The following is a 72089-nucleotide window of genomic DNA, read 5'->3' as shown; positions in this document are numbered from 1 at the left end:
GGAACCTAGGGGTGCCGAGTTGCCATGTGGGGAACCTAAGGATGCCGAGGTATTGTGTTGATCCTAATCTAAATGCGAAGAGTCTTGGATAAGTGATATTTTTGTAAAGGATAAAGTCTCATGAAGTAAGATTTCTAGAGGATGCGGGAACTGGCTATAAAATTAACACACCCTATGGATCTAAGGTACATTTTAATTGATAATTGTTTTACTTGTGCCAATATCTTTGAGAGAAAGGTTTGCTGATTTGACCGTCGAAATACCCCGGGTGGATGAGCCACCATGATATTTCTTATTTTCTTGTGTGCAGGTATTTGACTTAATCTATTCTGTTGCGTGCTCTCCAACTAATTTCTCTAGATCATAGCAGAGAGATTTGTTTGATTGTGAGGTCAAAAATTAACACCGAAAGAAGCAAAATTAAGAATTCTAATTATAAGTAATTACTTTTATTAAATTTAAACTGTCAAGTGTTTTTTACAAGTAACTAAAAGCTTAATTACCATATAGTATCATGAATTGTATAGAAAAAATAAACTTTTTTTATTTATTTATAATTTTCACCATTTTCATACTAAAAAAACTTTTAAAAAAATATATAAAAAAAAAAAATCATTTCCTACACTCCCTGTCATTTTCATCCTAACCAAATTTAGGCTTTCTTTCCTTCTCATCTCTTTCCTCTCTCTGTCTACCATGGCTGCTTTCGTGTAGCTTCCTCCTAATATCCAATGGCAGACAAAAATGGAGGAATAAAAGTAAGACACGTAATGGTTATCTAAAGTGCTCACTCCTTTTTTGGGGGTCAATTGACCTAACATTCACTCTTTCCAAATATCAATATCAAGATAATTACGTAAATTAGACAATCAACTATTAAAAAAATAATCAATTATATTTTAGGTAAATTATTAATAAATGCTAATAGTTAGATTTAATTTTAATTAAGTCTTATTAAAAATAAATTCTAGTAAATCGTGGTTAAAAATAATTTTTTTGTAACAATTTTTTACACGTCTCTAAAAATTGATAATTAGTGATTTTTATGTCACAATTTTTATTAATTGTCGCTAAAACTTATAATTTGTAGCATTTTTCTATAATGAATTTTTTAAACTATCGCTGAAAGTTATAAATTAGTGACCTTTTTTGTGACGCCTTTTGAAAACTGTCACTAAAATTTATAATTACTGACATTTTTTGTGACAAAATTTTTAAATTGTCATTAAAAATTAATAATTAGTAATGTTTTTTAATATTGTTTAATAAAGAATATAATTAATTATCATAAGACCTATTAAACAATAAATTCACTTATTAAGATCTACATGTAAATCCATCTTATATTAGTTCCCTAATTAAATGTCATTCATAGATGCCGTTAAAATAAAGAGTTTTTTGTGTAATTTGAGATGTTTAAATAACATAGATTACATATTTTAAAAGTGTAATTTTTAAGTAAGTTGAGCTAAATTGGGGAGACTAATTTGAAACACCAGCCAGTAAACCCAAAAGACAAGAACACTCTTTGATATATTATCAAACTAGCATATCACCGGTGTTATTTACGGGATAAAATAATATATTATTTAATAAAAATATGATAATTATATTTAATTTTTTTATATTTTATAAAATAAAAGTTAAGTAAGTTAGTCAATCGAGATTTTTTTAATTGCTTAAAATTAAGAAAATTAAAAGAATTAGTATGAAATATTGAGCATAAGGCTTGTCACTAAAAATTTCATTTTGCTTATATACATGGGAGTATAAGATTCATTTTATGTAAGTAAAACAATTCATTTTTTCCTTTTTTTCTCGATGTGGGATTATAAAATAAAAATTAAATGAAATCTAGCCAATGAGGATTTTCTTGATTGTTTAAAAGTTAACAATTGTTTGGGCAGGATGCTTATTTCAAATTTATTTCAAATCAAGCAATCTTAGCCGTATAATCTTTAATTAGGTCAATCTTTAATTTATTTCGAATCAAACAAATTTAACCAATATATTTTGATAAATCCATTAAAATCGCAGTTAAACTAGCAAATCAGTCAAATCGAAAACGGTTCACCCTATCGGCTAGATTAAAGGACCAACCAACTTATAGAAAAAATTTAAAATTTTATTTTAATTTTAAAACTTAAACTGTCTTAAACTGAAATATACACAACAATACAATATTAAATAGGAGCATAAGGTTTATATAATGAAACAACTCATTTTTTTCTCTGTTTCCTGATGTGAGATTATAAAATAAAAGTTTAACAGTTGTTTGGATAGAAAGTTCATTTCTAATCAAGCAATCTCAGTCGTTCAATTTTTAATAAGGTCAATCTTAGTTTATTTTAAATCAAACATATCTAAACAATATATTTTGATAAAATAGCAAAAACTATGGTTAAACCAATGAATCAGTGAAACCGAAAACGATTCAGCCAAATCGGCTAAGTCAAAAGACCAACCAATTTACAGCAAAATTAATTAATTAAAATTTTTTAAATTTAAACCATCTTGAATTGAAACATACACAATGCTATAATATTAAATGAGAGTATAAGATTCACTTTATATAAGTAAAACTACACACTTTGTATTTCTTTCCTCAATATGGGATTATAATTGTCACACCCCAAACCAAGTATGACCAGCCGTGGCCCATAGGGCTTTAGCTCAAGGCACACGTAAGCCTAAGCACTAATCCATAATCACATTGAACAACTAAACAAAAGTCCAGTAATAAATAACCAAACTCAATCTAGTGATATGCCACAAGTATAAACAGCAAAACCAACCGTAATCAATACCATCTAAACTTATGGGATACAAACAGCCCACATAATAAAATAATCCTAAATAAACCTCAATAAGAATAAAAAGAAATATGCACAAGCTTGACATAAGAATCTAAAACAAAATAAATGAATGTCCTAGAGGTCCATGCAATTGAGTCCCCGCTACACCATGAGTCCACTCTAAATCCTTCTAACACCTGAAAATGATAAACAACTAAGTCAGCTGATACTAAGTCAACTGATGTATCAGCTGATAGCTCAGTGAGTAACAACATGGATAGTATATACAGTTTTGAAAACAGGGTTCAATTCCAAAATACAATATATATCACAGAAACTAGATTGGCATACAGTTTGGTAAAGACAATCTGTTTCAAAAAAAAGGTTCCACAGTTCAACAATTAAAATACTCATGTCTCTCAAGAACATGATAAATGACATTTTTCACTTAAAACAGATTACAACATGAACACCAATAATTTTCTGGGTACCAAGAAATAACAAGTAACATGCCACACAGTTTTGAAGGCTATAAGCCACGTTGGATCCAGTACTGAACTAAGAGTCATCCTCAGGGTGGCAACCCAAACCCTTTCTCTAAGACGATCCGATTGAAGGTCACCTAGCTTAACTTAAGTCTTTTCCTTACAATCGTTAAGCACTAGATTCATCACGGTCCAACTCGGATCTATTCCCTAGTGGCTAGAGTCACCACACACAGTGGAATAATTTCCCTAGACTAAAATATACAGATGGTCCCAATAATCAATACACATCAGTTTCGCAAAATATGGTAGTTCACCATTATAAACATGAGACCAAAATAAATAGTTTACAGTATGCCAAGTTCACACATGTTTCATAAATAATTTGATTCCATTGATAATATAATAATTTATCAAAACAGTTTAATCCTGAAACAACAATTAAATTTTCCAACAGTTCAGAGTAAGGGAACATTTATAAAAATATGTAGCATGAAACTACTCACCTAAAAACGAAATAATATAATTCTCGAATAGATTATGAAAGTCCAACTAGTGCCTTAAACCAAGTATGAAGACTACACGTCACTACTAATTTAAAAACACTAAAGAGAATAATAAACTAAGTAACCTCAAACTTAAGCGCACTAACAAGGCTCAACCCAATTAACCGTTACTCTTAAATATTACCTAAATTCATGTTCTTGAAGGTTTAAAATCACTCAAGACATGGGTTCAAATCGAAACTTAACTAAAAGTAACTTTAAGATAAAAAAAAAATTTTAAACAAGCTTTCCTAATCTATTCGCTAACTTTGAAAATTACAAAACCCAGTCCACGCTATTCGAAAAATTCCAAAACCCTCCAGATATCAACTAATATATCCTGAGCTTCAAACCCAATCGATTTTACTTGATTTTCTTATCAAAATAATTATTTACAATTAATTATGCCCAAACAGGTTGTTTTCTGCAGCACTTTAAAGAAATTAATGGTTCTCTTAGTATACATGAGCAATCAATGCAAGGCCAAAAATATAAGAAACTAGACTCCTAACCAGTTCTAATGACGCTGATTTGATAATTTTCGGATTTATACCCAAAGAGAACGACACTTCCGAAGTTACTATTTTAAACCAGTTTTCTAGATAGATTTTGAACGCAGCAGTTAATATATATTTTGACCCCCAAAAATTATGAGAAAATTCAGATATGCAATTCAATATGTAATTAATCTACTGTAAAAAATTCAGTTCAAAATTCATTCATTTGATATGGTTTCTTGATTTTTAAAGTTTGTGATTAAGTGCAGAATTTCATACTTATAGATTGTACCCTCATCTTTATGTACCCATTTAATTCCTCAAACTACATAAAAGAAACACGATATTCACAAACAATAGTGGCCAAGTACTCTTACCTAACCCACGTTTCACTCATAAGGTCCACCTTTACAAGCACAAACACTCATTGAATATAACTCATGTCATATACTTGTTCTTCATACATCCTCTATACCCATTACACTATTTCACACCAACTATTAACCTGATAGATATTCAAGCCACCTAATCAGTTAAGCTTTCATTCCTTCTTCTTCCAATGAATGCACAGAAACATATATACAAAATAACTATATTCACAGAATATTGGTTTCTACCTTGGAGATGGAGTTATTCAAGCACCAAACTAGTTCTTCAATTTTCACCAAAACTACTCCTATCTCCTCTTCACGGCTGCTAGTTCAATAATATGAGAGTTTAGAGTTACGGAAAATGACTCGTTGCTCGAATTCGGTGGCTCGAATTCGGTTCGAAGCCCAAAACGACGTCGTTTTGGGTTTCGAATTTTTTTTCTTCTGCCTTTTCTTTCTCTTCCTTTTCTTTCTTTCTTTTCTTCTTCTTCTTCGTTGAACACAGGAGAAGAGCAGAGGAAGAAGAGAGGAGAAGAGAAAGAGGAGGAGAGAGAGGGAGAAAGAGAGAGGAGGAGAGGAGATCGTCGCAGCACCACTGCCGTCGCCTCACTGCTGCCGATCGTCGCAGCACCAGCGATCGTCATAGCACCATCGCTGTCGCCGTCGCCGTTGCCTCCGGCCCCGCCTCCGCCTGTGATTATGCCCCCTCCGGTCCTCCTCCTTCCTCCTCCTCCTCCTTCCTCCTTCTCTTCTTCTTCTTCTTCTTCCTTCTTCTTCTCTTCTTCTTCTTCTTCTCCGAATTCGAGCCAAATTCAAGCCTCCAAATTCGAACTACCTATCGGAACCGTAGAGTTGCCCACACACTTTAAATAATCTGACTCACTTATCCTTTTGCTTTTCTTTATTTATTTATTTTATTATTTAAAATCTTACCTCTAAATTAGAGATTTCCACCATGAATTTATTTTGGGTTTGAAATTAATTAAAAGATTGTTCAATAATATTTAATTTGCACCTTGAGATTCACAAGAAAAATATTTGAGGTTTGTAAAATAATAATTATTTACATTATTTTTATATATTTGGGTTCTCACAATAATTATTTTAAAGTTAAATATTATGAGAGTTTCAAAATCTCATACAAAATTATTTTAAAACCAAAATGTTTATGCGAGATTCTAAAACAAAAGTTAAATGGAAGGTAACTAATGGAGATTTTCTTAATTGTTTAAAATTAAGAAAATAAAAAACAAAATTGGTATTGATTATAGGACTTCTCATTAAAAATCTTCTTTTGCTTATATATATAGGAGTATAAAATTCACTTTATATAAGTAAAACACTTCACTTTTTCCTTTTTTTTTCGATGTAGGATTGTAAAATAAAAGTTAAATAGAAGCTAACCAATGAGAATTTTCTTAATCGTTTAAAATTAAGAAATTTTAATAATTTATATAAATGGGAGTATAAGATTCACTTTATATAAATGAAACAATTCACTTTTTTCTTTTTTCTTTTTTTCCCTATTTGGGATTGTAAAATAAAAGGTGAATGGAAGCTAGCCAATAGGAATTTTCTTAATTGTTTAAAATTAAGAAAATTCAATAATTTTAGAATGAGAGTTTAGAGCTTCTAGAAGGCTTCTCCCTAAAACCCCATTTTCCTTATATAATTTACTAGCATATCACCCGTGCTATGCACGGGTTTTGTTTCACCACTGTCTTTTTTTTTTCTTTTTTTATACTATATTAAAATTTAATATTTTGATACTAATCATATGTGTTGGACTTTTTAAGGAATTTATATGTGATGGACTTTTCAAGGAATTTTTTTCATGCTTGTTCTTAATGCATTAAAATGTTATTATGAGGAATAATAATCATGTGTTGAATTTTTCAAGGAATTCATATGTACTTCACAATTATTTATATATATGTGAATTGTGATTTTTAAATGTCTTTTTTTTTTAAATGTCTTTTTTTTATATTATATTAAAGTGTAATATTTTGATAATAATCATATGTGTTGGACTTTTCAAGAAATTTTTTTTTTTATGATTGTTCTTAATGTATTAAAGTGTTATTATGAGGGATAATAATCGTATGTGTTGGGATTTTTCAAAAAAAATTTTTATACTTGGGGATTGGGAGAAGTTAATAAATGGTAAGGTTTTTTTTTAAAAAATAAAAAATCAGGAAATTTAGATTGAGATATTGAAACTCCCACATGACTTGGGGGGTTAGAAACTCTATTTTTCTTAATATATATATAGATAGATAGATAGATATATCTTTTTATTTTTATTTTTATTTTTGTGTGGTTTCTATTCGGGTATTTTTTTTTTCAATTTATTAAAGATGGAGTTGTGGGTATCTTTTTTTTTTAAATTTAATTTATCTGTGGTTTCCATTTGTTTTTAATTATTATTATTTAAGTAAATTATGATGTGAGTTAGATATGTGATAGATATGTGAGTTTTATTTATTTAAAGTTTATTTAGATAAACTTTAAAGATTTTTTTTTTAGTTTTTTTGTTTTGTTATAATATAATATATAAAATATAGGTAGATATCTACAACTTTAATAAAAAAATATTATCTGATTTTTTGGGGAAGAGAAAAGGAATGCAAGTTTTAATATTTTTTTTTAAAAAACTGTGAGAGAGATTAGAAAGGAGAGATTAGGAGGGATAGATTATGAAATATTTTTTTTATTAAATAAATAAATCAGTCAATAATTTTTTTAATTTATTTTGTAAATTAAAAATCAATAATTTTGGCAAATTGATTAATTTGTCCCATTAAGTGATTTAAAATTTTGATAGATATACATAATAAAAAATACATAATTATATTATTAAATCATAATTCAAATTTAGATGTTATATCTTTTTGAGATCTATAGCTAAATTCTTATCTTTTTTTTATTTATTTTTGTGTGTAACCATAGTGTATGGGAGAAATTGAAAAGGGTGTTGCAATAATTATGAGAGAAGTCAAAAGGGATTGTGGGTTGGGAGAAGTCAATAAATGCTGAGGTTTTTTTTTTTTTTTTGAATCAAAAATTTAGAAAATTAGGATTAGGAGATTGGAGCTCCCACAAGCGTTAGGGTTAAAAACCCCATTTTGCTTAATATATAGTATAGATTATTTAAGTAAATTATGATGGGAGTTAGATATGTGATAGATATGTGAATTTTATTTATTTAAAGTTTATTTAGATAAACTTTAAAGATTTTTTTTTAGTTTTTTAGTTTTTTTTGTTATGTTATAACATAATATATAAAATATAGGTAGATATCTACAAATTTAATAAAAATTATTATCTGATTTTTTGGGGAAGAGAAAAGGAATGCAAGTTTTAATATTTTTTTTTGAAAATTTGTGAGAGAGATTAGGAGGGAGAGATTATGAAATATTTTTGTTATTAAATAAATAAATCAGTCAATAGTTTTTTTAATCTATTTTGTAAATTAAAAATCAATAATTTTGGAAAATTGATTAATTTGTCCCATTAAGTGATTTAAAATTTTGATAGATATACACAATAAAAAATATATAATTATATTATTAAATCATAATTCAAATTTAGATGTTATATCTTTTTGAGATTTATAGCTAAATTCTTATCTTTTTTTTTATTTATTTTTGTGTGTAACCATAGTGTATGGGAGAAATTGAAAAGGGTGTTGCAATAATTATGAGAGAAGTTAAAAGGGATTGTGGGTTGGGAGAAATCAATAAATGCTGAGGTTGGGTTGGGAGAAGTCAATAAATGCTGAATTTTTTTTTTTTGAATCAAAAATTTAGAAAATTAGGATTAGGAGATTGGAGCTCCCACAAGCCTTGGGGTTAAAAACCTCCTTTTGTTTAATATATAGTATAGATAGATAGATAGATAGATAATAAAAAATTGGTTTTTTCTTCTTCTCCCGATGTGGGATTATAAAATAAATCATAAACTAATTAGGGTTTTATTTTTATATGGTTAAATGGAAGTTAGCCAATGAAATTTTTTTTTTGTTTTTTTTTTTTTTTGATTGTTTAAAATTAATAAAATCAATATGAGAAATCGCGATTAAACTGGTGAATTGGTCAAAACCAAAATGGTTTAGCCTAATCAGTTATATCAAATGACCAACCAACTTATACAAAAATTAATTAATTAAAACTTTTAAATGTTATTTTAATTTTAAAATTTAAACTGTCTTAAATTGAAGTATATACAATACTACACTCTTAAGATTCACTTTATATAAGTGAAACAACTTATTTTTTTTTCTTCTTTATCCAATGTGGGATTATAAAATAAAAGTTAATAATTATTTGGACGGAAAGTTTATTTATAATAAAGCAATCTCAATCTTTCAATCTTTAATCAGATCAATCTTTAGTTGATTTCGAATCAAACAAATTTAATCAATATATTTTTATAAAACCGCTAAAATTGCGGTTAAACCAACAAATTTATCAAATAAAAAATGATTTAACCTAATCGGCTAGGTCATAATTAATTAATTAATTAAAACTTTTAAAATTTAAACTATATTGAATTGAAACATGCACAACACTACAATATTAAATGGGATGGGAGTATAAGATTCACTTTATATGAGTAAAATAACTCCTTTTTTTTCTTCTTTTCCCGATGTGGGATTATCAAATAAAAGCTAGCAAATGGAGATTTTCTTAATTGTTTAAAATTAAGAAAATCAAGAAAATTAGTATGATATATTGAAACTCTCCTCACTAAATGGGATGAGAGTATAAGATTTTATTTATATGAGTAAAACAACTCATTTTTTTATTTCTTTCCTGATTTGGGATTATCAAACAAAAGTTAGCCAATGGAGATTTTCTTAATTATTTAAAATTAAGAAAATTTGTATGAGATTGAATCTCTTACAAAGCTCCTCACTAAAAACACTATTTTCCTTATATAATATACTAGCATATTACCCGGGCTATGCATAAGATAAAATAATATATTATTTAATAAAAATATTATAATTATATTTAATTTTTTTATATTATGTAAAATAAAAATCAAATGGAAGCTAGCCAATCTGAATTTTCTTAATTGTTTAAAATAAAAATAAAAAATAAAAATTAGTATGAGATATTGATCATAAGACTTCTCACTAAAAATCTTATTTTGCTTATATAAATGGTAGTATAAGATTCACTTTATGTAAGTGAAACAATTCACTTTTTCCTTTTTTTCTCGATGTGAGATTATAAAATAAAAGTTAAATAAAAGCTAGTCAATGGAAAAAAATAATAATTATTTAAAAGTTAACAATTGTTTGGGCGTGAAATTTATTTGAAACCAAGCAATCTTAGCCGTTTAATCTTCAATTAGGTCAATTTAATTTATTTCGAATCAAATAAATTTAATCAATATATTTTAATAAAACTGCTAAAATCGTAGTTAAATCAGCGAATAAGTCAAACCGAAAATGGTTCACCCTATCGGCTAGGTCAAAGGACCAACCAACTTATACAAAAATTAATTAATTAAAACCTTTAAATTTTGTTTTAAAATTTAAACCATCTTGAATTGAAACATACATAATACTATAATATTAAATGAGAGTATAAGATTCACTTTATATAAGTGAAACAACTCACTTTTATTTCTTTTCTCGATGTAGGATTGTAATTATTTTAAAGTTAAATATTAAGAGAGTTTCAAAATCTCATATAAAATTATTTTTAAAATCAAAACGTCGATATGAGATTGTACAATAAAAGTTAAATGGAAGCTAATTAATGGAGATTTTCTTAATTGTTTAAAATTAAGAAAATCAAAACAAAAATTGGTATTGATTACAGGGCTTCTCACTAAAAATCTTATCTATACTATATATTAAGCAAAAGGGGATTTTTAACCCCAAGGCTTGTGGGAGCTCCAATCTCCTAATCCTAATTTTCTAATTTTTTGATTTAAAAAAAAAAAAACTCAGCATTTATTGACTTCTCTCAACCCAACCTCAGCATTTATTGACTTCTCCCAACCCACAATCCCTTTTGACTTCTCTCATAATTATTGTAACACCCTTTTCAATTTCTCCCATACACTATAGTTACACACAAATTTTTTTTTTAAAAAAATAAGAATTTAGCTATAGATCTCAAAAAGATATAACATCTAAATTTAAATTATGATTTAATAATATAATTATGTATTTTTTTTTATGTATATCTATCAAAATTTTAAATCACTTAATGGGACAAATTAATCAATATTCCAAAATTATTGATTTTTAATTTACAAAATAGATTAAAAAACTATTGATTGATTTATTTATTTTTAATTTACAAAATAAATGAAAAAACTATTGATTGATTTATTTATTTAATAACCAAAATATTTCATAATCTCTCCCTCCTAATCTCTCTCACAAATTTTCAAAAAAAAATATTAAAACTTACATTTCTTTTCTCTTCCCCAAAAAATCAGAAAATATTTTTTATTAAGGTTGTAGATATCTACCTATATTTTATATATTATATTATAACATAACAAAAAAAACTAAAAAAAAAAAATCTTTAAAGTTTATCTAAATAAACTTTAAATTTTATCTGAATAAACTTTAAATCAATAAAACTCGCATGCCTATCACATATCTAATTCACATCATAACTTACCTAAATAATAATAATTAAAAACAAATGGAAACCACAGATAAATTAAATTAAAAAAAAAAAGATACCCACAACTCCATCTTAAATAAATTGAAAAAAAAAATACTCGAATAGAAACCACACAAAAATAAAAATAAAAATAAAAAGATATATCTATCTATCTATCTAAATCTATACTATATATTAAGCAAAAGGGAGTTTTTAACCCCCAAAGCTTGTGGGAGCTCCAATATGTCAATCCTAATTTTCTAATTTTTTCTTTTAAAAAAAAAAAAATAGCCTCAGCATTTATTAATTTCTCTCAACCCACAAGATTTTTTGACTTCCCTCATAATTATTGCAGTACCTTTTCTAAAACAAATAATTTGTATATTAAAAAAAATTTAAAACAAATATAAATATCTATCTATATTTATCTATTTATTTATATCTATCTCTAACTCACAAGTTTTGTGGGAGTTTCAATATCTAAACCTTAATTTCTTAATTTTTTTGATTTTTTTTTTAAAAAAACTTAGCATTTATTAAATTCTTCTAAGTCTTTTTAATTTTTCCAATACACAAACTCTTTTTAACTTTTCACATACCTATTGCAAATAGTGAGTCTCCTTTTTGTTTTTTTCTTCTTGACTTCTCACTTCTACACTTTCAACTTCAGTAACCACGTATTCAAACAGTAAGTCTTCTTTTATTTTTTCTTTCTTGACTTTTCCTTTTGTTTACTGTTTTAATATTATAGTTAGATAGCGCATAAAAATATTTGTGATTTGTCTAGCGAATAAAAAATTATAATTTGATTTTTTTAATATGATTGAAGTTAGATAAATATAAATCTTCACAAAGAGAAAAATGTGATTATAATTAGTTGAATGATTCTTTTTTTTTTTTAATGTGATTGTAGTTAGTTTAATAGTTCTTTTTTTTCATTTATTTATTTTATTATGGGAAAAATGTGATGTGATTGTAGTTTGTTCAATGGCTCATTTTTTTAATATGATTGTTGTAGTTAGTTCAATGGTTTTTTTTTAATGTTATTTAATCTTTTTATTTACTATTTTAATTTTATTTTTAACATGTTTGAAGTTAAATAAACATAAACACTCACAAAGAAAAAAAAATGTGATTGTAATGTGATGTGATTGCATTTTGTTTCAATGGCTCTTTTTTTTAATATGATTGTTGTAGTTAGTTCAATGGTTTTTTTTTAATGTTATTTAATCTTTTTATTTTTAATATGATTGAACTTAGATAAACATAAACACTCACAAAGAAAAAAAATGTGATTATAGTTAATTCAATGGTTTTTTTTTTTAATGTGATTGCAGTTAGTCAATGGTTCTTTTATTTATTTATTTTATTATGAGAAAAATGTGATGCGATTGTAGTTTGTTCAATGGTTTTTTTTTAATGTGATTTAATCTTTTATTTACTGTTTTAATGGTTTTTCTTTATAATTATTTATGAAAAAAATATGATTGTAGTTAGATAGCATAAAAATATTTGTGATTTGATTTGATTTGATTTTTTTCTGATTTGGTTTTTAAAGTACCAATTATTGATAATGATTAAATTGTATTTTGAAAAAAAAAATTGTAATTGATTTTTTTAACCCACTGTGGTTTTTGAAAAAAAAATTGTAAGTGATTGTAGTTTGTTCAAGGGCTCTAAATAATCTCAATTTGAATTTCTAAATTTTTTATTAAAAAAAAAACTCAGCATTTATTGATTTGGTTAAAATCTCCTGATCAACATTTATTAACTTTTTTTAATCCACATGTCTTTCCACATGCCTGCATTTATTGATTTGGTCAAAATTCCTTGATCAACATTTTAAATCCCCTCATACAAATAATTATAGATACAATCTGTGTATAGTTATTACAGCATCGTTTTCAACTTCTCTCATACACTATGATTAGTGATAAGATTGTTAAATTATTTTTATAAAAAATCTTAAAAAAACATAATTTATATAGTAAAAAAAAATCTAAAACAAATATAAATATTTATAATTATCCCGTGCATAGCACGGGTGATAGGCTAGTTTTGCTTATATAAATGGGAATATAAGATTCACTTTATATAAGTGAAACAATTCACTTTTTCATTCTTTTCCCGATGTGGGATTGTGAAATAAAAGTTAAATGGATATGCATATTGGATTGCAGATTGAAATTGTGTTTATGAAAGCACCTTCACATTGAACTTTCACATAGCATGGGTGATATGCTAGAAGTATTGTACATGTGTTCTTAACAACATAAACAAAAAAAATTGGTATTGATTATAGGACTTTTCACTAAAAATCTTCTCGTGCTTATATAAATGGGAGTATAAGATTCAATATATATAAGTGAAATAATTCACTTTTTTCTTCTTTTCCCGATGTGGGATTGTAAAATAAAAGTTAAATAGAAGCTAACCAATGGAGATTTTTTTAATTGTTTAAAATTAAGAAACTTCAATGATTTATATAAATTGGAGTATAAGATTCACTTATGTAAATGAAACAATTCACTTTTTTCTTCTTTTTTTCCCGATTTGAGATTGTAAAATAAAAGATAAATGGAAGCTAGCAAATGAAAATTTTCTTAATTGTTTAAAATTAAGAAAATTCAATAATTTTAAAATGAAGATTTGGACCTTCTAGAAGGCTTCTCCCTTAAAACTCTCTTTATAAGATTCATTTTATATAAGTGAAACAATTCATTTTTTCTTTCTTTTCCCGATGTGGGATTATAACACTTTATATAAGTGAAACAACTCACTTTTTCTTTCTTTTCTCAATGTAAGATTGTAATTATTTTAAAGTTAAATATCATGAGAGTTTCAAAATCTTATACAAAATTATTTTTAAAATAAAAACCTCTATGTGAGATTGTAAAATAAAAGTTAAATAGAAGCTAGCCAATGGGGATTTTCTTAATTGTTTAAAATTAAGAAAATCAAAAAAATGAGTATGAGATATTGATAATATGGCTTTTCACTAAAAATCTTCTTTTACTTATATAAATTGGAGCGCAAGATTCACCTTATGTAAGTGAAACAATTCACTTTTTCTTGCTTTTTTCGATGTGAGATTGTAAAATAAAAGGTAAATGGAAGCTAGCCAACGGGAATTAGAGAGGCATAGTTTAGGTTGGTGAATTTATCATACTCGATCATTTTGTAAACTCATATGCAAATTAAAAAAAAAATCAAATTCATTCTAAAGTCATGTTCAGGTGATTTCAATGTATTTAACTTTAATACAAATATATGATCTATGTATAAAATTATATATATTATTTATTTATAAAAATTAAATATAATAAAATTATATGATTATAAATGATAGCCTCGCAAAAAGTAAATCGAATTTTAATTTGTTCAAAATGTTGCTAGTAAAAACTAAAAATAAATCAAAATCAATCGATTGACCTCTTCTCCTCTCTAACATGTGTCTTGTTAAATTATCATCCATGTGGTCATAATTGTGGAATTAACTTGCATCATTGCATTTGGAGCAAAATATTGTTTTAAAAATATAATTAATTGTAGTCATGCAAGCAAGATGAATCCAATTCGGAGAGATGGATGCCGGCCTCTAAATTTTGAAACCCATTTATTATAATAATAATAACATTAATTATAAAAAAAAATCCTTTAAATTATATAAGTTGGCCTCCTATTAACCGTACAGTTTGGTAAATCATCAACCTAAACTATAATAAAAACTTCTAACCTAAACTATCTCAATCCAAACAATTCACTTTTTTCTTCTTTTCCCGATGTGGGATTATCAAATAAAAGTTAACCAATAGAGATTTTCTTAATTGTTTAAAATTAATAAAATCAAAAAAATTAATATGAGATATTGAAACTCTCATAAGACTTCTCACTAAATGGGATGGAAGTATAAGATTCTCTTTATATGAGTAAAACAACTCATTTTTTTTTCCTTCTTTTCCTGATGTGGAATTATCAAATAAAAGTGATTATTTAAAATTAAGAAAATCAAGAAAATTAGAATGAGGATTTGGAGCTCCTAGAAAATTTCTTACTAAAAAGTCCCTTTTCCTTATATAATAAGATAGATAGATAGATAGATAGTGAAACAAACTTTGCTTTTTCTTCTTCTCCTGACATGGGATTATAAAATAAATCATAAATTAATTAGAGTTTTATTTTTATATGGTTAAATAGAAGTTAGCGAATGAGATTTTTTTTTAATTGTTTAAAACTAATAAAATAAATATGAGAAATCGTGATTAAACCGGAGAATCAGTCAAACCCAAAATAATTCAACCTAATCGGTTAGGTCAAACGATCAACTAACTTATACGAAAATTCATTAATTAAAACTTTTAAATGTTATTTTAATTTTAAAATTTAAACTATCTTAAATTGATTTATGCACAATACTACACTATTAAGATTCACATTATATAAGTGAAACAACTCATTTTTTTTTTCTTCTTTTTTCGATGTGAGATTATAAAATAAAAGTTAACAATTATTTGGACGAAAAGTTTATTTCTAATCAAGCAATCTTAGTTTTTCAATCTTTAATCAAATCAATCACTAGTTTATTTCAATTCAAACAAATTTAATCAATATATTTTGATAAAACCGCTAAAATCGCGGTTAAACCATCAAATCAATAAAATCAAAAATAATTTAGCCTAATCGATTAAGTCATAATTAATTAATTAAAACTTTTAAAATTTAAACTATATTGAATTGAAACATGGACAACATTATAATATTAAATGGGATGAGAGTATAAAATTCACTTATATGAGTAAAATAACTCATCTTTTTTCTTCTTTTCTTGATATGGGATTTTCAAATAAAAACTAGCCAATAGAGATTTTCTTAATTGTTTAAAATTAAAAAAATCAAGAAAATTAGTATGAGATATTAAAACTCTCACAAGGCTCCTCACTAAATGGGATGAGAGTATAAGATTTTTTTTATATGTGTAAAACAACTCATTTTTTTTTTCTTTTTTTTTCCTAATGTAGGATTATCAAATAAAAGTTAGCTAATGGAGATTTTTTTAATTATTTAAAATTAAGAAAATCAAGAAAATTAGTATGAGATATTGAAACTCTCACAAGCCTCCTCATTAAAAATAATATTTTCCTTATATAATATATAGATAGATGAGATTATTTAGGTTAGTTCAAAACTCTAATAGTGTGTTAAATTTGAACTCTAATAGTGTGTTAAATTCTTAAATTAAAGTCATTTTTAATTATGCCTTCATAAATAAATAAATTCCTTTCAACAGTGTCCCAAATCTTCAGCCAAAATTTGTCAAAATACACGAGATTTGACTTTGTCAAATATTCCACAACAATCATGACCACACGGAAACCATTTTAGTGGTACAGCTGTGATTCATCCTAAAATTAGAATTCTAATTAAGTTTTAGTGATGTGAAAAATTAAAAATAAATAAATAAATAAAGTCAAAGCATTATATTAGATGGATTTACATATAAATTAAAACTATTAGAACTTTCTCCCCAAAGCTCTCAAACATTTCTCTTTAATGGTACAGTATTACAAAAAATGTGACCTTTTTGTACTGTAATAAGCCTAAAAAAATACTTTGTTAAAGTGACATTGACTTTTACTATATTAGAGTTGCTCTTAAGTAATCTTTTGCTCTAATCTCAAGAGAATGGTTTAGTGGGTAAAATTTTAAATCTAAGAGTATATTCTTATTAGGTTTTAAATTTAATATTCACTAGTAGCAATAAGTAACTTGAGGTCATGTCCATACACGACATTTGACCTGACTTTAAATGGGGTCTCGCAAGTGGATGGTAGGATTGATCTCTCGAAATTAGTCGAGATGCACGTAAACTAATCCGAACACTCAGTTATCAAAAAAAAGATGTTTGGCTTCTCTCAAGTTGGCACCTCAACTTAAGAAAGCGTTTGGACTTGATAGACCCATGTCGAATATTGATTTTAGTGGTCCGAACCATTCACTTTTTAGGATTCGTTCAGTAGAATATTTATGTAAAAAATTAAAATGATTGGATATCGGTAGCTATATATTTGAATCATATTTGTTTTACACAAATGGATGACAAATGTAATTTAAAAAATAGTCATATATTTTTTATAATACAATTTTGATTCCAACATATACTTACCGATATCTGATCATCTTGATTTTTTTTGTATGAATATTCTACTCAATGAGTTTTAAAAAATGAACGATTTAAATCATTAAAATTGATCTCAAAATGAGCTTACTAAACCTAAATGCTCTCTTAAGTTAAGATGAGCAATTTAAGAGAAGTCAAACGAAAAAAGAAAAAAAAAGTAACTTATTGCTGCTTGTAATTACGTGTACATTCACAACAAGGCTAATGAACAATCCAAGAGTTGGACTGCATAACTGATTTACTAATTGAAGGAAAGATATCTAATTTTGTCAATTCCCCTTTCTCAGTAAAGCTAAAGCATATTAGTATCAACAATGATTCATCTCCTTTTTCCTCCACCCCTTTGACCTCCTCTCTCTCTCATTGGTTACCTTTTCTTTTTCTTTTTCTTTTTTTTCCTGCTCCTTCAATCACCACCCGCCACGTGACAAAGGGGGTGAGGGGGTGACCCCCAAAAGGGTCCCAAGCATTATTCTATTAGTATACACTCGGTCAGTACCAATCCTGAGATCAAATGGTTTATTGACTTGACCCTCTAGTAATAGAAGGAAAACAGAGGTGTTCTGTATATTAGGTGAGTCGTACAAAAACCTAACATATTTTTTAATGCCTGCATAAAAATGAAGGTCTTGTTTGGTTTATTTTTGAAAAACAAATTTTCATTTCCGCTGTATCAACCAAAAAAAAAAAAAAAAAAAAAAATTGGAGAAATTTTTTAAAAATTTTGTTTGGTTTAGTAATTTTGGAAAAAAATTTCTAAAATCACTTTCTATCTCCTTCACATCAATCAATTACTTTTTCTCTCTTCTCTCTCCTTCTTAATTACTTTTTTTCTTACAAATATCTACTCAACTACAACAAAATATCAAATCATTCTAAACTCCTATACTTCAAAACTATTTCCAAAATATATAACCAAACAAACAAAAAAAAATTCTAAACTCTTTCCCGAAGATTTTTTTAAAAAATTTATCTTCCAAAACCAAACCAAACATATCGAAATCTTTCAATAATATAAATGAAATCATTGAATACTGTAAGAGATATCTTTCATTACAATTTTAGAATAAAAAATATCACAATCTTGATAAATACATGCCACACATGCATGTCAATTGTCCAACTTCATTACAAAGATTGCAAATTTCCACACGGCATATTAATACTATGAAAAGTATACTTTGAATTAGCAAATTATAATGGATCATTTTTTTTAATTTAAATTTAATTATGGCGTGTCATATCAACACAAATAATAAATAATTTAGATTAGCGTCGAACTTGCTTAATAGCAAGTTGACACAAATAAACTATTCAATAGAAGATTAATTATACATTGTAATGTTATTTTCACAAAAAAATGTGCCTTGGACATGTTTAAATCCCATAAGTAAGGAGGGGTTGAATTAAAAAAAAAAAAAATTCCATGCAAAAAATATCATAAATGGGGATTAAGTGGATCGGTCTTGTCTGTCTCCCTACTTATCCAAATATGTTGTGTTTTTTTAATCACAAAATGAGATTGATATGATCACGTGATATCACGTTATACCTAATATTTACTTGTTGTATATATAAAAACTAATTATACGGTTAGACAAATAATACAAAAATCAATTATATCCATAAAAAAAAATCTTATTCCTTTATATAGATTATATGTACTTATATATATATATATATACATATTTTTTTTTTTTCCTTTTTAATGTCATGCCATCAATGAAAATGAAAAGACGAATTTTCCTTAGAAGTACTGCTCTACTTGCAATGGTCATCTTCATTTGAGGTGCAGGTTTCAAATTCGCAAGTCTATTCACGTTAGATTATATATATATGTATATATAAATTTTCCTTTTTAATATCATGCCATCAATGAAAATGAAAAGAAAAATTTTCCTTGGAAGTACTGCTCTTCTTTCAATGGTCATCTTCATTTGAGGTGCAACTTTCAAATTCGCAAGTCTATTCACGTTAGATTATAGCTCTACTTGCAATGGTCATTTTCATTAGAGGTGCAAGTTTTAAATTTGCAAATCTATTCAAGTTTTTATGTTAGTCTTCATCTTCATTTTCACCAAGTACTTGAATGAAAAATCAAAAGAAGATTTTTTCGTTAAAGTATTATTTGTCACAGCTTGCAGATTTTTAGATTTTTAGGTTTACTTTTAAAAGTCATCATTTCCTTGAAGTATTTGTCAAAAATTTTGAAAATTAATTTTTTGATAACAAGAAAATTGAAAAAATTACATGTATATTTTCTATTCTAATCACATCTACTTCAAGTATATATTTATGAAGATGAATATATATGCAATTCAAAAATGCATGTGAATTTTATTGACACAGCGGAATATACAAAGATTAAATATCGTTCTAATAGACCAAAGAGGTTCTTGAATCTACAAGAAAAATAGAACCTTGAATCAAAAAAAAAAAAAAAAACTCTTTAAAATATTATTGATTGAATACCCTCCATTACATATGTTTGTAGGCTTATTTATAATAAACTAAACCTAATACTTGCAGGAAAAATAATTCTAAAATAAACCAAGAAATTTAAAACAACACAAATTAAGAAATCTAAAAGAATAGGAAACTAAAATTCTAAATTATTTAAAATCATAGTTAAAATTTAATTCTAAAATAATAAAATTAAGAAATAATATATCAAAAATATTAAAACTAAAAATATAAATATTCTTAAAATCTTGTCCTACATCAAGATTACTTTACCAAAAAGTTAGTTTAAATTTTAAAAAAAGGTTGCATAAAAAATAGCATTGCAAATTAAAGTTTCAAAGGACTAGAAGATCAACATGAAATTTGATTTAGACCATACCATAGTACAAAATTGGCTTGAACTGTCAAAATTGAAGAGCATGTACATAATAGTTCCCAACTTTTATATATCAAAATCAAAGGGAAAATGATCTACAAACAAAACTGTTATACAAAATTAATCTAAAAAATGCTGTGGCAAGGGCATTCTTAGAAATAGAAGCTATTCTGATGGGCTTTTTCGATTTTAAAATGAGAGAACCTAAAGCTGCTACATCATTCTAGACGAAGATTCTGTATGTTTTTATTTTGTTTGTCGCTACTCAGATCAAACAGACAGCACGATGCGTCTAAAAACTGCTTGGAAAGTTTGTCCCCCATTCCGCGCAACCTTCTGTCCTTCCTCTGTGGCACCACTCAAGAGCTTCACAACTGGATCAGCTTCAAGTTCTTCATCTAGAAGAGCTTCAAACATAGGGTGCCCCTCCAAACAAGCCTTCATCCACTCCCCAAGTTCTTCCACATCCGTAATCGTATATATAATCCCGCCAACTCCAAGAACATAAGCATATTCATCTAGCAAGTGTGGGCTGATCACACGACGCCGATGATTCTTCTCTTTAAAGTGAGGATCAGGGAACAGGAAAAACATCTTCGATAACTGTCCCTTCTCAAAGTAATTCGGAATGTATTTCATGGAATTAGTTCTAACCACTGATACATTCTGGTACTGACCAGGATGTGCTACCCTCAAAGCTAAAACCCGTTCCTTGACATACTCCGTCACTTTGTCCCTCAGCTCCATCCCGATCATCAGGGTGTTAGGGAATAGGATTGAAAGACTTATTAGGAGTCCTCCAAAACCACAGCCGATATCTGCAAATTGGATCTTCTTGGAATTGTCAAATTGATCGGATGATGGAAACAGTTGAGGGAAATGAAGGGAATAGTCAACATGGCAAGGGGAGATAGGCACAGGGAAGTGGGAATCACTCAATGGATTGCTGTGAGCTCGTGCCCGATAAAAACGTTTCCGTGGCAAACGAGTCGTCTTGCTGATACAAGGGTTTGCCTCATTCTCCAGCATCTTCTTTTCTCAAAACTGCATAGCAGCAGCAACTCATAATTTACAGGATGGGAGGGGGGGGGGGGAAAAAACAAAAAAATAATTACAGGATGCAGATGTGAAGTTTAAAGCAGCTCTGTTGTCTAAAAGAAAGAAAATTATAACTGGATATTGTTAACAAAGGCTTCTCAATGGTCTCATACAAATTATCATTTTCCAAAATTATGACTTTTTTTCTACATTAAGGCCTTGTTTGAGAACAAGCTAATTTAGTAACTTTTTGGCTATTTGATTAACATATGAGCTAAAAAAACTAGTATGTTTGAGATATTTTTTAGCTTTTTACCAAAAGATGTACAAAAAGTAGAGAGAAAAGAGAATCTTTGACTTTTTAGTATGGGTTGTTGGCTTTTTGATTTTTTTAGTGACTTTTTGACTAAAAAAATCACTTGCCAAACGAGGCCTAAGCAATGTTAAATCAAAGTATCATATTAGGGTTCAATGTTTCTTTTTCCTAGTTTTTATTTTTTTTCCCCTTCTTTTCCCAAATCTGGTTAAATATAAAAAGTATGTCAGATTCCATGGCATGTTTTAATGAAGAAGATAATGAAAAATTGGAAGAACTTTGTCATCTTTTCTCTCTCCATCATTTCTACAAGCAAAATATGGAAGTTTTAGTTTGCAGACCTAATACTCCTCAGTTATGCTTTCATATTGCCAAAATTAAGTTTTACTATATTATTTTCTCTTCCCAACCAGCATTATTTCTTCTAGAACACAATATTTGTTCCATTTTCCTGGCAAACACATAAGCTTTCCATTTTCCAAAATAGAACCTGAATAATTGGCCTCTCACACAGACATTATCTCTCTCCATATAAGAAATCACCATTGTAAAGTCTCTTTATTGCCAAAGTTGGTCCCCTGTTTTCGGGCCTTAAACAGAGCACAACAACATAAACAAAGAAATCCCTAGAACACCAGCCACTAAACCCAAAAGACAAGAACCCTCTTGGACTATATTATCAAATGAGATTATTTGGTTAGAGTAAACTCTAATGGTTTGTCAAATCCTTAAATCAAAGCCACCTAGTTATAATAAAAAATGCCTTCCAATGGTATCCCAAATCTTCAGCCAAAATTTGTCAAAAGGCACAAGATTTCCACACCAATTATGACCACCATATGCTCTTTCTTTTTTTTTTTGAAAAATAGATCAAACGGTAGCAAAATTGATAGAATTAGGCGTGCCAAAATAACATGAGAACCATTTTGAGTGGAATAAAAAATAAAATAAAATAAAAAAGTAGCCTTTTTGTACTGTATCAAGCCAATAAATACTTTGGCAAATCCATGTGACAATGGAGTTGATCTCACTTTTTAGATAACTCATTGCTGTTTATAATTAAATGTGTACATTCATAATGAGGGTAATGATTAATACTAATTGTTAATTTTAAAATTGCAAAGTTTCTTTCAGTTTCGTTCCCATGTTCTTACCCAAGTCTCATACATGATTTCAGCATAAAAAAGAAAAAAAGAAATAATCTCCTTTGTAACTATATTTCATGAGAAAAATCAAATAAAATACCAACCAAGAAAAAAAATGAGTTCTCTAAAGTGTTAGCTAATTGAAACCGAGTCACAGAAAAACAGGGAGGCAGCCGTGAATGTTGGTGAAATCCCCAAAAATGAAACACAAACATGGTGGAGTAATCGAAGAGAAACATGCAAGATTCAAGCAAATCAGGGTTCACTCTCCACAAACAAGCCATATTTGGGTGAAAATCCACAGGATAACAAGAAATCTGGGTAAAAACTCCAAGGGATTTCAGATTTGCAGGTGGAGGTGGAGGCTTACCTGATTCTGCGCAAACACCGACGACGAAGCCGACGTGGAAGAGTGCCGTCGGAGGCGTTGCGGAGGGCCGACGGGTGAGACGTTGGTTTGGCGAGGCGCTAATCACAGGAATGGGGCAGCGGAGCACTAACCAAGCGGCGTCCTCTGTCTTTCTGGTTTTTGGGCAATATGTAACCCTAAACAACAATGAGGGCAGTATCGTAATTTCACGTAGTTGATTATAATCACAATCCCAAAGGAGCCTCTATTTGCACACACCAATTTACTCTTTGCACATACTTAATGAATTTTATTTTTATTACAATTTTATCCCTAAATAAAATTACCATTATAGACATCTCACACAATTCAAATAAACACACATCCTCTCAATACACACACAGACGTTGCAATGCCTCTGCTTCCTCATTTTGCTAAATGATCCACACACACAGACTCCATACCAGAGCTCCAAAGTTACTCCATTCTTCATTAGTGTACACTCCTTGCACAAGCTCCACACTCCTTCCACAAGCTGTCTTCCTCATTCTTCCTTCCTCATTCTTCATTACTTATTTGTGATGGAGGATTTGTCTTCTGAAAATCAGCAAATAAGTATTCATGTGAAGCAGAGCGAAGGAAATGTGAGTTTAATTTTTATTTTTTTTTTCGCAGCGTCGTTCGGATAACCAGTGCCGAATTTTGTTATTTTGTTCGGAAATGTACTACCGAAATAATTATGTATTTTCGGAAGTTGATGTCCGAATAAATTGATAAATTTCGAAAGTTGTTGTCCGAAACATTTATATAAATTCGGAAGTTGTTGTCCGAAAAATGTTAACTTATACAACATTCTACTTTCGAAATTTGGAAAAACATTCGGACAACTACTTCCGAATGAAGTAAATTTTTTTTTTTTTCCATTTTATATTCCAAATTTGCAAACTGCATACCAAATTTACAGTTTCAAATTGCAAATTAATCTTTATAATGCCATTAAAAATTTGTAATGTTATACAAAACATGCAGGAATATGTGTCAACTCAAGGGAGTCAGGTTTGCGCGAATTTTGTGTTAGATTACACCATTCATTTCACAACTGAACAGGTTCAGTCTACGAAAATATAACGATTATGTTTTGAATTGCTCGCCAAATGTAAATGTTTGATAATATTTATTTAACTTTGTAGGTATTCAAAAGTAAGGATGAATTGCTCAACTAGGTACGTGAAGTTGGAAAGAGAAATGGTTTGGTCATTGTAATCAAAGCATCAGACTATGGTGGAGGGAAAAAAAGACCCAGGATGTATCTTGCTTGTGAGAGGAGTGGCCAATATAGAGCAACAAAGAAGTTAAAACATGATGGCAACAATACATCAAGAATAACCGGTACGAAGAAGTGTGGTTGTCCTTTTGATATGAGGGCTCACAGGTTTACCACATATGATGAATGGACATTGACTGTAGTATGCGGATTGCATAATCATCCACCTGCGGAGCACCTCGAGGGACATTCATATGCGGGGAGGCTATCCAAGGATGAGAAAGCATTGTTAATGGATATGTCAAAGAGCATGGTTCGGCCAAAAGAAATCCTAGTAACCTTGAAACAGCGAGATGCCCTCAATGTGAGGCCCCTGACTTTTTTTGTAAACCTTATTAGATCCCTAAATTTTGAATTATTATAATAAAGCCCTTAGTTCGTCGATTAATCGCAAATTAAGCCCTAGGACTGAAAATGCATCACGGGCGAATCCATACAAACCCTAATCGATCCTGGAAGCTTAGAAATCACTTCTAACACTCTAATATTAATTACTTAACTCTCAAATTTTAGATTAATCGCTCTAAACCTTAACTTTCAATTTTTACAGTCATCGTTCGGTTATGTACCTTTAAATTCAAAGCAAAATAATACAAACTGAATTATTTTACACTTGAAATAGATACTTTAATTGAACCCAAGCCCGCACATTTTTATTAAATCACAAATTGACCCCCAAACAAGTACTATTATATATTTATATATATACACTTTTACCAAAAAATCTTTTTTTATAATATATTTTACAATTTTCAAGATTTGTACAAAATATATATAAATATATAAATATATATATAACATGTCCATCAATTCACCATCACATGGCTAGCCATCATACCCCCCTAGACTATAATCATGGTACTTTAAAATATCTTGAAATCTTGGAGCAATAATGACTTTGGTACCTATAAAGATTTGCTATATTTTTGTGTACTTCTAAGATATTTACATTAGTCCTAGACCTAACTAGATCATAATTAAATACATCATTAAGGTTCTAATCCTCCTCACTTCATTACATTTAATGTGAAGCCCCGGAAAAATGTATTTGAATTATTTCCTTAAAGTCCCTCAGTTTCTTAAACTATTTCGAATCTTGCCTGATAGCATTTTTAATTTTTATCGGAACAGGAATTACACTAGCCGGATTAGGTTACCTAACCTAATTTAATTTAATTCTACATAAGTAAGGTTCCAATACATGAGTTTAATTCCAAGCCCTCACTTCTTTATTTAAATTCTAAATTTACTCCAAACTAGTACTTGTACCTTGAACCTTGGTATACCATCAATCTTGCAATATATATATATAGGTATATATACACCTTGAAGAGTGTGCCCTAGGACCAAAACTAATAAAATAATAACTCCATCACACTCCCCAAGGCTAGCCACCCTAGGAAGAAGAGAGGGGCCAAATTTTCAAGATATATCATCATGAGATTTTAGAAAAAAAAACACAACCTAGTGCCTAGACCTAGGATGCAAATCTCAAAACTAGTTCCATTCTAACTAGTATTAACCTAATCTTGAGTAAGCCTTCCAAATCATCCCAAATTCCTTTAAAATTTCAAACAAATCCTAACCTTCCCATCCATTTCCAACTAAGGGGCTTTTAGGACTTTTTGCCTCAAAAGTTTGCCTATAAATATCAACACACCCCCCTAGCTTGCAAACACACATAACACACTCATCCACACACAAATTTAGTTAGAGAGAGGGAGGAGAGAAAGAAAGAGAAGCGTAGAGAAGGAGAGGGAGGAAGAAGAGAGCCTTCTTATACAAACTTAGTAGGTAAGCCACCAACACAACCTTCTCTTCATTTTCTTTTCTAATGCATGTTCATTTTAAAAATTTTAAGTGATGTTTCAGATCTGTTATTATCATGTTCTTATGTTAAAAATACTAAGATTTGAGTATTGTTTCCATCTCTCATGTATTTTACCCATTTTGGCACAAAACCATCTTCTTTTGTACACATCTCTCAACTTTTCAAGGTTACTCTCTCAAACAAATTTTCTGAGTTAAACATGTGATAGTTAGCATATTTTCTTCACAAAAGAAATGAAACTTTCCCATGGTGGAACCCCCTTTTTATAAATTTTCTTGTTTCGGACATTCTACCTTAAAACTTGTTTTTTTCAGTCAACTTTCAAAAATTCCATAAAAATGTACAAAAATATTCTGTACCTCTATTTTATGTCAAAACCTTCCTTAAGGAGTTAGCTTTCAAATAAAATTGGTTTCATCGAAAAACATCGAGCGGTTTGCAAGAAAATCAAGTTTTCGTAACAGTCGACAGAACTGGGCAGATTCTGGACGGACCCTGGACAGCGCTGAAATATTTTCTAAATAACTTAGAATCTGGAAGAGCAACCCCAATTCCGAAAAATGCTCTAGAAACTAGATTGAATCCTCTACAAATCATAGGAAGGCCAAGCCCGATAAAGGATCTAAAATAGCTCTTTCGTTTTAATCTTTATGCGATGCTAAATCTGGAAATTTTGTTAGGTATGGATGTTTTGTACCTTTGAGTTCATGAGATTGTTGTAGCTTATAATCATGTCTTGACCTGATAATATATGTGTTGTGGTTATTTTATTTACCTTTCTCATCTTAAGAATGCATGCTTATATGGATATTATTGTCTTATAAGTTGTCTAACCTTGATGTAAAACATTTAACTCAACGGGGAACCTAATTGGGAGGGTATTGGGTTTTCGCGCACTTGAGTAATGAAAAAACGAGAAATGTGATATATGGATTGTTGGGATGCGTTCCCTATTTGAAAGTTAAAGTCTTGCGCAAGTGGTTTTCGGAACCCTTGAACGGAGCGGTTGTATTCGGACCCTAGGTGGTTTGGTGTAAGGAGGGATTTCGGGCAAGGCCCTGTTTTACCGTCTCTTTTGAGGCCCTGCGGTTGGCGCTACACGGTACATAACCGTTGGTAGGCATCCGAGGTTAGGTCTGCAACAAAGCAGCAAAAGAGGGGGCATACCGAATAATCCGCGTCCGATTCTTGTGGTTGGGAGGACGAAATCTCTTTGGGGGATTTCTAGTTGCTAACATCTAACTTAACCTTTCATTTATTTATTGAAGTATCATGCTTTATTACTTGATGTTATAATTGTGATTGTGTATTGGACTGGGAAAAAGGGGTAGGGTGTGTGTGTGTGTTTACTGGGCATTCAAAGCTCACGGCGTATCATGCCAGGTGACGAAGCGGAACTCATAGCGGAAGACGACGAGCCGGAAACCTTCGAAGACTTTTGGCTATCTTAGAAATACTAGAAATTTCCTTTTCGTTATTTTGTAAGACTCATATGAAGTTTAAAACTTTCTTTTTGGGATGTAATGTAATGGAACAATTTTTTGAAGCAAGTATATTGTGGTTATTATGTATTTATATTCTATGTATGAACCTTATCGTTGCTTATGAGACCTTGTGTCAATGCCTTGTAAGATCTGTCAAAAAGGTAGTGCGCTGCCTAAGAAAGCTGGACTTAGAAGGGAGGCTATTTTGACTCCTCCGGCGATCTGGGATCTTACTTGGTTATTGGCCATAGGACTCACTAGTGACTCTCCCTTGACTGCAACCTATAGTGTAGAATCGGGGCGTCACAACTTGGTATCAGAGCCTAGGTTCAACCCTTACCCACGCGTTTCGACCTGCAATTAGAAACTACCTTGCGTTGACTATGTTAGAATCTTTCTTGACCTATCTTAGGGAATTTCTTCGAATTTCGGGCACACCAACATCAACTCATGAGGACCTGCTTCAGGAACGTGAAATGGTTTTAACTTTGAGTGTGGCCTCATCGCGCAGTAGGGGCGGTACTATTAGTTCTACGCGTCTTCTATCGATTGTCGTACCCTCATCTTGTATTCGTAGCCTTTATTCAATGTCACCCTTTCCCAAAACTTAGTCTTGTCCATCTAGTCTTGTTTTATATACCACTATTTGTAAATTTGACCTCCTTGACCCTTGAATATTTTGTTTAGCTCAAGGCTTCTTGTAAATAATTTCATTTTCTTTACTCAGTGATGAATCTTGGATATTCAGTTTGAAACACGGATGGCCAACGCAGTTTCAAGTTAAATATCTAGTTTAGTCACTACATCTATAACCTTGATCACATTGAAGTTTGAAACCATAACATCATACCATTCATCCATATTTCAGACAATCCTAATGTTATCACCATAACTACTTCATATTCTTCGTCTCCACTTCAATCCAATTTTGAGAATCTTGTAATTATTATTTCGTATTCATGAAGTTGTGCTGTGTGAACACCCTAGGATAATTAAACTCTAACTGAAGATTAGTTGCTTACCTATAAGAAATTGCCTTTGTAGTTAGAATTTGGCTTACACCTCACCCTATTCAAAGAACAACAAATGGTGGACCATACTTCGAGACAAGTAATAACATGAGATTGCAAGCAACAATAGAAATACGGTACCAGGAAATTGAATCCTTAAGAATGGACTAGTAACCGTGGCTAAAATCCCAAACCCTATCAAGAATCAAATTTTGGAGGAGTCTTACCATCTTTGTGGAAATAATCGGCACAACATTGACGTCAGAATGAAAGGAGGTAGAATCCAAGAGGATTTGGAGCTTGTGGAAAGAAAACCTAACTTCATGAGGGACCAGAAAGGAGCAACCAGAAGGCAATCGGCAGAGTATTTGCCTTACAAGAGGAAGAAGTAGACCCGTCTGTAATTGAGGGTAATTTAGTGCTATACAATTCTTGGGTGCATGTTTTATTTGATATTGGTGCATCACATTCTTTCACATCCTCTGCTCGTGCTAAGTCATTAGAACTTGTATGTGAACCTTTAGAAACTGCCTTAAGTGTAATGTCACCTATGGGAGGATGCGTTCGGGTAGGATCAATCTGTAAGGACTGTAAGATAGGGATGTCAAACCTACGCTTAACTTGCGACCTGCGTGTCATGGAAATGTCGGACTTCGATATCATCTTGGGCATGGATTAGTTGTCCACCCACCGAGCGGTGATCGACTGTCGTCAGAGGAAAGTGGTAGCTCACACGCAAGATGGAACACGTTTCCAGTTTAAGGGGGATAGATAAGACCCCATGGCTTCAACAAAACATCGGACACAGTGGCGCGATCAACTTGCGGGTAGGATAGCAAGTTTGATTCTAAATGAGGAAGGCCAAAGAGAAATAGAACTTCCGCGCATAGTATGCGATTATGCAGATGTATTTCCTACGGAATTACCAGGATTTCCGCCAACCCGAGAAGTAGATTTTAGCATTGAGCTACAACCTGGAACTACTCCAATATCCATGGCTCCGTATCACATGGCACCAGCAGAACTACGAGAATTGAAGACACAGCTACAGGAATTGCTCGAGAGCGGATTCATTAGGCCAAGTACTTCGCCATGGGGAGCACCTGTGTTGTTTGCTAAAAAGAAGGATGGGTCGTTGAGGCTATGCATCGATTATCGTCAACTCAATCTAGTCACGATTAAGAACCAATACCCACTCCCAAGGATTGATGACCTTTTTGACCAACTTAGAGGCTCAAGGTGTTATTTAAAGATCGATCTCAAGTCAGGTTACCATCAACTACAAGTCAAGGAGGAGGATATACCAAAAACTGCCTTTCGTACTAGATGTGGCCACTATGAGTTTGTAGTAATGCCCTTCGGACTAACTAATGCACCGGTAGTATTCATGTGTTTGATGAATAAGATCTTTAGACCATACCTTGACCAGTTTGTAGTAGTATTCATTGATGACATCTTGGTATATTCAAGGTCTGAAGAAGAGCATGAGCAACATTTAAGGACTGTCCTTCAAGTTCTTAGGGATAATCGGTTATATGCCAAGGCGAGTAAATATGAGTTATGGTTGAATGAAGTAAAGTTCTTAGGGCATGTGGTATCAAAGAATGGGATTGCGGTGGATCCGACCAAGGTGGAGGCAGTATTAGATTGGAGGCAACCGAAGACCGTGCCAGAAATCCGCAGCTTCTTAGGATTGGCCGGTTATTACCGGAGATTCATCCAAGATTTCTCCAAACTAGCTAAACCAATGACTCATTTGACGCGAAAAATAAGTAACATGTGAGTGGGACAAAAAAATCCTTCCAAGAACTAAAGAAGAGGTTAACTAGTGCACCAATTTTGACTATCCCAGAACGAGAAGAGGGTTACACTGTGTATTGCGATGCGTCTAAAAAAAAAGGATTAGGTTGTGCGCTCATGAAAAATGGAAAGGTGGTCGCGTATGGATCCAGGCAGTTAAAACCTTACGAGCGCAACTACCCCACATACAACTTGGAGCTAACAGCCGTAGTTTTTGCCCTAAAGCAATGGCGACATTACCTGTATGGGGAAACAATTTGAGATTTTCACTGATCACAAGAGTCTGAAGTATCTATTCACACAGAAGGACCTTAACTTGAGACAGAGACGATGAATGGAGTATTTGAGGATTTCCAGTTCACTCTCTCATATCACCCCGGTAAGGCCAATGTAGTAGCACATGCTCTAAGTCGTAAGAGCAGAGGGATGTTGGCTAAGATCTCCGTCAAGGGATGGGATATGGTTAAGACACTCAATGAGTTTAGGATCCAAGTGGAATCCCAAATTACAAAAGCATGTCTTGATACGCAGAAGGTGATGCCTAAGTTAATGAATGAGGGCGTGGAGGCCCAGAAGCATGATCAAGAGGTAGCCTACATCAAGGGACGTCTGGAGTCAGGAGAACCCATGCCCGGTTGGGTAATTCACCCCGATGGGAGTTTAAGATACCAAGGCAGATTGCTTGTACCAAGCGACGAGTTACTTAGAGAAAAGGTACTGAAGGAATGCCATCATTCTGCATTTGCGGTACATCCAGGAGGGACTAAAATGCACCAAGATTTGAAGAGGCAATATTGGTGGAATGGATGAAGATGGAAGTGGCTAAATTTGTAGCATGATGTCTGACATGCCAACAAATAAAGGCGGGACATCAAAAACCAGGAGGAATGTTGCAACCTCTACCGATAGCCGAATGGAAGTGGGAATACATGACGATGAATTTTGTGACAGGGTTGCCTAAGTCACCTAGAGGGCGCGATGCTATATGGGTAATAGTGGACCGCCTCACCAAGTCAGCACATTTCTTACCCATCCAACAGAATGCTTTTATTATTTAAGGGGGATAGACTAATGATGCAACAAATCAACCAACACAATGGGAAGTGTAGATCACCACATCAGGAAATTGGCAAAACAAGCCCTCACGCGGAAGTAGCAGCGTCATCACCCTTGTAGTCAACAATTCAAGAAGCTCGGAGATTAGCTTATCCCCTTAGTCATTAATCAGGGAGGAATTCGATTCAAGACGCTATTATTAGAAAGACCAATGGCGACTCTAAACAGAACGAAGAATAACATAAAAAGAGAAGATGATCTGAATGATTTAAAAACACGTTGCCAGCACTAGGACGTAATTTCCCACAACAATTTCGAGGACGAAATTTATTTAAGGGGGATAGGTTGTGAGGCCCCTGACTTTTTTTGTAAACCTTATTAGATCCCTAAATTTTGAATTATTATAATAAAGCCCTTAGTTCGTCGATTAATCGCAAATTAAGCCCTAGGACTGAAAATGCATCACGGGCGAATCCATACAAACCCTAATCGATCCTGGAAGCTTAGAAATCACTTCTAACACTCTAATATTAATTACTTAACTCTCAAATTTTAGATTAATCGCTCTAAACCTTAACTTTCAATTTTTACAGTCATCGTTCGGTTATGTACCTTTAAATTCAAAGCAAAATAATACAAACTGAATTATTTTACACTTGAAATAGATACTTTAATTGAACCCAAGCCCGCACATTTTTATTAAATCACAAATTGACCCCCAAACAAGTACTATTATATATTTATATATATACACTTTTACCAAAAAATCTTTTTTTATAATATATTTTACAATTTTCAAGATTTGTACAAAATATATATAAATATATAAATATATATATAACATGTCCATCAATTCACCATCACATGGCTAGCCATCATACCCCCCCTAGACTATAATCATGGTACTTTAAAATATCTTGAAATCTTGGAGCAATAATGACTTTGGTACCTATAAAGATTTGTTATATTTTTGTGTACTTCTAAGATATTTACATTAGTCCTAGACCTAACTAGATCATAATTAAATACATCATTAAGGTTCTAATCCTCCTCACTTCATTACATTTAATGTGAAGCCCCAGAAAAATGTATTTGAATTATTTCCTTAAAGTCCCTCAGTTTCTTAAACTATTTCGAATCTTGCCTGATAGCATTTTTAATTTTTATCGGAACAGGAATTACACTAGCCGGATTAGGTTACCTAACCTAATTTAATTTAATTCTACAGTGTGTCCATGACCATCAGGATTTCAGCGGTTCATCAGTGTGTCCATGACCATCAGGATTTCAGCGAACATGCGGATGTAATCTATTATCCTCTCTGATGGATATGTAACTTACTTTTTTTTTTTTTTTGATATGTTCCCTAAAATGTGATATTCTTTTCAAATGCAGCGTATTGCACATGCACTGCAGATTTCACATCCTATTATTGACGCTGGTTATGAGGAGGGGATTCGCCATCCTTATCGACTTTACCAGGCTATCGAGAGTATGACACATGTTCTTGAAGGTCAGCACATTGACGAAGCTGGACCTAGTTCTGCTGGACCTAGTTCTGCTGGAGGTCGCTTTCCATCTTCGACGTTGACATACAGTCGTAGGCCTCGGCGTAGGCATACAGCTGATTCGTGACATGTTATGTTGTTACATGTTATTTTGTTAGTTGATGAATATTGTTTGGTGTTTTTTGTAAGATGACATTGTTGTAATGGTAACAGTGGTTAATATTTTCTTATTAGAATGGAATGACAACAATGGTATTGTAATGACCTTTTATTATTAGAATGAAATGGTAACAATGGTCGTTGATTTTGTAAATGATATTTTCTTATTACAATGGAATGGTAACCATGGTCGATAACATTCAATCCACATTGCAAAATATAACACATCAACATAAAAAACACATTCATTAATTTCTTCCATAATTGTAACATTGTCAAATGCATACATGTGTCATGCGACATCAACAACATCAAAAGTCTCTCGAGTAGCTACATTATCATGAATAATGTCCTTGAAATGTAATCTATTATCCTCTCTGATGCATATTTAACCCAGTAGGGAAAGCATCAACATATGCACCAGGTTTCACTGTTCTAGTAATGTATGCCTTCCCTTTCGGGTTCACCTTCTCCTTTCCCTTAACAGGTCGCTTCTTCTTGGTTTGCAGAGTACAAGCTAATGTAGTGATTTGAGTGTCCCTAGGTGAGAAGGAATCATGTCCAGATTGCACTAACTCAAATGCACACGGGTCACGACGGGTAGAAACATTGATCTTCTTATGATCCCGAGGACGTGTTTTGGGCTTCACCTCCGGCTCAACAAGAAAAGTGCTCTCCGGATATACAATCTCTTTCAACTTCTTCAAAAGCTCCAATCGCATGGTTCTATCACTTTCATTAAACTTGCTGACAAACAACTCTACTTCTGCATGACAAGTCACCTCTGTTTCCTCTTCTTTCTTGCATATGGAGATATGAAGTTGCCTCCACTGTGAGTGTATGGTAGCAAGTGGTATAGGACGATCTTGTCTGATGTAGTCAGCAATCTCATGGGTGCAAGGTAAACCATGAGTGTGGCGAAGGACGCATCCACAAGCTTCAACATCAATACCAATGGAATTGGCTCTCTTACTCTCGACAAGCAAATACTCCAATGCAGAGATAGACACATTCCCCCGTAGCTCCCTGAATTGAGAAGGTTTAAATTGATGTTGCACAACAGTTAGACTTTTCTCAAATGAAGCCTTGATATCAGTGTGTTGCAACTCAAGCAGACTGTGTATTTTCTCAAATGATGCCTGAAATGAGACTTGACATGAACCCAATTGTCTTTTAAGTTTTGCATGTGCACTCTCAGCCCTGTTCAATTAAATGTAAGTCAAGTTAAAATCAAGTACATGGCAGTTATTAATAACATATTCAACAAAAGTAATGTTACCGGTTCGTTGTAACATTGCCACAATGCATACACGTGTCTGTCCATGCCGCCACAAATTTGTCCTTGTAAGGAACCAACCAAGTATCCATGACATATTTGACTGCATCAGGATAACTACTGAATTCCTTAAGTAATGATTTAAGACGCTCCTCGTATTGAATTTCAGAAGATGAATACACTACAGAGTTCCACTCATGGTTGAACTTCTCCCATTTTTGCTGTGTCTCAAACATTTTCTTGCATTTCGTCAACACATTCTTACTGATATGCCAACGACATAATAAATGTCTGGCACTCGGGAATATCTTCTGTATGGCATTCATCAAGGCTAGCTCTCTGTCAGTAACAATAACTGTTGGCACAACAAACCCATCCATGACATCACGTAATGTGGCTAACACCCACGCATAGTTATCGACCCTCTCATACTGTAAGTATGCAAAAGCTACAGAGAATGTCATTTCAGTTGATGTCACTCCCACAATTTCAAGAAGAGGAAGCCGATATCTGTTGGTTTTATATGTGCAATCCATAATTAATATACGTGGGAAAGACCGAAATAAGTCCAAACTGGTAGGATGTGCCCAAAACAAGTCAATCACAGTCATCGTGGACTCTTCAGACCGATGGCGCTCAATGTAATTATACTTGGCCAATTCACCCAATAAGTGTTGCATCTATGATCTTCCAGCTCTCTGTACCACCCTGTTTCGATGGCGTACATTGTAAATGGTTTTAAGTGTGCTTACATTGAGGGCATCTCGCTGTTTCAAGGTTACTAGGATTTCTTTTGGCCGAACCATGCTCTTTGACATATCCATTAACAATGCTTTCTCATCCTTGGATAGCCTTCCCGCATATGAATGTCCCTCGAGGTGCTCCGCAGGTGGATGATTATGCAATCCGCATACTACAGTCAATGTCCATTCATCATATGTGGTAAACCTGTGAGCCCTCATATCAAAAGGACAACCACACTTCTTCGTACCGGTTATTCTTGATGTATTGTTGCCATCATGTTTTAACTTCTTTGTTGCTCTATATTGGCCACTCCTCTCACAAGCAAGATACATCCTGGGTCTTTTTTTCCCTCCACCATAGTCTGATGTTTTGATTACAATGACCAAACCATTTCTCTTTCCAACTTCACGTACCCAGTTGAGCAATTCATCCTTACTTTTGAATACCTACAAAGTTAAATAAATATTATCAAACATTTACATTTGGCGAGCAATTCAAAACATAATCGTTATAATTTCGTAGACTGAACCTGTTCAGTTGTGAAATGAATGGTGTAATCTAACACAAAATTCGCGCAAACCTGACTCCCTTGAGTTGACACATATTCCTGCATGTTTTGTATAACATTACAAATTTTTAATGGCATTATAAAGATTAATTTGCAATTTGAAACTGTAAATTTGGTATGCAGTTTGCAAATTTGGAATATAAAATGGAAAAAAAAAAAATTTACTTCATTCGGAAGTAGTTGTCCGAATGTTTTTCCAAATTTCGGAAGTAGAATGTTGTATAAGTTAACATTTTTCGGACAACAACTTCCGAATTTATATAAATGTTTCGGACAACAACTTCCGAAATTTATCAATTTATTCGGACATCAACTTCCGAAAATACATAATTATTTCGGTAGTACATTTCTGAACAAAATAACAAAATTCGGCACTGGTTATCCGAACGACGCTGCGAAAAAAAAAAAAAATTAAACTCACATTTCCTTCGCTCTGCTTCACATGAATACTTATTTGCTGATTTTCAGAAGACAAATCCTCCATCACAAATAAGTAATGAAGAATGAGGAAGGAAGAATGAGGAAGACAGCTTGTGGAAGGAGTGTGGAGCTTGTGCAAGGAGTGTACACTAATGAAGAATGGAGTAACTTTGGAGCTCTGGTATGGAGTCTGTGTGTGTGTGGATCATTTAGCAAAATGAGGAAGCAGAGGCATTGCAACGTCTGTGTGTGTATTGAGAGGATGTGTGTTTATTTGAATTGTGTGAGATGTCTATAATGGTAATTTTATTTAGGGATAAAATTGTAATAAAAATAAAATTCATTAAGTGTGTGCAAAGAGTGGAATTGGTGTGTGCAAATAGAGGCTCCCAAATCAATGGGAGCTTCTATATACACGCACCCAATCCCCTCAATACGGGAGCTTCTATTTACACACACCCATTCCCCTCTTTACACATCTTTTTCAATAAATAATTGGTTCGGAAGTAGATTTCCGAAAATAAGCAATTGGTTCGGAAGTAGCTTTCCGAAAATAAACAATTGGTTCGGAAGTAGACTTCCGAATTTTTATTATTTTTTCGACAATCAACTTCCGAATGGATTTATTTGATGTCTATAATAGTAATTTCACCTGAAAAAAAAATTTATAATAAAAATAATTTTTATGAAGTGTGTGCAAAGAGGGGAAGGTGGATGTGTGAATAGAAGCTCCCCCTCAATACACACACTTAATGATATTTGATTTTATTACAATTTTATCCCTAAGTGAAATTACTATTTTAGACACCATTGTTAATTGAAAACATCTCAATGCACACCTCAGAGTTCACATCTGTTGCATCGTGTGTGTAGCTTGTTCCACTGGTTTGGCATGCTTATTTGAAAATGAAAGGAGAACCAGTGAACCATTGAGGATTGAGAACCAGTGAACCAGTGTCATTCATAACTTCTTCCAAGTTCATTGAGCTAGAAGTGAAACCAAAGGGCTTTGGCATTTCCGTAGGGAAAACATCATTGTTATGGAGGATTTGCCTTCTGAAAATCAGCAAATAAGTGTTCATGTGAAGCAGAGCGAAGGAAATGTGAGTTTAAATTTTTTTTTTCCAGCGTCGTTCGGATAACCAGAGCCGAATTGTGTTATTTTATTCGGAAATCTACTACCGAAATAATCATGTATTTTCGGAAGTTGATGTCCGAACAAAGTAATAAATTTCGGAAGTTGTTGTCCGAACAAAGTTAACTTTTACAACATTCAACTTCCGAATTTTGAAAAAAAATTCGGACAACTACTTCCAAATGAAGTAAATTTTTTTTTTCCATTTTATATTCCAAATTTGCAAACTGCATACCAAATTTATAGTTTCAAATTGCAAATTAATCTTTATAATGCCATTAAAAATTTGTAATGTTATACAAAACATGTAGGAATATGTGTCAACTCAAGGAAGTCAGGTTTGCGCGGATTTTGTGTTAGATTACACCACTCAATTCACAACTGAACAGGTTCAGTTTACGAAATTATAACGATTATGTTTCGAATTGCTCACCAAATGATATGAGGTTGTCCTTTTGATATGAAGGCTCACAGGTTTACCACACACGATGAATGGACATTGACCGTAGTATGCGGATTGCATAATCATGTACCTGCGGAGCACCTCGAGGGACATTCATATGCGGGGAGGCTATCAAAGGATAAGAAAGCATTGTTACCATTCACAATGTAAGCACACTTAAAACCATTTACAATGTACGCCATCGAAACAGGGTGGCACAGAGAGCTGGAAGATCAGAGATACAATTTACGCCATCAACGACCATTGTTACCATTCCATTCTAATAATAAAATGTCATTACAATGTCATTACAATATCATTGTTGCCATTCCATTCTAATAAGAAAATATTAACCACTGTTACCATTACAACAATGTCATCTTACAAAAAACACCAAAAAACATGTGTATGCCTACGCCTAGGCCTACGACTGTATGTCAATGTCGAAGATGGAAAGCGACCTCCAGCAGAACTAGGTCCAGCTTCGTCAATGTGCTGACCTTCAAGAACATGTGTCATACTCTCGATAGCCTGGTAAAGTCGATAAGGATGGCGAATCCGCTCCTAATAACCAACGTCAATAATAGGATGTGAAATCTGCAGTGCATGTGCAATACACTGCATTTGAAAAGAATATCACATTTTAGGGAACATATCAGAAAAAAAAAAGTAAGTTACATATGCATAAGAGAGGATAATAGATTACATCCGCATGTTCGCTGAAATCCTGATGGTCATGGACACGCGGTTCATCAGTGTGCTCGATATATAGGTGCGTGATATTCTTATAACAATCCATGTAACCCGGCACACATTGCCAAGGCTGACGAACTGGTGTGCTCCTCCGTTGCTCAGATAACACGTGGTTATCCCAAGCCTTCCAGATCCTATCCAAGTATCTGTACATGACTGTATATCGTGCAGATATGTTGCCTCGCGCACCACGACTGGAAGCTAGCGGTGCATCTGGGATGGTTTGAACCCTGCCAAACTGCCTCAAAACTCTATCTAGATGATAGGGTTCGACAACGTCTAAGCACTTTAAGCATCCATGGTAGAACGTAACCGGGTTACATGGATGTCGGTCTCTGCAGCTGTGGTATGGATCCCAAATAACCTGTAAACGTAAAGTGTTTTTGTATTAAAGTACATAAAGGGTAAGATAAATGAAAGTTTTAAAATTATTGCAGGATGAGTAAACTTACATCAGTAGCTACTAAACTATCAAGCTCGGCTCGAAAAGATTTCAAATGGTCAATGGAGGAACCCGCCTCTCTCCTAGATGCCCAATGGTACACGTGTGGCATGTCTTCATTGTAGCCCATGTTCTAATGATGTCGGAATGCTCGGAAGTGCTCATAAATCCACGTCTCCAAAAGAGTCATATAACCACCCATCTGCTTAACCCCAGACCGGCTAGCAAACACCAACTGTCTATATAAAAATGCTAATGCAGCAGCACCCCAGGCATAAGTATGTATGGATCCCAAATCCATCAACAAGCCGAGGTAAACAACGGGAACCCTGCCGCCACTCTTGTCACTGAAGAGTGTACATCCCAACAGAAACAACAAATAAGCTCTTACAGCGCACTGTATAGCCTCCTCGGGGCCTGAATCTGTGACACCGACAAACTGACTTCGCAACCATTCAAGCCTGACTGAATTGGCACCAGCAGAAGAAACCTCTTCATGTGTTGCACGTTCAGTAATCCCCAAGCCATAAATGAGTAATGTAACTCCATGATGATCTGTCACATCTGGTATGCTGACTGATTTGCCTACAATGAGAAGGCCAAGAATAGTGCCAACATCATCCAGGGTCAAGGTCATCTCACCAACTGTCATGTGTAATGTGTTCGTCTCAGGTTGCCATCTCTCCACAAAACTGGAGATTAGAAGCTTGTTGACGAACCGATAAGTGCAACGAGCTAACTGTGACAGTCCAGACTGCTCAATAATGGCTTTGAATCTGGTGTTGTTCTCTACTAACCACCATGGCCATGCAAGGATCTTGGAAGAGTGATTATGACACTTTAGGGGCCCTCGTTCCTACAACACAAATGATATCTCATTATAAACTACCATACAACACACACACAAAAACAAAAAAACTCATATACAAATGAATGTTTACCTCCCCGTGCCAAATAGCTGCAACCACATGACTATTGAAACTTCGCAGTATTGACGGATCAGTAGGTCCACCTGGAAAAGCATGAGTAAGGTACTCTTCCTGGACAGGAGGAGAATCAGGTAAAGAGGTATCCTCCACAACAATGTCAGGCATATCATAACCTTCAACTCGTCTTTGGCTTCGGCCCCCACTTTGACTGGCACTGGGAATATCATATTCTACCGAAACTGGATCACGACCTCGACCACGACCTTGACCTCGTCCTCGCCCACGCCCTCGTCCCCGTTCATGGTCTACATCCAATTTACGACGTCGTCTATTTGAAGCAGTAGGTGGGACACGTTGTTGATATTCAGAATCCATATTATCTGCAAAAAATACTAAGTGTGTGTGTAAAATTAATGAGAGTGTTTTAAATTATAAGTGTGTGTGTAATGAATGTGTGAGTAAAATTACTGAGAGTGTGTAATGAGTGTGTGTGTAAATAATAAGTGTTTTAAATTATAATGAGAGAGTGTGTGTAAAATTAATGAGAGTGTGTGTAATGAGTGTGTGTGTAAATAATAAGTGTTTTAAATTATAATAAGTGTTATAATTAAGTGTTTTAATTCAGAAGGAAAAAAAAAAAAAAAAAAACCTGTTCGGAAGTTCACAACCGAAAATACCTATTCTGTTCGGAAGTTGTTGTCCAAAATTAAAGCTACTATTCGGAAGTTGAAAACCGAAAAAAAAAATTATTTTTGGCACTTGAAAGCCGAACCAAGTAAATATTTTCGGAACTATAGTGCCGAATAGAAGCAGAAAATTCGGAACTCTAATGCCGAATATTATTTTTGTTTTCGAAACTAGATTGCCAAACAAAAACAAAAAATTCGAATAACCAGTTCCGAATGAGGAAACACGGCAATCACTTACAATGGTGGACGGAAAATGGTAAAAATTAACCCTACATTACAAATAAAATAGGAATGAGAAGATTCTAATCTGTGTAAACTAACCTAAAATGTGAAGATTTCAATGCTCTTCAATGCCCTTCAATGCCAATACTTCAATGACACAGATGGATGGATGAAGCTTTTGGGGAGGAACGGTGGAGAGTGTGAGAGATGGGTGTGTGTGTGAGAGGGGTTCTCAGATGGGTGTGTGTGTGAGAGGGGTGACAGACGGGTGTGTGTGTGAGAGGGGGTGTGTGTGTGTATGATTTACATTTGGGGGTATATGTGGAATGATAGGTGTGTGTAGTGAGTCAAATATATTAGGATTTATTTTTTTAGTGTGTGTATTGAGAAGGATTTGTATAGAGAGGAAAGGGTGTGTGTATATAGAAGCTCCCCAAATCAATTTTTGCCCAAAAATGCTAGCGTTTCGCTTCGGCGTTCTCAACCAGACGCAGCGTTTTTCTTTGTTGCCAAAATACCACTTTACTAATTGAAGGAAAGATACCTAATTCAATGAAATAAAAAAAAAAGAATTTTTAAAATCTGAATCTATCGATTAAAACTAATAAATAAATAAATAAATAAATAAATAGTAAAAAATTAGAGTAGATATGAGGAAGAGAGTGAGTACCGTGAGTTGAATCGCAGGACTGAGAGACAGAGAGACTGAGAGAGAGAGAGAGAGAGAGAGGCGACTGGAATGTGAAACTAAAACTTTGCCCTAATTTAGAAAATTTTATACGTTGCTACGAACCGGCGGAGTTAACTGAATCGGCACTGGTTCGTTTGGTTTATTGGAATTTTTTTTTTTTAAAATTTGTTTGCAATGTTTATTCTCAACCAAACATGAAATAAACATTTTGATGAAATAATTATTCCATTCCATTCCACTTCATTCCCAGGAACCAATCACTACCTAAGTCGTATCTATTAATATTCTTATGGTCTAATTTAGACCATTTTTACTGAGGTTAATTTGTGAGTTTACATTTGCTCTTATGTTTTCAAAAGGTATCATTTTTATTTTTTGTATATAAGATTTATTTTATTTTATTTATTTATTTATTAAATCAATTAACTTAGTTTGTATGACTAACCAAAATAGATAGTCTTGTTGCAGTACACAATAGACATAAATATAAAGTGGCTAGGCAAAATACACTGTACTTTTTCTGTTCTTTTGCTAGACGAAATGCCTATTAATGTTGGTCTAAGCAACTCCAACACGAGAGGAAAAATGTATTTTAGAAATTTTTGCTAGCCAAGCATCAGTTTTGTGCCTCCAACAGGTGCTATAACGTGAGACAAATGCTATAACGTGAGACACATTTTGCCCCGTTCCATAGTTTCTCTCCACATGTTGTGCATTATATGGTAGGCAAAAAACTACTGCCAAAATCATCTATGCTTGGTTGCTCTGTGTGTGTCTGTGTGTGTGTTTTTCCCCATTCGAACCTCCCTTCCACCTCTAACTCCTACTTCACATTCCAGCTAACATAAGTGTGGCAACACCTGTAGCCTTGCTGGTGTCCTGCTTTTTTTGTGGCAGTACTTAAAGTTTGTGGTGCACTTTTGTCTTTGCATCTTTGCATTTTTGTCACCTATGCTGATATTTACATTGGCTTTTTTTGGCTAGTATGAATCTATTTCGTGGGTGTATTTAATCTTGTTTTGAAATCATTCTTTCTTGCACTAATTATTATTACTTTTGGTTTACTTTTCTAACACAATCGATTGGGTCATTTATTCATTTTTTTCACAAGTTGAATTACATTAAACCAAAAGAAATTATTCATAAATTTTTTTTCTTTAAATTTCAACTCAATTCTATTTGTGTATATTTGGTTGAAGCCTTGCATGTTTTTATAGTTGAGGCAATGAATACAATGGCATCAGCTGTTATGGATATAGTCAACACTACTTTGGATTGGGTGACATTCGTATTTGAGGTTCCTTTTGCTCGAGCTTTTGTTTTCAGAGTGCACATCCATGGTAGGCTATCATTTCTTTAAACTGAAATTATTTTTGTCCTTAATTTAGTGGTATTTTGATCCGAAAAGTAACATTTTTTTTTGGGGGGGGGGGTTTGAAGGGCATCTATTTGTGGAGGGCCTTCTTGTAGTTGTTATTTTGTTTTTACTTTCCCAGAAGAAGTTACAAGCCTCCTAAACGGCCCCTTACAAAGAAGGTACTATCAATTCCTTTTTGTTCCATATGAACTTGCTGTCTTCTTGAATAGGTTTTGTGGTGTTCTTGTATTGATTAACAATTCTACAATTTCTTCTCTTTTTATTTCTATTGCATTTAAAATAAAAAATCTGTTGCATCTCAATCTTTGCACGGACTTTTTCTATGATAAACATATTTAGTTCATTATTGTTTATCTTTCTTTTTCTTTTTCCTTTTCCTTTTCTCTCTCTCTCTCTCTCTCTCTCTCTCTCTCTCTCTCTCTCTCTTTTTTTTGTTGGATTTCTAACACTAATGATGTCTCTCAGTCAGTGAAAATGGGAAAGAAGGTAGAAACTTATGGTTTGAAGTGTGGACATGAAAAATTATTGAGGGCTCAGTTGATTTTTATAACAACAGTTTGTTACCAACCACATACTTTTAGTACTGAAGGTCATACCCAGTACCCAAGGCTCTTGCTTACAACATGGCTTGGAAAAGTTAGTATGTGGTAGTGTTACCTCCACATTTTGGATGGAGGGGCCAATTCACATGACTTGAACCCATGCCACAAGGTTAGGTCTGGGTAGCACTAGTCATCATGCCAAGTCTCGATCTCTATAGTACTAATATTTATTAGTTCAACTGTACATTGTTGATATGCCTGTACTCTTTCTTCCTTATCCTTTGGATTTCAATTGATGACACTTTTGGGCCAGATAAATCTAATGAAAATTCTTATTCTTAAGGTATATAGTTAATATGTCTCTTACATCTCTTATTCATTTTGTAAGTAGAGAAGCCAAAGTCGAGAGCAAAACTAGCAAACAGGTGTTCATTTAATATATGCATTTTATTTCATCCCTTCATGCGCTGCAATTGTTTCCATGCCATGCATTCAATATCATCTTAGCCTAAATCACACTAATAGTCCACAGTAATGGAAAGATCATAAAAAGAAAAAGAAAATAAAAACCACCACCACCAAGTAACACACTGTATATGCAGACACAAAATGTAGGACCTGTTATTTCCACCTTAGAATAGAAAGAAAACTGCCTGTTCTCAATTGAGGTGCCTTTGGAAGGCATATATAGATAGATCTTCAGCTGTTCAAGGTTTACTTGCTTGCAAATGCAAGTATGATGACAAATTGATAATTATTGATCCATTTACATAGGGTTTGTCCAATTTGAAAATTGCAGAACAACTCTGCCTTGGATTACAGAGTATTAATAATGGTGGAGTTATATTCATAAATTATTGAAAATACATACTGAGCTGAAGTTTAGGAGAACTTGCTGACTTCTAAAGGCAACGAGGTAAATGAGGCTGAAAAGATGTATACATGAACGGTTGTAAAACTAAGACTGAAGGGCCCAAACAACTATTATGAGTCTTTTATGTGCCTTTCTTTCAAGATAGTAGCGCTTGTACCATAAACAATTTGACAACCTAACATTTTTCAAGTGTTTGCTTGGTTTTTCTAGGAAATAGATGAGCTATGTGATGAATGGGTTCCGGAATCTCTTATACCTCCAATTACAGAAGAGATGCGATATGAGCCTCTAGTATTGGAAAGGTAAAATTAGTTTTAGTTTGTCTTTATTTTATTATTTCCTTAACCTCTGAATTCTATCGAAATGTTCTCGAAGTTATGCTTGTAAAATGTTGAGTTTTCTAATTTTAGATTTATATATAAACCAAAATTGGCTTGTGTGAGGCTCCACTCTTTACATAAATGTGTTTCTTGCTTGGTCCTACACTAATTTCTTTTTCATGCACTATCCAACTCTTGCATAATTTATTTGCAAGAATTATTATATGTTGCCTTGAGTTTTTTTTTTACCTTCTTTTCCCTTTTTTAGTTTTTCCCCAGTTAGATTGGTTAGCCACTTTCATGTAGGTGTTCATTATTCTGAGTATGGATAAAATCTTCCTTTTTAATCACCACGTATACTTTAAGATCCAATCAATATTGAAATTCTTAAATATGTATCAAAAAGAGATTTGTCACTATAGCAAGGACATTCTTGCTCATGGGTTTCATGTTACACAGTGCTGTAGGGCCACATATAATAATCAATGGCAAACAAGTTGTGAACTTTGCTTCAGCAAATTACCTTGGATTTGTTGGACATGAGAAGTTAATTGTGAGAACCTATTCTTCCTATTAGTAATTTTCCCTATATCATATTAGTCTGACTTCAGTATCAACATACATCAGTTTTGTATAACAGAAGTCATGTACTTCTACACTGGAGAAATATGGTGTTGGCTCTTGTAGTGCTCGTGGATTTTATGGAACACTTGGTATAACCTGATATTAACTCGTAATTGTGTAGCTTAGTGTATTAACTAAATTGAATTATCTCCTTGACTTGTGCATGAAAATGATTACCGTTCTAACTATGTTATTTTGCATAGATGTCCACCTTGATTGTGAAGCCAGAATTGCTAAGTTTTTGGGGACTCCTGATTGCATATTATATTCTTATGGACTTTCCACCATATTCAGTGCAATTCCAGCTTTTTCTAAGAAGGGGGATATTATTGTTGCGTGAGTATTATCTTTACTGTTTAATTATTGATTTTCATTTTGTATGGCATAAATCTTCTAAGGCTACAAGGACTTTCCTACAAAGGTTACTATTGAAGAATGCATGACAAGTATTGTTCAATGGTTGTCTATATTTTATTTTAGTTAGTCGTTGAAAGTGCCAATATTGTTATATGAAAACATAATGATATTTTATTGCTTTTATATCTTTTCTTGACTAATTTTACCTAGTGTAATGTGATTGTGAAAAGAGCGAAGACGGAGAAGACTTCATATTAGCCGACTGTGTTTTGTTGACGTAAATATAATCATTTGACTTTATATTAAGCTGCAGATATTTTATATCATGAGTTTATAATAAGCCATTCGGCTATAATAAAGATGCTGATCAATGGTTTCTATGGTTGTGCCATATTGGATCAATCACGATCAATTGGCAATTTGCTTTCTCTATTTTGTCATTTACTGCTTTGATAACCTCTATTAATTTGTATTTTGGAAACATTTATGCATATACATGGTAATATGAGTAGTTATTGGCACATTTATTCGGGTCCCTTAAAATTGGCATTGGTTTGGCTTTTGCCATCTGCCATGTATATCAGGTTAATTTTTTTTCTTATTGATATTTATTTGGGCTGGGGGTGGGAATTTTTTAGAGATGAGGGTGTCCACTGGGGAATACAAAATGGCCTTTATCTTTCCAGAAGTACAATTGTGTATTTCAAGCACAATGACATGGAGTCTCTACAAAGTACTCTGGAGAAAGTTACTGTAGAAAATAAGCGAGCTAAGAAGCTAAGGCGCTATATTGTGGCAGAAGCTGTGTACCAGGTATCTTTTAGCAATTATGCTTTAATTTTACTATGTTGATAACATATCTTGTAGCTTTCATCAGACTAGGATTGACAATTAGCAGTTTGCTTATTTATTAATACCATATTATCATGTATACCCTGCATTTCTGTTTCCCATGCAGGATTGGGAAATGTTAATGTTTTGACAAATTTCTTCAATTTGCAAAATTCAGGTCAAATTTCTCCATTAGATGAGATCATCCGATTGAAGGAGAAATATCATTTCCGTGTCTTATTGGATGAGAGCAATTCTTTTGGTGTGCTTGGCAGTTCCGGAAGAGGTATCACCGAACACTATGGGGTTTCGGTATGTTTTGAAGATATTTTAGATTTAGTCAGTTCATTAATTCTCAATTTGTCGTTTTATGATGGTGTTGGTACTCGGTTGTGTAGATTGAGAAGGTAGATATCATAACTGCAGCCATGGGACATTCATTAGCCACAGAAGGAGGATTCTGTGTAGGAAGCGTTAGAGTCACTGCTCATCAAGTATGAAATTACCACCACTTGAAAAAGGGAACCTTGTTTGGAAGAATTTTTTTTTTTATTTTTTATAATCGGAATTCCTTTTCTATGTAGTTGTTTATTTGCTGCTTGATATTAGTGCTCTTTTTTCCTAGTTTTCTATTCTTAATTGTTGATGATATGTTACATGTTTGCAGCGTCTCAGTAGTTCTGGTTATGTCTTCTCTGCTTCCTTGCCTCCTTATCTTGCAACTGCTGCTATTACTGCTATTGATGTTCTGGAGGAAAATCCTGATCTTACTACGAAACTGAACAAAAATATTGCTGTACTATGGAAAGGTTTGTTTTATTTTCACTCTCTTTTAATCTATATCCAAGTGCTAGGTACTCGTTGGGGATATGGTTGAGGTGTCAGCTATCCTCAACTTGAGATCACTTAAAAAGTGCCTATGTTACCATCTCAAAGTGACTTGGGAAAATCTTGTAGCTCTATTGGCATCAGATGAGTCAGTGTCACTATTGTTGGATGCATGGACCTCTTAGTCTAGTTGCACATGTGATGCTCAGAGGTAATGTAAATCAACCACTGCAGCTAAAAAAGAAAGCTTAAGAAAAATGTTAATCTGGTTGATAATGTTTATGTTTACAATTTTCTGCTTATGTTTGCAAAAAAATTGAAAATTGGAAATAAAACTTGTTTGGCCTTTGTTTTCATTTAAATAAAAAATTAAAAATAAAAATAAAAATTAAAAAAAAAATCAATTAGTTTACATAGAGTTACTAAATTCTATAAACATAAAAAAGTTATTTTTATTTGTTTTGAAACAAGGTTTCTTTCCTTCCTCCCTTCCCCACCTCCTCCTGCCACCACCCACAGCCTATCAATACTGTTGGCGACCCATCTGGCCACCACCCAAGTTGTCGGCCACTACTTTTGGCTGTCAGCCACCACCTCCAGCTTGTCCCCTTCCACCTTTGGCCCCATTGACCACCATCTCTGGTGAGTCCCTCCACCTCTGAACCCCTCAGGCCACCCCTCACTTGTTTTTAAAAACAAGTTTATGAATTTTTTTGACCTTCATTCTTACAAAAAAAATAAAAAATAAATAACAAACATGCGTAATGTTGTGTGTGAATAAAAAACAACAAATAGTCAATGTTACTAAACAATATGTGTTAGTGGTATTTTTGCTAGCTTTTTAAAGTGTTGCTGAAGGTGTTGGTTGCCATTTAGTTTACAAAAAGTTACTAAATTCTATAAACATAAAAAAGGTATTTTTATTTATTTTGAAACAAGGTTTCATTCCTTCCTCCCTTCCCAACCTCCTCCTGCCACCACCCACAGCCTATCAATGCTGTTGGCGACCCATCCAGCCACCACCCAAGTCGCTGGCCACTACTTTTTGGCTGCTAGCCACCACATCGGGCTTGTCCCCTTTCACCTCTGGCCCCATTGGTCACCATCTCTGGCGAGTCCCCCTCCACCTCTGATCCCCTCCTGCCACTCCTCCCTTGTACCAAACATGTTTTTTTTACCTTTATTCTTACAAATATATATATATATATATATATAACAAACATGCTTAATGTTGTGTGTAAATAAAAAACAACAAATAGTCAATGTTACCAAACAGTAGGTGTTTGTGGTACTAGCTCTCCTTTATCCTGCATCTTTGCTAGCTTTTTCAGTGTTGCTGAAGGTGTTGGTTACCAATTCAGGGATATGCGTGGCTTTCACCTTTCAGTCAAAATAGAACAATAGAACTAAATTGTTTCTTTCTGATTGGTCTTGGCCATTTGTCACTTATATTGGCAATTGCAGGATTGTCAAATATACACGGCCTCAAGATTGTGAGTGACGTGAAATCCCCAATTGTCTTCCTTGGACTCAAGAGCTCCACAGGATCCTTGAAGAGTGACTCACAATTGCTTGAACATATTGCTGAGCAGGTAATCCAGTTGTTCTCATATTTCTTTCGCTCGTACTTTTTGGCAGTCAATGTGAGTTACTGGTTACACATTCTGATGGAACAATTTGTGTGTACTGGAAAATTGGGTCTTTGGCTCATTTTTTGTGAAATTGCAACTACAGGAAATGAGTTTTGGCAATGTGCGAGTTGGTTTATAACTTTGGTTTTGAGAAAACCATTTTCAGGTTATGTATATATTGTATAGCATCATGATCACTTGCCTACACAATCTCGAGGTCTTAATGTTTGTGCACTTGCAGGTATTGAAGGAAGACTCAGTCTTTGTTGTGATTTCCAAAAGATCAATGCTTGATAAATGCCGTCTACCTGGAGGCTTTTCCCAAACTAAGCCTCTTTTGCATCCTATTTCCCAAACTAGGCCTCTTTTGGACGTATTTCCCAAACTAGGCTAAAGCGCTATGCTGAATAGCCCTTTCACTGTTTGGAGCCTAAAATTTTGTGAATAGTAAAAACGCTATTTCAAATAGTGATTTTAATTAAGAAAACGCTATTCCAAATAGCGCTTTTATCATAAATTTTTCTTGCGAATAAAACGCTATTTCTAATAGCGCTTTATTTCTGGAATAAGGTTCCTAAGAAACGCTATTTCGAATAGCGATTTCAATGTCCATTTCGTTTGTGAATAAAATGCTATTCCGAATAGCGTTTTCTTAGTTAATTAATGAAAACGCTAATTACAAAAACGCTTTTCAAGCTCTATAAAACACGTTTTTGACACTTAGGTTTTTCATCTCTTGCTCAATCCATTTCTCAGACTCTCTAGCTCTCACTCTCTATCTCCCTCTGCTCTCTGACTCACTCGCTCTGCTTCGGCTCGCGCTCTCCCTCTGCTCTTTGCTCTCTGCTTTCACTCATTGTCTCTGCTCTCTCTCTCTCTCTCTCTCTCTCTCTCTCTCCGTGGTATGACATCTAGCTTCCCTAACAATTATCATTTGAATTTTATGTATTTATTTATTATGTTTGTGAAAAATGTGAATGTGTTTGTGAAACTGTGGATGTTAGGGTTTTAAATGTGAATTATGAAATGTGTTAGGGTTTTATCAGTGTGGTTATGAAATTAGGGTTTAGAAATTTTTGAAATCAGAAATCAGGGTTTGAATTTGTGGAATTTTTTATGCTTTTGAATTTTTGGATGTTGCTTGTGAATTGAATATTTGGGTTTGGATTTTTTATGCTTTATCAGTGTGGTTATGAAATTAGGGTTCTAAAGATAATTGTTGCTCGATATCAGATTGTTCACACATCCATTTAGGATGACATTTTAGGGTTCAACAAATTAAGGGTTCTAATGCTTGTGAATTTTTTATGCTTTTGAATCATAAATCAGGTTTGGAATATTTTGAATATTTTGAATTTTTTAAATAAATCATAAATATGAGAATTGAGAATTGAAAATTGTAATTATGAAATTCATAAATCATAAATTCATATAATTGATAATTGTTAATGTCATATTATGAAATTCAAACCCAAATAGAGAATTGAGAATTGAGAATGAAATTATGAAATGTTTATATTTTGAAATTTGAAATGAGAAATTGGAATTTTGAAATTATGCTTGTGAATCAAAATATCTATATTTTGAATTTTGAATTGTGAATAAACCAACCTATATTTGTTGAATTGGAAATTGTTTTTTTTTTTGCTTGTTAAGAGGAATTAAAAGGAAATTAGGGTTTCAAATTAGGGTTTTAAAAGTAATTTTTTTTTAATTAAGAATAAAATTAAAAAATTTGAAATTCATATAATTGATAATTGTTAATGTCATATTATGAAATTCATGTAATGGAGAATTGTTGAATTGGAATTATGAAATGTCTATATTTTGAAATTTGAAATCAGAAATTGGAATTTTGAAATTATGCTTGTGAATCAAAATGTCTATATTTTGAATTTTGAATAGTGAAAAAACCAACCTATATTTGTTGAATTGGAAATTGTTTTTTTTTTTTTTGCTTGTTAAGAGGAATTAAAAGGAAATTAGGGTTTTAAAAGTAATTTTTTTAATTAAGAATAAAATTAAAAAATTTGAAATTCATATGATTGATAATTGTTAATGTCATATTATGAAATTCATGTAATTGAGAATTGTTGAATTGGAATTATGAAACGTCTATATTTTGAAATTTCAAATTAGAAATTGGAATTTTGAAATTATGCTTGTGAATCAAAATGTCTATTATGAAATTGTTTTTTTTTTTTGGCTTGTTAAAAGGAATTAAAAGGAAATTAGGGTTTGAAATCAGGGTTTTAAAAGTAATTTTTTTTAATTAAGAATAAAATACAAATAATTGAAATTCATATAATTGATAATTGTTAATGTGATATTATGAAATTCATGTAATTGAGAATTGTTGAATTGGAGTTACGAAATGTCTATATTTTGAAAGTTGAAATCAGAAATTGGCATTTTAAAATTATGCTTGTGAATCCAAATGTCTATTATGAAATTGTTTTTTTTTTTTGCTTGTTAAGAGGAATTAAAATGAAATTAGGGTTTCGAGAGTAATTTTTTTTTAATTACAAATAAAATTTGTAATTAAGAATAAAATTCAAAAAATTGAAATTCATATAATTGATAATTGTTAATGTGATATTATGAAATTCATGTAATTGAGAATTGTTGAATTGGAATTATGAAATGTCTATATTTTGAAATTTGAAATTTGAAATCAGAAATTGGCATTCTGAAATCAAAATGTGTATTATGAAATTGTTTTTTTTTTTGCTTGTTAAGAGGAATTAATAGGAAATTAGGGTTAAAAGTAAATTTTTTTAATTACAAATAAAATTAAAAAAATTGAAATTCATATAATTCATAATTGTTAATGTCATATTATGAAATTCATATAATTGAGAATTGAGAATTGAAATTCATATTATGAAATTCATGAATTGAGAATTAAGGTGGACTGACAATTTCAATTCGAGGTCCACATGGTTATACATATATGATCATTTTTGTTTAAGAAAATAAGACTGTAAACTGTATGATTGAATTCAAAATCTAAAAATTGAAATGAATTTGAAAAAATCAAAAGTTCAGAGATTTGAAAAAAAAAAAAAAACAAATTTTAACATGATGCATAATTGCCCATATAACTGATATAGTGGTATTTTTGAAAAACCCAAAATATGAGACATAAACACCCAAAGAAGACTTCTCTTTATAATAGTACTATTTGACCCTCTAGGTGTATTTATTCAATTCAAGACATTGTGCATATTGTATAAAGGGCAAATTTCACTTCAATGTGCATGTGCAAACTACCCATATAATTTGGAAATAACTATAATGTTCTTGTGGAAGGGGGTTATGTTCTTATTTTCAAATATCAGAGGTAAATCACACATAGAGTAAAGCAAAGGGGGTTAAAGTCAATTTCATCTTTCAAAAAAATGAAAATATAATATGAATTTCAATTAAGAATACTAAGTGTATGGAAAGATTAACGTTTTTTCATAAGTTAAATTTTATGAAACTAATTTGCACTAAATGAAAATATTAAAAAAAAATATTTGTATTGACTTCAAAATAATAAATGAAAAGATCATGTTCTCTCAAATATTTAATTTTGACTCTATTTTATTCAAAAACAAATATTTTTATTGACTTCAAAATAATAAATGAAAATATCATGTTGTCTGAAAATATTTAATTTTGACTCAATTTTATTTAAATAAAAAAATTTTGGTTTAATTTCGTTTGGTTTATTTCACCATATTTGGGGTCGGGCACCCAGAATATGATTAAAAAATTTAATGAGCTGAATTTGTAATACATTTAATAGCATTATAGTAGAAATTAAAATTTCCTCACAAAACTGAAGAATATTTGAAAAAGTTTTTGAAATAGGTATTGAACGAAGTGACTTATCGCCACTTCCGCTTTGTGAGTGTTCACCACCATTGAAAAGGAAAATCTGAACATTATGTCTTAATAATTTTTTTTATTTATATAATTAGAAGTCATTATTAGACTAGTTATAATATATGCATGAAAAGAGTCTTAAAATATTCTAATTAATAGTATATAGCAATTTCGTATGTAAGAAGGACAAAAGGGATATATGGGGTTGTTTTAATTTATAACAAAGCCTCTATGACCTCTAAAAAGTGGACGAGGGTTACTAGTTCACGTAGGAAATAACTTTGTCATTAAGGTCCTTAATGGCACAAGTTTGAGCAAATCAAATTAACTTATCTGTAATTGTCCATAAATCTGAAGAATTGGATCACCAGTTTTAAAAAATTAATAACAATGTTTGAAACCTCTATTAAGACAAGAAGTACAGATGTTCTGATGTTTTTTTTTTTTAAATTAAGACAAGAGACCAATGACAACAAACAACATTCACGTAGAAAAGATAAGAGTCTTCAAATACGAAATAAAAAAAAACTCCACGTAGAGATGAAATCTCAGCTGTTGTTTTACACAAATAAAAATAAGTGAGAAAAATGAGAAAATAAACAGTAATAATCAAATTGAGACACAAATATACATTGACAAAATATAAATTGAAGTAATGTTTCACCTCTACAGTTCCTTCAACCCTGGCAAAATATAAATTGACAAAAAATGAGAGGGTTGATTTTTATAGGAAATTGTCACTTATGATATAAATGTGACTTCTGGAAAATTTATTGTTGTTCTTTTAATGTTTATTTTAGAAGTATAATTCGATATTTGTATGTTGTTGATATTTTAATGTTTATTGTTTCATTGAAGCAAGTATATGGCAACTGTTCCAATTATCTTCTACTGGGGGGAAACATAATTCGGGATCCCGATGAAGGTGTGTCATATGATGCTGAGCCGAAAGGGATATATGGGGTGCAACTTGGCACCGCACTTAGCAATTTGGAGGAGATGTTTATGTCTAAGGTGGCAAGTTACGGGGAAACAGTCCGATTGATCTTCAAATGTAGATATCCTTATCATCAGTGGCAAGCAACCAGCAAATACAAAATATTACCGATAAATGACGATGAGGCGTTGAACACCGTATTAAGTATTGGTGGAAGTTTCCAACCACCAAATTGTTTGGAAGTGTACATTCAGAAAGAGGTTGTACACAATCTTCCGAATATGACACAGATGGATTCTCATCCGTTCACTACATTGCTGACACATGGGATTGACACGACAGCGTTTTAGTCTCCTATGTATGAATCAAATAAATGTTATGCAGTGGGCTACGCACAACAGACATTTCATAGCCATGGTGGAGAATCAAGTTCATGTGGTGGATATGAGACTGAATTTCACAATAACACTGAAGATGTGCCCACCTACAGCCATCATACCACTCCAGTTGAAGTTGCTGGTAATATGGCTGAAACGGTTAATTCCGTGCAGTTTGCTGACAGTGACATGTACGGTCCTGATGTCGCCTTAGACAACGATGAGAATGAAATGTGTGATAAAGAACATTTCTTGGGCAGATCAAATGATGATGATGATGATGATGATGATGATGATGAAAATGATGTCGACACTCCCGTTGCTATTCAGAATGCCCCCATTCCACCTAGACCTGAAATCCCTTTCTATGAAAACATTCACATGGGTGGTGATTTTGACATTAGTAACCGCGATGTCGTTCCTTGTAACCGAATCTGGAATGCTGAAAATCCAGAGTTGGACAAAGGGATGGTTTTCGTTGATAAGAAGTAACTCGTACATGCTGTGAAATTGTACCATGCAACAAATAATCGAGAGTATAAAGTCGTAACCTCCAAGCGAGATGTTTGGGTGGCTGCTTGCAAGCACAATTGCAGATGGTGGTTGCGTGCATCTCTTAGTAGGATACATGGTCTTTTTGAAATAAAGCAGTATAGGGGTCCTCACCATTGTTTATACCCACGAATGAACAGAGACCACACTAATATTAACTCTAGTTACATTTCTTCTTATCTTTTGGGACTAGTTGCGGTGAGTATACAAAATAAATGTTTACATTTATATACATATTTGTTTGTTTAAAGTGTTCACACCAAAATAATCTGACTCATAGGTATTGTCTTATGCAGAATGAACCTAATATGCCCATTAAGAATGTCATCGAAGATGTCAAAAAAGCCATGAACTATAGTATATCATATAAGAAGGCATGACATGCAAGGGCAAAGGAAATTAGAATGGTATTTGGGGATTGGGATGAATCATATACGATGTTGCCTAAATTCATGCATGCATTACAAACATCTAATCCTGGCACCATCGTGTGATGGAAGCATAGATATACCGGAAGTACAACCATTATGCCCGTCTTTCACTTTGTTTTCTGGTCTTTCAAACCCGTCATCGGTGGATTCAGACATTGTAGGCCTGTTATAACCATAGATGGTACATCCTTATACGGGAAATACACTGGTGTGTTGCTTGTAGCAACGATTGTCACTGCTAATGGCAAAGTATTGCCGCTTGCATTCGCTGTTGTCGACAGGGAGAGTTTGGAGTCTTGGTCGTTCTTCATTTCAAATATCAAGGAACATATTGTTATGGACCGACAGGGAGTGACTTTGATATCTGATCGAGCTAAGAGTATTTTAGCTGCTGTGAGGCGGCATTGGCTTAATCCCTCGCTCCAATTTGTTGGGTATCATCGGCACTGCCTTCGACATGTTTGTAGTAACTTTAACACTAAGTTCAAAAATAAGGCACTGAAACAACTTCTATGGAAAGCAGGGAGTGCTCATCAACGACGAAAGTGTAATGGTTACTTATAACAAATACAGGCTACTGACCAAGAAACCATCAATTGGGTTTACAAGATGAATCCTGTGGAGTGGGCCCTTTCGTATAACGGTGGATATCGGTGGGGGGTATTGACCAGCAATGATGCAGAGTGCTTCAATAGCGTCTTGAAAGGTGCAAGTAACTTACCTATCTCAGCTATGGTTGAATTTACATTTCAGCGGCTCGTAAAATATTTTGACGAGATAGGAGCCCAAGCTGAAATAGATGTACAAAATGAGTTCCAACACCCTAGAGAGATGCAAAAAACTGTTGAGGATGGCATCGCAAGGGCAAATACTTTCAAGTTGATATCGCATGACAGGTTAGTTTGTAATATAAACTAAATTGTTGTTATTATGTTGTGAAGTTAAGTACACCTAAAAACATGAACTTCATTGGTTTCTATTACAATTTTCTGATAGGCCACGCCGGGTATTTGAGGTGCAAACATCTTTTCGCCATGGACGAGGTTGCAATACACAAATTGTGCGGATAAATCAACCCACATGCAGTTGTGGGAAATATCAGATACGACACTATCCATGTTCCCATATGCTCGCTGTAATGTCTGAATACGGTGACAATCTATTTGAGTACGTTGATCTAGTATATAGGCTTTCCTGTATACATGAGGGTTTGGGAAACTAAATTCAATCCAATACCGCATCAAGATTATTGGGATGATCCGCAGTGGAACTTAATGCCTAATGTACTTTGTCTGCGAGAAGTAAACGGGGTCCTATATCTATGTCTCGTATTCCGAATGAGATGGATATATCAGATAGGCGTTTGACTGCTCGTTGCAGTGAGTGCCAGCAGACAGGTCATGACAGGCGAACATGTCCGGCGCGACTTGGTCGATGAAGACTATGTAATACTTACATATTGTAATAGATCATTTTTTAATTCTTTATTTGTAGTAGATCATTTTATTCTTTATATTGTAATTCATTATTTGTAAACGGGGTCGTACATTTAAATAGATCATGTTTTATTTGTAATAGATCATTTCTATTTTTTAATTCTTTATATATTGTAATTGTTTGATTTCATTGACAAAATTTACAACTAACATACTAAACAACAAATTAAACAAAATGACAATGCAAAAACATTTAACTATACTACATAGGCCTATGTTTTTTATTCTCTAGTTGATTGAAAATTTCTATTACAACATTTTAGTGAAAATCACATAGTTCTTCTACCATTTTAAGATTTTAATATTTCGTCTGCTGCAAGTATTTTTTACATTTACAATTTATGAATCAGATCAACGTAATTTACAAATTTTATACTTTATTGGAACTTTTAACATTACAAAATCAGTAATGAAGTTTTCTCAAATATGCCATAAATGTAATTAGCAACCTCTTATTGTTAAAAAAATTATCATTCCATTTTTTCGCAAATATTTATGTACGAAAACTATCCACATGTTGCTGGACATTATTAAGCTTATGTAACTGAGACCTGTAGACGTCCCCGAACGCCCCAGGAGGATGAGTCCCGTTCTGTTCATTTGTGGGTTCACTACAGTTCAGGACTCTCAAATTGTCACGGTTCTTAATCTGAACCAAAGAGTCCAAATCCGGCAAATCGTTTTGAGAAAAACAGATTTTTAGAAAAGAAGTGCCAAACATGGACTGCTTTGCCAGATACAGAGTCGCCACCTAAATATTTTATTTTGGGAAATTTAGGAAACCCTGACTCGGTGCCAAAGGCCACGTGTCCGTCATCACCAAAGTCGTTTCGGCTCGGGAACTTGGGTATGATTGGGGAAGGTCAGCTATGAGCACCCCCTCTCGCCCGATCAAAGATCAGCTTCTACTAACCGTGATATCTTGTTTTGAAAGCATTATGTGTTCCTATTCCGGTTATTAGCCTAGAATTACTATGTTATGCGCACAGCAAACAAGTATAGACTAGATCGCCGAATTTGGAACAAAGCATCGCATATCCGTTTGTTTGGAAAATGTTTTGAAATTTGCTACTCGCGAGTAGGCTAAAACACGAATTTTGATGAGTTGTTCCAACTCAAGCAATCCAACCTTCACCCACAGGCATTCAGGCAGTTCATATCACATAAGCATCTAGCCACATGGTAAGCATGCTGTCATGTTAACATTCACACTCGTGCGAGATGCTAAAGCACAAAATACTTACAGGGTACTCCAAGCCAAAACAAAGAACTCGTTAGCAGTCAATGTATGATCCAAGTCCATGTTAAGTGCCTAATGCAACGCATACAGAATGCAATTAGGATAGGCCCAGCTAATCTTAGGATGTTATTTGAAATGCAACCATTTGATGCACATATTCAAGTTTAGATTTGAAATACTATGCAGTTAGTATGATGCGCCGAGCCTGATGCCTGCAATACTGATGAATGATGCACGCATGCATAGCATAAGGATGTTAAATTAAATATGTCCTAGTACTAACCATCAAAGCAGGTAAATAAAAGGGAGAAAGAAGTGGGGGTTGGAAGACATGCACACACGCATCCACACTTATTACAAATTTGCCCTCGCTCAGAGGGACCAAAAGAATAATACAATTAACTAACCTACAAGCTAATTAAATGTTACAAACCAATTAAACTAGTTAAGCACATTAACTAATCTAAGAAAGTGGTAAAAGCAGCCTCGGGAAGAGGATCCAATGCACGCGTGCTGGGTTCCGCTCGGAAGTCCACTGCCATGCACAAGTTACCTCTGTTTTCTCTGCTCTGCTCCTCTGAGGACTGCACAAGTCCCAAGTTACACTGTTTGGATGTTGGGGAATGCCACCGGCTGAGGCAAATGGTCACCGGCCATGGAAGGATGGTCATCGGCCACTAGTTAAGCTCTCGGCCATCCATACTTGGTCGGTCGGCACTAAAGATGGCCAGCTGGCCAAAGCTTCCTGCAGAATCCTGTTTTGATAGCAGCAGAGGGCAAAACAAGGCATGGCTATGCATTCCAAGCCAATGTGTGCACCAACACATCCCTTATCATGTTTATGACTCAAAGGGACATGGTTCTTGGTTCTCGGACCACCAATCGTGCATTTCAATGCGTGATGGCCCAAGGGACCAAGTGTGCACTTTGATTTCAAATGTCATGCAATGCACATAAACAAACAAATGGAGCTCAACCTCTATCACAAGCAATTCAAGAGGCAAGGCATGCATGCCAATGCAATGCAATCCTAAGCATGTGAGCCTAAGTATGCAATATGGGCATGCAAGCAAGTAATGTATGCTAGACACACAACCTAGGCAAACAAGCATGCAAGGCATGAAGCAATGCAACCAACAAGTATGTAAGACACAATGTGGGTGTTCAAACATGCAAGCAAGCATGTGACTTCATTCAATCATGTAACAACACACAAGTATGCGACAACACACAAGGTGAGCATGCAACAACATGCGAACAATGGACTTAAACTGATTCGGACAGCTCTATACTAAGCCCAAAACAGTGGCCAACACGCTCAAGAATGAAGGCAAAATGACATGTAAACATGCATGCACGCAAGGACCAACACTTAAGCATTAAAGAGCAATTCTCAAGCACACTTAAGAGGATGCAAACATGGGAAAATGGCACGCATTATAAGCTCTGAAAATCATGTCATGAAAGGTGCCAATCCAAGTCAATAAGACAAGCTAAGCATGCAACAAATGGTCCAAGTACTCAAGGCAAGCCAAGGAGGCTTAAACCAAGGCGGCTTAAACCAAGGCCAAGTCAACCAAGCCTCACAAGGCTAAGGGGACTTAGAACAGGTCCAATGCAGACCTGAACGAAGCTAAGGATGTACCTAGATGGCATCTAGGTGGTCTAAATATGCAAGCATACAAAGAGGCACATTCATGGAGCATAAGGCAACAACCTTTTAACACATTAAAGGAGCATCAAATGCGAGCATATAGGCATGTTATAAGGACTGAAATAACATGGTAAATGGTTCCAAACCACTAAAATAATGCAAGTAATGCATGCTCATGGTCCATGCACTTGAGGCTCACAAGTCAAGAATGCAAAGAGGCTATACTAAGCATGCCATGGTCGACCAAAGCAACCAAAAACAGAACTTCAACATGCTAAAACAAGCACAAAAGCTTCACAAAGCTAAGCCTAAATCATGCTAGAACAAGGGTCTAAACCTAAAGCATGTTAAGGCAAAAATGTGGCATTACAAGACATGTATGCAAGGCATGCAAGGTGTGTCCAAACCAACATGAAGCAGAGGTAATACATGGCAAAATACTACCAAATAACAGTTAATGCATGGTCAACATGAACCTAAACAAGGTGCTCGCACATGAGGCAAAAATGGACCTTTTCAAGGATAACAAGGAGAGGGGGTGGCCCTCTCCTTCTTAGGACCTTAAGGCACCATCCTCACCATTGAAATCCCTCAAGATTTCAGTGGTGAGGAGGCCCAAACAAAGTGGTCCCGGAGCTCACCAAAATAGCATAAAAATAGAGCCAAACAAGGCCTAAGAGGGGTCAAATAACCCCAAACAACAAAACACTCTTAAACAACTATTTAGAACAAGCAAAAACAAGACTTTTATATGTTATAAGCTAAGCTCGAAAACAGGTTTAAGGTAGTCAAAAAAGCTATGCAAAAATAGGAAATAAAGGGCAAGAACACTCACCCTTGAAGAACACTTCCAAGATCACAAGACCAGACCACTTCTTGGATCAAAACTAGCTTAAAAAGTCCAAGATCAACCCTCTAATGCCTCAGCAACTAAGGAAAGGTGTAATGGTAGGTGTTTGTGTGCAATAGTATGAACAAACACACACTAATACACCAAAAGGAGGAAAAGGTATAGAGATAGAGTATATGTAAACCCTAACCCTAAAACTCAGAGCTCTGGAGCTTTTTTTGTCAATCCTAACGGAGGGAGAAGAGGCTCCTTCTTATAGAGCTCACTCTTGCAAAGCTTCTCAAGTAAGCTAGTCAAGAGGGAGATCCCTCCATACACGTGTATGGAGGGCAGCAAAGTGGGTGCCAGCTATCACAGCTGGCACAAAAAATATCTAAAAAAGCAGATGAACAGTGGTCGGCTAGCCAAAAATGCAATTTGACCAAAATAGATGGCCGATCGACCATCTAGAGTGTCGGTCGGCCAAACATTTGGCCGATAGCAACAAAACGCAGCCGGTGGCCTCAACCCATGGCCGATGGAGTGTGGGGATAGCCAACAAGCCATTCCCTGCCCCTCAAAGGCAAAACACAAGTGTTTGGTGCAAAACCAAGCACAAAACAGTCGAGTTGAGAGATCCTGAGGCAGGGCACGTGGCCGAGACCTCCGGGAACTCAAGACAAACACAAACATGGATGATCACCGAGTGTTCAAACGGTGACGTCCAAGTCTTGAGGACGGTCAAAAATGGGGTGTCTACAGTTGCCCGTCTTTGACAGAACTTGAAAGTCATAAGAATGACAGGAGTGAGTGTCAAAGCCCAGAGACGACCCATTTTTGACAAGGCCGAAGACTTAGACAAAGCATGCAAGACAATAAAGATATGCACCCGAAGGCAGGGGCGAAATGCAACAGAAAATACAGGAAGCCAAACATAACTTATGATCATGCAAGGAAAGCTGTAACGAAGCATAACATGCGACAATTTTAAGCTAGCATACAAACCAAACTACACTACAATGCAGAGAGGGTGCAAGAGAATTATGCAATTCTCGATACGTCTCACTCAGAGAATACAATACCTGCGCGGTTCGTCTGGTTGCATCAGCTTCAAATGAACCGTACATACAATATCGTGCCTGTAAAAGAAAGCAACTTAACAGGTACAATATTGTTAGCAACATGCATGACAATGCAAGATGAATGCAAAATGATATGCAATATATACAAAACTATGTATAAACAATGCAAATGATATGCAATGTATTCGAAACAATGCAAATGATATGCAATGCATTTGAAACATGATCAAATCATGAACAGTTCAAAACCACACAAATGTCATAGAGATGATGGAGATGCAAAGTCCGTCTACCATAGAAAAGGTGCTGCAACCCTCAAAGCGCGTACACATGCAGAACTATGAGTGATGTAGACGGACAAAAGAATGAATAATTTGGTGGAATGACATAGGTGGGGGAATGACCCGCTAATGAAAGAACATGATCCTAATGCTGGATGCAAAAATTACACTACAATGTAATATACACAATGGATATGGCACGCGGGCCAAACCGTATCTTGCTTAGGAAAGGCATGTACACAAACAAGCCATGTCTAACACAGAAAAGGTGCCGCAACCCTTAAACCAATATACCAGCATGGAATAGGCGCGTACACATGCAGAATTGTGCTTTGACGTGAAAAGTATGAGCACATACCAAACCAAGCTCAACAAGGAAAGGTGCAAGTCATAGATGGAAGGTGATGCAATGGATGCATGCAAGCTACAATGCAATATATACAATATGTAGTGGATGGAATGGATACAGTGGATAAGGCACGCGTGCCAAAACATATATTGCCTAGGAAAGGCATGTACATGGACAAGTCACGTTTAACACAGAAAAGGTGCCGCAACCCTCAAACCAACATACCAGCGTGGAATAGGCGCGTACACATGCAGAACTATGCTTTGACGTGAAAAGTATCAGCACATACCAGACCAAGCTCAACATGGAAAGGCGCGAGCCATAGATGGAAGGTGATGCAATGAATACATGCAAGCTACAATGCAATATATACAATATGCAGTGGATGGAATGGATACAGTGGATAAGGCACGCGGGCCAAAACATATATTGCCTAGGAAAGGCATGTACACGGACAAGTCACGTTTAACACAAAAAGGGTGCCGCAACCCTCAAACCAACATACTAGCGTGGAATAGGCGCGTACACATGCAGAACTGTGCTTTGACATAAAAAGTATCGGCACATACCAGACCAAGCTCAACATGGAAAGAAGCAAGCCATAGATGGAAGGTGATGCAATGAATGCATGCAAGCTACAATGCAATATATACGATATGCAGTGGAGTGTATGTATGTACAATGCATTATATACAATGAATGCTATCTACAATGCGATCCACTGGGGAGAATGCAATGGATGCAGTGGATAAGGCCCACGGCCAAACTGTATTTTGCCTAGGAAAGGCATGGACACAAACCAACCGTATCTAACACAAAAAAGGTGCCGCAACCCTCAAACCAACATACCAGTGTGGAATAGGCGCGTACACATACAGAACCGTGCTTCGATACGAAGAGTGTGGGCACATACCAGACCAAGCTCGACAAGGAAAGGCGCAAGCCATAGGTGAAGGTGATGCAATGAATGCATGCAAGCTACAATGCGATATATACAATATGTAATGGATGGAGGTAGATGCAATATTTACAGTGGGGTGCATGACATATGCACTATTTACAATGATGCATGCCATATGCACCATTTACAATGATGCATGACATATGCATGTTCGCTTTTGTTTTGTTTTTTTGAAATGCATGACAATGCATGATAAAGGGAAAATGCATGTTTTTTTTTGTTTTTGTTTTTGTTTTTGAAATGCATGATGCATGTGAACTTGAATGCGCGACAACGTAAGTCGCTTGAAATGCATGAAAATGCATGGTTTTGAAATGCGCGACAACGCGCGACTTTTGAGATGCATGACGATGCAGGATTTTTGAAATGCATGAAAGTGCATAATTTCGAAATGCGCGACAATGCGCGACTTTTGAGATGCACGATGATGCATGTAAGATGCGTATGACAATGCGTGACGAGGATCATGCATGACAATGCAGACGCCAAAGGTTTCGCACCTTCGAAGGATTTATGGTCTCCTAGACCGCCTGCTGGGGAGAAATGCATGACAATGCAAATTGTGCGCATTACAACATGTATAGACATGCATGATGATGCAAGGGATGATGTGTGCTACAATGCACGAGGTGTGTGCATAACAATGCGAGTGAGGGATGCATGACAATGCAACCGAGCGGATTTAAAGTCTCGCCAGACCAAGCGGACTTAAGGTCTCGCCAGACCGAAATGAAAATGCATGGCGATGCAAGTATGACGTGCGCATGACAACGCGAGATGTGCGCACAACAGTGCGAATGAAAGGATGCATAACCAGCGCGCGTTCACAGCATAGCGTTGTAACGCAACGCATGCGGGGCAACCTTCAAATCTTTGAAAGAGACCAAAGGATACAAAAAGGGTACACCGCGCTCGTATTCACGTGCCACGTGCAGAAGACGCAGTCTGAGGTCAAAACGGAGACCGTTTGAGTTCCGAAAATGCACTATCTTGCACTATCGTGAGCAATGAAGGCCCCAGACCACACATATGATCCAAACAAGGATGTAGGAGGATCACCAACCACTAGATAAGGCCATTGGCCATCCATCGGCCATCAAAAAGGTAATCGCCTGTCCATCGGCCATCAGAAATTTACATCGGCCAAATATTTGGCCAACCGGCTAACAGTGTAGCTGACCGGCCAAAAATGCCTGAATCGGGACAGTTTGGACATTTGGCCTCGAGTCTCTTAAAATAGGGCCTCAAACCCTATTTTATTCACTTTGCCTTGGTCGAAATCTCACCCTCTCTCTCTCTAGAGCCTTTCTCTCCTTTCATTCTCCCGTTTTCTTGTGTTTTCGGCCCCATTTCGTCGTTCAATTCGCGTATACCTTCGCGTTTCGAACATTTTGAACCGAACAAAACTTTGTTTCGGTGTCACTTTTTCGATTTCTACCACTCGGGGCTTGTTTCCCTCGAGTTCACCTCGATCCCTGTGCCTTTTCAGCACCCCATCTTTTTCAGCCATTTTTCACCCTCCCGGGGTTGACTTTCCGTTGACTTTTTGCATTCTAGCCCGGTTTCCACATTTCCGGCCATTTCCACACTCTCTTTGAGATGGTAGACGATCTTCCACAGGGCGGGACTCCTCCAGAGCATGAGATGGATCCTGAGGCCGAGCACCTACCCTTGAGCGTCCGGCCGTTCGACCTGGCGACTTACCGGCCTATGATTCACATACTGCCTCCAGACGGACTTCGCCAGTTCTGGAGTTTTGACAGGGCGGTGCCTTCAGAGCTTCTCCTGCGCGAGCTGGAGTCACATCTATCATATGGCGCTTTTAAGGTACATTCTTCCCCATTCATTTTCTGCAATATAGAACACTTAACTGCCATAGTTGATTCTGTTCTTTAACTGTTTAGCCTGGATATACCGATACACTGTATGCTGTAGTTGACTGTGAACACACTTGCACTTGATATTTGTTTGAATCTGAACATGTGCACACAGACTGCATTTGCCTTGAACCACTCAAACACACTGGCACATCACATGCTGTAGTTCACTGCGAGCACACCGGCACTCGGTATCTGTTTGAATCTGAACGCGTGCACACACGCTATGTCTGTATCGAACCACTCAAACGCACTAACACATCATATGCTGTAGTTCCCTGCTAGCATACCGGCACCCGATGTTTGTTTGAACTTGAAAACGTGCACACACGCTGTATTGCCACCAATTCTGGATGCTCTTCAAAACTGTACATTTTATATTGCTTCGCAACTGTTTGCTTTTGAACAGGGGGATTCCCATACCGTCCGCAGGTATGGGAATGTTGCTGCCAGGGATTAGTACATGGAGTTACCGGACAGAGTCCGTCACATTGTCGATCAGGCCGGCTTTGGCGCCTTCTGCAGAGGACTCTCGCGCCTCACTGTGAGCAGACCTCCCTTTGCTGCTCTAGTGGAGCGGTGGTGGGACACCACCGACTCGTTCCACCTCTCTGTCGCGGGAGACATGACGATGACTCCCTATGACTTCTCGATGCTCACCGGCATCGGGGTAGGGGGTGATCCGATCCCCTTCGACACCGACATGGATGAGTGGGACGCTGCCCAGATACACTTGCTTGGCACTCAGCCGCCACTCGCTCGGGCAGGATATGTACGATATTTGTGGTTCGAAAGCCATTTCTGGGATCAGGCGCCGACCACTCGGGTAGGGGAGGAGCAGTACGCAGGCGGCTTCCTCATGTTTCTGCTGGGGACGACCATTTTCGCCGACCAGGCGAATACTGTGCCTCTCTGTCTACTCAGCGCTCTTGTGGATGTCACCCGGATCCTGCGCTATGACTGGGGTGGGGCATCCTTTGCCACACTCTACGGGTACATGAGCTCAGCCTCCCGTTGCAGTGGGTAGTTGCTCGGAGGCTACTGGCGAGCTTGGGAGGTACGTCTTCTTTTTTTTTTTTTTTTTTTTTTTTTTTCATTTCTGTTCTACATTTTCTATACTCTGTACACTGCACACACTGTGGTTTATTTCACGCTGACTGTATACTGCACACACGACACACATATACTCTGCTTTGCACTAACTGTACACTGCACACACTGTACACTCTGCACAATACATTGCACAACACACGGTTCTGCCATTTCTGCTTTATTCTGCATTCTGCTTTATCTGATAAGCATACTGGTATTTTCTCTACAGTTGTGGGTCTACGTCTACTTCCCGAGGCTTGCACCAGTACCCGATGTGGAGACCCCACTCGTCATTCCATTCTCCTGACGCTTCGACGTGAGATGCGTGCGGAGACCGCGGGAGACATTCATCTTCTTCCGCTGCTATTTTGACACCATCACCCCCGCAGAGGTATGTTTAGAACTTGTAGTTCATTTAAGCTTCGCTTTGTACTATATTTTCCGTAATGGTAGATAACAAACTACATTTTATTTTCAGATCACCTAGCAGCCTTGGGCTCCATTGCCAGCTGAGATGCGAGAGCGATTTGCCGGTGCAGAGGAGACTACCCGCTTCAGAGTTCTATTGGAGGGCCCAGTCTGTCAGGCCTGGTACCTGGGTGAGCGCTTCTTGCGTCAGACCCTCGGTTTGTCGGAGCAGATAGTCCCGGTTCACCCTCCTGAGCACATGAGGGATACCGAGAGGTTCGCTCCTGAGAAGATGTCCGACTATACGATCGGCTGGGATGCGACCCGCTTCAGAGGCATAGGCGACTACTCAGAGTATGTGAGGACGTATATCATGCGGCCTTTGGGCAGTGGCCACCAAGTTGAGAGAGGAGAACCTGCAGCACCGGTAGCTGGAGCAGGAGTAGGAGTGGGAGCAGGAGCATCGATGGTGGCTCGGGGTCGTAGCAGGAGTGGAGCTCGGAGGGGACAGGGGGCTAGTTAGCCAGCACTGCCCGTGACGATGACATGCCGAGGGTGGGGTGGGGCGACTTACCAGATTCCCATTGCTCCCCCTCCGGCGGACCACGAGCTTGTCGGGTTTTATGGCTTGCCTCCGGTATGTACTACTGCATTTTGCATAGTCATTTCATTTCATTTCGTTTGATATTCTGCAGAATACTGATGCTTCTAACACTTTTGGAGGCCTCTTCTAAGTATACTCACCAGTCCCTGGAGCTGACTGCTTCGGTGATGGGGATGCTCCAGCAGAGCCTCGACCTTCTGGCGATTTACAGTATTCCGGTATGTTTCTCTGACCACGGTCTCAAACCATACATAAACTGTTTCACATATCTGATGCACAACACAACACTGGATACACTGCCTTCACGGCATCTGACATACTGTAGCCCACAGACTGTTCGCAGCACTACTCGCGGCATTCATACACTGTACTCATACACTGCATTCTGCACTGATACACTGCTCACAGTATTCACACACTGTATTCATACACTGCATTCTGCACTGATACACTGCTCACAGTATTCACACACTGTATTCATATACTGCATTATGTAGCATACTGATGCGTTTGCCATTTGTACTTTTCAACATCCTTTCCAGATTCCTACTATAGGAGGTGCTCCAGCTGGACCATCCGTTCCTGCTCGAGGGGGAGATGGAGAGGGCAGAGCATACCCCCGCACCAAGGCAGGGCGCACTCATGTTGGGAGTAGCTCACGGGCACCAGTCCCCGATGACGATGAGTTCGAGGTGGAGACGGAGGCGGAGTCATCTGAGGAGGAGACCGAAGATGGCACTGACTCGAGCCCAGATGACGGCGCTGCTGATGATGCTCCTGGACCTTCGTCCAGGAAGAGGACGAGGACGGACCTCTAGGCCTGTGACCATTTGACGCAGATTTTGTTGTTTTTCTTTTCTTCTTCTTGTTTTGCTTTTCTTTTGTTGGTAGCTAGAGTACCTTGTGCTGCCGTAGGTAGGTTTTTGTTTTCTCCAAAACGTTGTACTTGAAAAGATGGTGGAATGAAATAAACTTTTTGTCTTAAAAAGTGTTACATTTTTATATTTCACACTTTGCATCGCATTGCATCATATTACACCTCAATGTAAATGAGATTGATCTCCTGCCTGAAAATCAAACACTTATGTTGCAATAACCAGATGACGAAACGACTGACGACAAAACAACTCAAACAACCCACTGCTCAGTCTGAACACTCGGTTCATACCCTGCTGGGGATTAATCCTGCATACAACCCATCTTGAACAAACAGTTCAACCTGACAAGACGGAATACGAAGGTAGAATCGGCTGAAGCTGAAATATACTCAGATGCAATCCGGAATCCATATATTCACTGTTTCCAAGTGATCTGGGTTGAACCCCTGCGGTTTCACAAAAGAACCAAATCTGTTTTGCACAAATGTGAAGAATGGCACAGCACTCTAAGCACACAAAATGATTTGTTGTTTTTTTTTTTTTTTGAAATTGAAAAAGGGGTTTCCTAAATCGAGGTATTGAGCCTACAACTAAACATAGTGAAAGAGACTCAACCAAAAGGTACGCGACCTAAACACGACGAGACATGCTCTGGAGAGACTCAAAACAAAAGTTGAGATAAACAAAGCAAAAGACACGACACACAGACGTGTTTACAAAAAATGAGAAACCTTAAATCATGAGGAGCCAGTTCCTCCGGGCATTATCTCCTACCCTTTCTTATTTGTGATTCTCACATCACTTGACTCTCAGGCTCCGTTTTTTTTTTTTTCTCAAAATCCTTTGGCTCGCTTTTTCTCTCAACTTACACCTCTCTATTCTTCATTCTCTCATTTTTTATCCCTTCCCGGGGTGTTTGATGGATGAATAGAAAGTTGTGGGTTCATATCTGATACGGTTAGCTCGCGGCTATTTCTTCTGGTGGCGTTTGGTTGATGCCCCAGACAAGGGAATGGAGTATCCTGATCCCTTCCAATTTGTGCTTCGCAATTGGCTCGATACCTTGTCGCTTGGAGGTTGTTAAGAGCTTTCAGCCCTTTATTGATAGCTTCAGTTGTGCCTTCTTCTGGCGAATAGAGTGCCCTTCTGGCAAGTATTGACAATCGGGGGAAAGACAGGGAGCCTGACTCAACTGTGCCCCTAATTTCATCATTTTGACCACTTTTTGTTTTGGTTTTCTACTAAAATAATTTTAAACAAAATGAGAGTTAGATTAACATACTTGTTCGATTTTCTGATTTGAAAATCATGCAAGTCAGGCTATGAGCACTGAAAATTTTCCCTTTTTGGGTCCAAGAAAATGGCCCAGTTTTGGAAAATGAAATAATTTTCGAGAAAATGGTCAACCTCAGTAAAAATTTTCAAAAACTATTTTTGCAAATAGTCAATGCTCAGCGAGCACGGAACTTGCTCTCGAGATGCGCAACCTCGGATCGGAGGTAATGGAAAATTGTCCCTTGCTTGAAAAGAGCTGCACGGCAACGAAAAGTTGCCTCTGGTTTAAACGACGACTCATGGCAACGGAAAGTTGCCCCTTGTCTGGATTACACCGTAGCATTGTAAACAGTCCTCATTAGTGATGATCACGACCGAACTCTCGGACACGGAGAAGACGAAGATGGTCAAAACCAATATATGGACACAGTCACTTTGAAAGTGCGTGGTACTGAACTTCAGGACGAAGCTGCCTACGTATCCCAAACATGGGAATCATGGATGATTAAAACCATTACATGGACTTAGTCGCTATGAAAGCGTTGGGGGCTGGACTTCAAGATGAAGTTGCCTACGTATCCCAAACATGGGAATCAAGCCTTACGTAGTTCCGGTTAAGGTACACTCGGGTATTAACCTTCACTTTTTAGGCTCTAACTTTTGCCAAGGCACCCGTTGCGGGTTTTCGACCTTGCGAGCTTTGTTTTTCTTTCCTTTTTCAATTCTTTTCTTTTCTTTTTTCTCTCTTTTTTTTTTTCAATTTTTTTGTACTTTCTCTTGCACTAACTTTTGCCTGGGTCGCCCTTCTGGGTTTTCGGCCCAACGAGCCTTTCAAAGGGTAAAAGTGTAACAAGTCCATGCCAAATGGTTTTGAGATCCTGAAGTCATCTGTATCTAGGAAAATGACTGTTGTATTGATTTGCTGAAGGACCCATCTTCGGCTTTTCGAGCACATCAGACGTTTTTGCCCCTAGTTAGGGGGGGTGCTTCTGTTCTAGCTTCACAAGCTTCTTCTGGCGAGATCTGATCTTCTTGATCTGACTTCGGTGCCTCTTGTTCGAGGGCTGCTTCCAGTCTGGTTACGCATGCCTCTCTTGATGGTCAATCGTTGAACACTCCAAATTGTGGTTCAAGGTTTTAAAGCGAAGGCTCAAGTTTTGAGGCTGAGAGCGATCCTAAGCTGTACAATCTCAAGAACGACTCCACACAGGTCTTCGTAGGACTGCGCAAAACATTTTTTGAAATCTTTTAAGAAAGCGACTAATCGCTCGCGCTGAAGACAGTGTGGGACCAATCTGGATCAAGCTAGGATCCTTCTCAGTACTCACGTTAACAAACAAGATTTCATTCGTTAAGGGCTTAGCATGCCTCTCTTTCTCTTAATTTGATCAAAGTTTTGCAAATCCCGGGGAATTCCTTCCCCTTTGTTTCACCGCAGTGTTCAAAAAGTTTTTGAAAAACTTAGGTCAATGTAATGATTTTCAGGGCACAAGAGAGCAGGTGGAATGTACTGCTATTCCATTCAAATCCTCTGGCACAACTAGCTCAAAATAGTAGTAAGCATGAAAACATGATAGCCGCAGTTGTTTCATTCAGATTCCCTAGTTGCAACTAGCTCCATAGCAGAGACAGACTCAAAAGAAAACAAAAAGATAATCACAAAACAAAACGATGTTCGAGGCAACAACCCCAGAGTCACCTGACATTCTATACAATGGGACTGACTCGACACAACAAGACAGACCCTTTAAGCAAGAAGACTGACCCAAGACAATGAGACAGACCCAAAACGAAAACCAAGAACTGACTCGACATCCAAGCCAGAAATTACAAAACTGCATTCGCAAATGCTCCCAATAGTGCGTGCCAAACGCCGCATCTGAAATACACCGGGCGCTGTCCGCCGGTGGTCCAACCCCTGATCACATACTTGCAGTATCCTCGAAGTCCAATAGCTCAGTGGTAACAGACTTTGCTGAGGTAGGTGGGTGGATGACCTCATTGTCGATCGAATCTTGCATTTCATGGCGAAGGGGGAAACAATCGTCGGTGCTGTGACCGGACTGTTGGTGGTACGCGTAGTACAAGGTAGCATCATATGTAAGAGGGAGATTCTTCGGGAGAGGCTGAGGCTCGAGGGTTTTAAGATGTCCCTTTTTAGCCAAAATTTGAAATGCCCTAGACAAAGGCATGTAGAGGGCGTGAAAGACTCTGCGCCCTCGAGGCAGGTACTTCGAAGTCTAAGGGTTCTTGCTAGGTGTACTAGCAAAAGGGTCGGCAGGCACTGCCTTGGCTTTCTGATCTTTTCCTGGTGCAGGGTTGGGAATGAAAGGAACTGTCTTGGCATGGCGAGGCCTATCCCGATTTTTCGCCTGGCTTGAACTGCCTTCGGTTGGAGTGGGGAAAGCATCATCCACAACTTTCGCCACAATTGCGAATACTTGCTGCTTATTCATCCCCCTGGCTTTCAAAGCCTCGACTGCCCACAACAGTTGCTCAACAGGATCAGCATTTGTTCTCACTTTATTCTTACCTTTAGCCTCAGCCTGATCAAGGGTTTGGGTTACTACATCAGAGTGAAACCCGGTTGTTGTTGACACGTCGTTGCTGTAGCTAGAGGCAACCTCTGGTTGACTGAGCTTGATCACAATCCGCCCCAGTAGCGGGGGCTCTTGTGGTACAAAATTCCCAGCATATGATGTGGCTGGCGCCGAAGCTAACATTCCATAGGCCAAATCAGCCACGGATCTCTGAAGGTCACCGATCATTCCCATTAACTCAAACGTGGTGGGCTCACGAGCCTGATACAACTGGGGGTCCAGATCGGGTGTG

The 72089-nt window shown here is 35.2% G+C and overlaps 3 protein-coding genes and 1 pseudogene across 4 annotated transcripts; 1 reads left to right on the top strand and 3 right to left on the bottom strand.

Moving 5' to 3' along the window:
- Positions 1-20391: 20391 nt before the first annotated feature.
- Positions 20392-23481, bottom strand: LOC114286124 (tRNA (guanine-N(7)-)-methyltransferase). The gene is made up of 2 exons (XM_028229199.2): positions 23215-23481; positions 20392-21389 (listed from the first exon to the last, which is right to left on the bottom strand). Exon 2 carries the CDS (start codon positions 21372-21374, stop codon positions 20616-20618), a length of 759 nt encoding a protein of 252 aa, XP_028085000.1. The 5' UTR covers positions 21375-21389; positions 23215-23481; the 3' UTR covers positions 20392-20615.
- Positions 23482-33733: 10252 nt separating this feature from the next.
- LOC145818973 (PKS-NRPS hybrid synthetase cheA-like) lies at positions 33734-35291 on the bottom strand. The gene is made up of 2 exons (XM_082912947.1): positions 34645-35291; positions 33734-34565 (listed from the first exon to the last, which is right to left on the bottom strand). Exons 1-2 carry the CDS (start codon positions 35250-35252, stop codon positions 33734-33736), a joined length of 1440 nt encoding a protein of 479 aa, XP_082769073.1. The 5' UTR covers positions 35253-35291.
- A 30-nt stretch (positions 35292-35321) lies between these two features.
- Positions 35322-35717, bottom strand: LOC145818972 (uncharacterized). The gene has a single exon (XM_082912946.1). The coding sequence runs from the start codon at positions 35715-35717 to the stop codon at positions 35322-35324; it is 396 nt and encodes a 131-aa protein (XP_082769072.1).
- A 7175-nt stretch (positions 35718-42892) lies between these two features.
- On the top strand, positions 42893-47672 carry LOC114316743 (long chain base biosynthesis protein 1-like; annotated as a pseudogene). The gene is made up of 10 exons (XR_014361571.1): positions 42893-43016; positions 43117-43212; positions 44681-44772; positions 45250-45343; positions 45431-45503; positions 45618-45750; positions 46410-46581; positions 46771-46914; positions 47001-47096; positions 47270-47672. The product of XR_014361571.1 is annotated as a long chain base biosynthesis protein 1-like (transcript).
- Positions 47673-72089: the final 24417 nt, after the last annotated feature.

This window comes from Camellia sinensis, chromosome 2, assembly GCF_055761805.1.
Source record: "Camellia sinensis isolate YWXY chromosome 2, ASM5576180v1, whole genome shotgun sequence".
In the NCBI taxonomy this organism is placed as follows: domain Eukaryota; kingdom Viridiplantae; phylum Streptophyta; class Magnoliopsida; order Ericales; family Theaceae; genus Camellia; species Camellia sinensis.
The sequence above is the reverse complement of the archived record's forward strand: the minus strand, read 5'-3'. Positions and strand labels throughout refer to the sequence as shown.

What these genes read in the sequence shown, in the direction of transcription:
- LOC114286124 (XM_028229199.2), bottom strand. Translation starts at nt 21,374, where the DNA reads ATGCTGGAGAATGAGGCAAACCCTTGTATCAGCAAGACGACTCGTTTG.
- LOC145818973 (XM_082912947.1), bottom strand. Translation starts at nt 35,252, where the DNA reads ATGACTGTGATTGACTTGTTTTGGGCACATCCTACCAGTTTGGACTTA. An exon ending in GGCAATGTTACAACGAACCG is followed by an intron (nt 34,566 to 34,644) that starts GTAACATTACTT and finishes TTAATTGAACAG; the next exon opens with GGCTGAGAGTGCACATGCAA.
- LOC145818972 (XM_082912946.1), bottom strand. Translation starts at nt 35,717, where the DNA reads ATGTATCTTGCTTGTGAGAGGAGTGGCCAATATAGAGCAACAAAGAAG.